The 72,089-nt window shown below is 42.2% G+C and overlaps 1 protein-coding gene and 1 long non-coding RNA gene across 2 annotated transcripts; both read left to right on the forward strand.

Moving 5' to 3' along the window:
- Window positions 1–12,239: 12,239 nt before the first annotated feature.
- On the forward strand, window positions 12,240–14,365 carry LOC131508380 (uncharacterized). The gene is made up of 2 exons (XR_009259985.1): window positions 12,240–12,440; window positions 13,166–14,365. It is a non-coding gene; the product is annotated as an uncharacterized LOC131508380 (long non-coding RNA).
- A 3,447-nt stretch (window positions 14,366–17,812) lies between these two features.
- On the forward strand, window positions 17,813–56,786 carry SLC35B4 (solute carrier family 35 member B4). The gene is made up of 10 exons (XM_058724238.1): window positions 17,813–18,124; window positions 24,666–24,779; window positions 41,954–42,056; window positions 43,364–43,413; window positions 46,008–46,089; window positions 46,308–46,368; window positions 47,904–48,013; window positions 49,314–49,389; window positions 53,001–53,076; window positions 53,925–56,786. The coding sequence occupies exons 1-10, from the start codon at window positions 18,048–18,050 to the stop codon at window positions 54,169–54,171; spliced, it is 996 nt and encodes a 331-aa protein (XP_058580221.1). The 5' UTR covers window positions 17,813–18,047; the 3' UTR covers window positions 54,172–56,786.
- The last annotated feature ends 15,303 nt before the right edge of the window (window positions 56,787–72,089 follow it).

A 72,089-nucleotide genomic window follows, 5' to 3' on the forward strand; every position in this document is an offset into this window, starting at 1 on the left:
TGGTAATTAGAGGCTCAGAGCTGAGCACAGCTTTCCAGGTGGGGTCTCAGCAGGGTCGTCCGGAGCTCCAAGTGTTGGTTAGCAGATCCATTTCCCTGTCCTCCTGGGTCCCACATTTCACCCCAGACAGGAGAATACAAAGGGAAGACAAAGGAGAACAACACCAGTCTTACCCTGACCCGGAAAACGGGTCCTGGGAGGAAGATTACAAAGCTGGGCCCTGTTCGGCTTCGAGCCCAGAAGCAGTCACAGGAAGACGGGATAAAGAGGGCAGGGATTCATTTTCTCCTTCCTCTTCAGTAACAAGAGAGCAGGTGTCACTCCACGGCAGAGACATGTTGTCTTAACCGTTATGAAAACCTGCCTGGGGATGGGCTTTCTGGGGTTTCTCTCCTTCCAGAAGTCACTGGAAGGCTCCTCCTGGGTGAGACGGGACACACGGAGCGGAGTCCTGTCCCAGGAGCCTGCCGAGGGCACAACTCAGCAGCGAGTCCTCTCTTCTCCACCCCCTGTCCTTTCTGCCCATGTGCTTTCCCCTCCCCAGTCACAGAGAGGACGGCTTCCTAGCTGCTCACCGACCATGACCTGGGACTAACGCGTTTCCTCGTTGGCATGTTTAGGGAAGGGGAGAAAACCACATCTGCAGACGGCTTGCGTGACTTCCCATGGGTCCGTCACACCTCTCTGGAAATTTTGTTAGCTCAGATTTCTCTCACCTCGTTTGCCTACCTCAACCCTGGATAACGCTTATCATAGAGGAAGAACGTGACAGGGACTGGGGAGATGGCCCCAAGCAGTGGATTAGAATGTGTTTTTATTTTATTTTATTTTATTTTATTTTATTTTATTTTATTTTACTTTCAGTTTCGTTTTTAATTTATTTTGAGAGAGACAGTGTGAGTGAGGGAGAGGCAGAGAGAGAGGAGACAGAATCCTAAGCAGGCTCTGTGCTACCAGTGCAGAGCCTGACATGGGACTCAAACTCACGAAACTGTGAGATCATGACCTGAGCCAAAACGAAGAGTCGGATGCTTAACCGTGACTGAGCCACCCAGGCACCCCTAGAATGTATTTTTAAACTGGACGGCATTGGGCATGTGGCCTCATCCTTCTGCCAGCCGTGTGCTTTGGGGTGGGGTACATAGTCTCATGGGCCTCAGTTTCCTCATATATAAGAAGGAAGCATCTCATTGGGGGTTTTGTGAAATGGAAGTAAGAGAGGCATAAGTAAAGTCCCTGATACTTAGCTCATTCATTCAATATTAGCTTTTCTCCCCTGGGTGGGAGGAAGTCTCCAATGGGGACCTGGCTCTGAGAGACCTCATAATATCTCATGCTTACAAAATTTCTGTAATCATCTCTACTTAGGGAACGTTAGTGTTTGGAGGGGGAAAAATGCAAAGAATACAGATAGTCAAATCCATTAGCAAGACAGCTAGGAGTTCACAACCTAGCTTTGATCTGCAATTTGGAGGAAAGAGTTTCCGAATACTTGAGGGATCGTTTTTTCCCCCCTTGATGTGATGTTGGAATTTAACTCCCATTAACCATTACAGATATAATGAGTTGGCATCCAGGGGAAACATACCCTCTAGTGCTTAATGAACACAAAATAAAACATTTCCTTTTATCTTCGACATCCACCACAGTAATTTGAATGATGATATTCATATTCATGACGCATAAGACCCTTCCATCAGCTCCGTATTGTCGCTAAGCCTTCTATGGAATGCCAATAAGTATGCCAAGATCTTTTTTGATAATATGCTGGTCTGGAAGCTGCTGCTGCAGATGAGTCATGGGTCCCAGGTCAACAGAAGGTAAGAAACGTTCCATAGGAGCTGTGTATTTCTACTCAAACCAATGGGTGTTGTAGGAGCTGTGTATTTCTACTCAAACCAATGGGTGTTGTAGGAGCTGTGTATTTCTACTCAAACCAATGGGTGTTGTAGGAGCTGTGTATTTCTACTCAAACCAATGGGTGTTGTAGGAGCTGTGTATTTCTACTCAAACCAATGGGTGTTGGTGGCCTTGAAATAATAATTTCCAAATGGAGCACAAATCACCTTCGATGAAGCAGGACCCCTCTATCACCTGAGAGGATGAAGACAGGGCACTGGCAATAATGAAGGCCATTCTCCCAAGCATGAGATTCTGCAGTTTGCCCAGCTGGGGCTAGAAAGGACTAGTTGGGACTAGTCTAGCTGGGGCTAGACTTGGACGAATGAATAGGACCTGGGGCTAGGGAGGAAGGCTGTTCAGGCTGTGCTCATTTCGCATATTGAACATGAGAAAATCTCTGCAGTGAAGGCAAGCCTCTCCTTCACCGTATCTGTGCGCTCCTTGAGGCCTAAGACTATATCTCTAATGTCTTTATCTTCCCACCTTTCCTAGCGCAGAGCTAACAGTGTTGAAGCATTCACTGGGCACCAGGCCCTGTGGTAAGCATTTTACATCATATCACCTTATTCATTTCTCATTACAAGTCTAGGGGAGAAAAAGATAGTAGTATTCTTATTCCCCTTTTATAGATTAAGAAACTAAGGTCAGTTTAGAGAATTCTAAAAATTTGTCCAAGGTCACCCAGTAGATGCCAGAGCTGAGACTTGAATCCAGGTCTGTCTGATGCCATAGCCTGTGGTCTGAGTTACACACTCCTGTGTACGCAGAAAAATGTTTGCTGAACAGCGCCGGAGACAGGAATGGGTTCATCATGTGCCAAGGCTATGTGCCTTTCATAAGTTTGTGGATACAAACTGTAATTCCAATATGGGATAAGTCTAGAAGAGGTATATAACATGCTGTGAAGGGTCATACAGTTTTATTTTAGGCTTTGTCACAACTACTCAACTTTGCTGTTGTAGCGTGGCTGGGGTCCAATAAAACTCTACTGACAAAAACAGGCAGTGGATGGATCTACATCGCCTCTCCCATTTGGAATTTGCCAACTCTTGGTCTATGATGTCTTGCCAACAAAACCAATGGCTGCTTTAAGTTGGGGGACAGTTTGGCCCCAAAGAAGATGGAACATAACTTGATGTTATCTCTTTCAAGATCCCAGAGGGAAACAGATGACACCCCGGAAGAGTTAACTAAACAGAGTTTTATGGCAGGACTTCCCGCTGAAATGTGCAGAGATAAGAGAACCAATGAAGGATGGTGAAACTTACAGGGACTGGCAACACTGGGAAGCAGCTGCCTACCCTAGGCCTAAAGGGACAAAGGGAAGAACATTATTATTGGAACATGGCATGAGCTATATTCATGGGAAAGGAGCCTCTATCAGGGATTAGGGCTCTAAATAGAAAGATGAAGCCATTGCTTGAACCATGGCCCAAGGGATGAAGGGCAGGGGGAATAAAGGCCCCAACTTCTCTCTCTTCCTGCCGTCTGATCTCCTGACTGGTGTCTTCTATTTGCCAAACTCAACTGGAAACCGGTGAGCAAGAGATCCTGCTTGATGTATTCCAGTTGAGCAGAATTCCCAGGTCCCAAAGCAGGACAGGGAAAAGTGGGAAAGGGACCCAGAAGGACAATGGAGAATGACCAGCACAGTTTTCTATGATAAGGTTAAACATGTTTAGTCCACTGAAATGCTGGCTAGTTTTCATGATTCGATCAATATTCTTTTAAACTTCCCTTTCCCCATATCTTTTTGGGCCAAGAAACTAGAAAAGAGTATTTTCTGGATATACTAGTAGTGATCCTACAGAAAGTGGCTCTTTTCAGAGAATAACCTTACAGTTCCTTCTCCAGATTTGTTGGAAAGGGCTTCTTACATCCAGTTGCCCTGTGTCCCATCTGCTGAGTGCAAATGTTAAACCAGGTAAAAACTGAACAACAAATACAGAATCAACGAATACCAAGAGAAAGATAATAACACAATTTAAAAAAAAAGAAGATGTTGGAAGGTTGTGATCTCTGGGCAACTATTTCTTTCTGGATATTTTTCTGTACATTCCTTTTATTGTATGGCAAACAGGGGGAAAAAATAAAGAAAGAAGAAGAAAAAAGAAAAGGGAGATCTGTTCTAACAACACACTTTATTGTTCAGGAAAATTTCAAAGTCTACCACTCCAGGCTCTCCCAAGGATGTGTTACTGCTACCTACACAGAGTCATTCATTCATTCATTCATTCATTCATTTAGCAAGTATTTATCGAGCATCTATTATTATGAACCAATTACTATGCTAAGCACTAGGTTTGCAGTGCTGAAAACGATGAGCACAGCCCTGCTTATATGGAGGCACCAGAAATAGATGAATAAGGCGTAGGCTCCTTGCCCTTGAAGTTTCCCCAATTCGGATACATTGAGTACCCAAGAGAGTAAGTATTATGAGACAGGGAGGCAGAGGAAGCTATAAGCACCCAAAAGGGGCACTTAACCCAGTCAGGATTAACGGAAAGCTTCCTCAAGGATAAATGCCTGAACTTATATTTGGGAGATATATGCAGAAGAATAAGGATGGAAAGGGCGGTCCAAGCAGAAGGACCAGCACAAGCAAAATGATGCAAAAAGTGGGAGTAGATGGCTCTAGAACAGTGCTGTCCAGAAGAACTTTCTATGATGACGGAAATGTTCTGTAAATCTATCCAAAATGGCAGCCACAACCACATGTTTCTGTTGAGTGGCCAATCTGACGGAAGCACAGAATATCTCCTTTTGTTTAAATTTAAATTTCAATAGCCACACGGGGCTAGTAGCTACCAAGTTGGACGGTGCAATTCCAGAAGAGAAGGCTGGGGCAGTGGTTCACGGCAGGAGGGCCATCGCTCAGAGGCCATGCTTTGGATCATACTGTGTGGGCCCTGGGAAGCCACTGAAGAGTGTCCGTCAGTCTGAAAACGGCCCGTCAGAGTTGTGTTGGCTGCACGTTGCGGCGGTCTGGCGGATGACACCCAGGGCGCTATAGAAGCTGTGGAGACGGCGCCCCGACTCAGGGTGAGGATGGGGGAGCATCGCAGGAGAGGAGGCCTCAACAGACGCAAAGCGACGAAGGTCGTCGCGCTTGTGCTCAGAGAGGCCCAGGCGGTTCTCATAACCCAGGGTCTGGTGCAGGTGGCAGCGGGCGTGAAATGAGGCTGGGAAGACACGGCGTGCAGGGCCCTGGAAGGAGGTTTGGGGTTTTCCGGTAGAGACGCAGGAGCTCAATGAAGGCTCAGGAGCAGAGAAGCAGAGAACTTAGGTGTGACCTCGAGTTAACTAGCAGCCTCTCTGAGCTTCCGTGTGGTTTGGCCACCGCGAAGCGCTGATAACGGGGCTCCCCTCGCGGATCTGCGCGTGCGCACACGCCTTAGCGGCCTGGCCCGCCGGGCTCCCCTCAGCGCTCGCCTTCTCGGGAGGTGCCGCCCCTTCCCTCTCTCAGCTGTCACCGCCACCGTCTTGACGCTGAGCCATCTGGACCTTCCTTTTTGCAAATCCACTCCCTCCTCTTTAACACCCACCCCCCCCCCCCACCTGCACCGTTCCGCGGAATTATGGGTGTTGGGGACCCGGGGTGGGGGGAGCCAATGCTGACTCGGGAACAAGGACAAAAAACAGCCATGCTGCTCCAGAGGTTGTTAATAAAGGAATGGCAGGGGGCGCCTGGGTGGCTCATTCGGTCAAGCTAAGCGTCTGACTTCAGCCGTGTCATGATGTCATGTTCATGAGTTCGGGCCCCACGTGGGGCTCTGTGCTGACAGCTCAGTCTGGAGCCTGCTTCTGATTCTGTGTTTCCCTCTCTCTCTGCTCCTCCCCCACTCACGCTCTGTCTCTCTCTCTTTCTCAAAAAATGAATACACATTTAAAAAAATTTTTTTAAGTGGGGGGGGACAAAACTTCTATTGGTAACAAAAACCCAAGCCACCGTGGGAAACACAGTTGGTATTAATTCTGAGTGGTTTTGATTTTGCATGAAAGAACCACCTTCCCTCACCCCTTTCCCTGAGAACAAGCTAAAGTGAATGAAGTAGGCTTGTTACAGGTGGAACCTTCCAGGGGTGCATTCTGAGTATGATTATTCTCCAGCAGGAGATCAGGGGCGGACTCTCCACTTTCAGAGGGCATGATGCGATGGCCAGCAATCAGAGCTGTGCCAGTAAGGCTGGTGGCAAAAATCACAACTCGAAACAAGCAAACAAACAAAAAAACCTTTTGCCACATCATTGGGAACTTCGGAAAACATTCCGTGGAGGAATAAGCTTTCCTTGTGTCAGAGAGGTGGGCAGTGACACAAAGTCCTCTCTGCTGTGGAGTTGCTCTGAGTTATTTGTTCTGTTTTATTTTTAAACATTTGCCTTTAAATTTATTTATTTATTTTTTTTGAGAGAGCACACGAGTGGGGAAGAGGGGCAGGGGGAGAGGGAGAGAGAGAGAGAGAGAGAGAGAGAGAGAGAGAGAGAGAGAGAATGAATCTTAAGCAGGCTCCACACTCAGCCACATATGGGGCTGGATCCCACAATCCCCGGGATCATGACCTGAGACGAAATCACGAGCTGGACACTCAACCAACTGAGCCACCCAGGTGTCCCAGTTATTTTTCCTTTCTTAAGCCATCTGTCATGGCCGAAAAAAAGTTGGGGCATCTGAAGCATCCTGGAGGAAATCTGGTCCTGGATGAACAGCTGCCCTGTGACCTGACCCTTGTGAAGTTGTACTTTAGATGTTAGGCCAGAGCTTGAAAAGCCCGTGATCCATCCTTCTTCTCTGACCTGTTCGAACTTGTTGAAATACCATTGGTGCCAAATGAAAGAGGAACCACTGTCGGCTGAAAGCTTTACAGATAATAGACTATAGTCTGCAAGAAAACTAAGCCCTAAGAAATGAACTCTCAGGACATAACTCATAATGGGAAAGAGCACATCCAGATCCTAGCTCAGCCAGTGAGCCCAGGAGCCCATGGTTCAACTTCTCTGAACTTCGGTTTTCTTATCTGTGTCTGTAAAATGAGAATATGATGATATGCTTCTCTCATCGGGGTGTGACAAAGTAACATATGAGATAGTACAATGTAAAACATCTGGCAAAACGCCTGATGCAGAGCTGCTGTTCAATATTTATAAATTATCTTAAAGATAATTGCCATATAATAAAGTAATTTGTTCGTTTGGCAAGTATCTATTGAGTGCTGCTATGTGCCAGGCACTGTTCTAGTCGCTGGGGGGTACATACGAAGCCCCTGGATTTCTGGAGTCTACTATCTAGTGAAAGACACAGAAATAAAATAAATCTATCAAAAGTTGGCTAATATCATGTTGGGTAATGGTAAAATAAAGAAAATAAAGCAGGATAAGGTCAGAAAGTCTGTCAGAGAATGTTACTTCACATACTGTGGTCAGGGAATGTCTCTCCGAGGAAGTAACATCTAAGCACAGAACTTAATGAAATGAGGGCGATGGTCGCGGGAACGGCAAGTGCAAAGGCCCCGGGGCAGGTACGTGCTCAGCATACTGCAGGAACGGCAAGGAACTCAGTGTGGCTGGAGAGCGGGCTGCACAGGGAAGAGGTGTGGGTGAGTGGAAGAGAAGTCCCAGAGGCTGGGTCATAAGTTCGAGTGTTTTCAGAAGTGTTGGTGGTTTCATGTGTGTTTATCCTGTCTCTCTGATGAAACTGAAAATCTCCTGGGTCAGCGGAGCAGAGCAGTGACGAGTATCGCATGGATCTGGATGTTAGCCAAGCTCCCAACTTTATATCACATGGAAAAGGTCTCTTAATCTCTCTAAGCCTAATATTCTCTTCTATAAAATGAAGACAATAATAGTGCCTATCTCACTGGAGTTTTATGAAGATTAAATGAGATAATTTTAGTAAAGTGCCCAGCATTAAGTGCTGCATATGTTAACTATTATTATTAAGGGCAGCAGGACTATTCTGTGCACTTTTCCTTTATCAATCAACAAATACATATTAAGCCCTTACCTTTGCAAGCTTTGTGATGTATAATCCCCGTACTTCCCATGTGTGTGTTGAGCACATAACTCGACTCTTAATTAATTTTTATAGACTTACAAGACAGCAATAACTTTCTAACCTAGCAATCAGCTGACTGATAACTCTATGCAGAACCCGAGAACCGGAAAGAAAAGAAAATAGGTCTTTGAATTCCCAAAACATCTGTCAGAAAGATGACGCACTAAAGCTATAAACTTGAATCACAGAGAGCTCTTCATTCCTGACACGCTTTTGAACCCAATCACATGCTCAGTCAGTCAGGTTTCTCAGGTTCCAGGGGGTTGGAAGGGACAGTGGCCGAAGGCCGATGCGCTGAATGTAAAGAGGGCAGCGGTGCAAAAGAAGACAAAAGTCACACTAAAAAGCGGAGAGGAGAATTCAAAAAAAGGAATACAGGAATCTATTCATACTCACTCCTTGGTTTGTTTATTCGATAATTCATTCACCGAACAAATACTTATGAGGGACTCTTGTAAGCTAGGCACTGTTGTTGGGACCCGGGTACACAAAAATACCAAGAACGGTATCCCTGCCCTCACAGGGCTTACCGCATGGTGACGGGGACAGGCAAGGGAACCATCTCAACAGCGGGTGAGACAATGGGCCAGAGCGAGTACTAGACAGTAGGGGGCGCTGGAGGAGCACCAATCAGTCTTGGGCCACCTTAGACCATTTCATGGAGGAAATGGGGGAGGAGGGGCATGTTAGTATCAGGGCCCTCAGGCCATGGTTCCTCCAGTGACTCCTTAAGAATCACCACACTGCAAAAACGGATGCTCAAAACCTTGACACTGAGTGCACAAGACAAGGATAACCAATGTTCCTTGTGTTATATTCGATAAGGTGGGGAAGTACACGCAGATGTCCACTCAAAATGATTTCAGTACAATCTCCAGTTCCCTTTCAGCTCTTAAGTTTGCATCACTTGGAAATTTTGGCTTAGTTGAAATCTTGCCCTTGTGAAACTAACATTTATTTCCTAGTGACATTAGATCTATGGGGGATTAGTGTTAGGCCATAGTTTTCAGATAATGAATGAGGTATACTATATAATATTTTGTATTATACATAAGCATGAAATTAAATATCTACTTTGGTCTTTTAACTATCTGGTCATAGGGAGACAGTTGAGGAAGAAGCATTCTTAGCTACGGCAGTTCTATGTAAGTGTGGTACCATTGATGTTGCAGTTTTGAATCTAAAACGTGAGTAAGTCCGTTAACTTGACTATGATTCGTAACTAAGAAACGGCCAATAGTCCACCTGTGTGGTTTACTCAGAAGTACATGCTGTTGATATTCTACACAACGCTGTTTGTTGGAGCAAAAGACTGAGAACAATCTAAAGATCCAACAACAGAGGACTGGTTAAATAAAAGATGGCAAATCCACATGTGGAATATTATGCAGTCATTAAAAAGAACAAAATTGGGGCGTCTGGGTGGCTCAGTAGGTTAAGCTTCCAACTCTTGATTTCAGCTCAGGTCATGATCTCATGTTCATGAGTTTGAGCCCCGCATCTCTCTTTCTGCACCTCCCCCTCACACACTCCTGTGCACGGTATCTCTCTGACTCAAAATAAACAAACAAACAAACAAACAAACATTTTAAAAAAGATTTCAAAAAAGAACAAGAACAAGAGCAAGATTGTGCTAATATGGAAGCTTCTCCAAGATATATTAAGGGGGAAAATAGCATCTAAACTTTAAAAACCCATACTTTGTAATAAATGGAAGGATGCACAAAACAGTAGTCACAATGGTAGGGGTGCTGGGTGACTGAAGTTTAGGAGAGGAAAGAAAATTATTTTACACTGGTAAATTTTTATGTATTACATAGTCAAAAACAAATCTGCAAACAAAATTCTAAATGAAGAAAAAATAAAAAGTATCATCATCGATCCCAAGGGGAACATGTTGCGGTAAAATGGAGGTACAAACTGGGCAGCTGTCAAGTGAGGGCTGCCTCCTCCTTGTTTTGGCAATGTCAGATGGGTATGATCAGCAGTCATAAGCCAGCAGCCTGCATGGAGAATCTGTCTCAAAGATGGGCGTGCTCCATGCTTTTAAAATGTGGATTCAAAGAACTTGAGGGCACATTTCTCCAAAGAAGACAGACAAGTGGCCAAAAATGCTCAACATCACGAACGATTAGGGAAATGCACATCAACACCGCAACGAAATTCTGCCTCACATCCACCACGATTGCCACTATCAGGCAAGCAAACAAACCAACCAACAAAAAACCCCAGAAATAACAAGAGTTGGGGAGATATATGGGGAAAAAGGAACTCTTGTGCACTGTTGCTGGAAATAGAAAATGGTGTGGCTGCGGTGGAAAACATGTGATGGTTCCTCAGAAAAACTAAACATAGAATGACCCTGATCTCATGGCATGATCCAGCAATTCCACTTCTGAGTATGTACCCAAAAGTATTAAACACAGAGTGTCAAGGAGATATTTGTATACCCACGTTGATAGCAGCATGGTTCCCAACAGCCAGGAGGTGAGAGGAACCCAAATGTCCATCAGTGGGTAAGTGGATAAACAAAATGTGGTCTATACATACAACGGAATATTATTCAGCCGTAAAAAGGAAGGAAATTCTGGGGCGCCTGGGTGGCGCAGTCGGTTAAGCGTCCGACTTCAGCCAGGTCACGATCTCGCGGTCCGTGAGTTCGAGCCCCGCGTCAGGCTCTGGGCCGATGGCTCGGAGCCTGGAGCCTGCTTCCGATTCTGTGTCTCCCTCTCTCTCTGCCCCTCCCCCCGTTCATGCTCTGTCTCTCTCTGTCCCAAAAATAAATAAAAAATGTTGGAAAAAAAAAAAAAAAAAAAAAGGAAGGAAATTCTGACATACACTCGCACGTGGATGAATCTGGAGGACATTCTGCTAAGTGAAATAAGCCAGTCACCAAAAGACAAACACTGTATGTTTCCACTTACGTGAGGTACCTAGACTAACCAAATTTATAGAGCCAAAAAATGGGATGGCTGCTAAGGACGGGGAGCCAGGGGACGGGGAGAGAATACGGAGTAATTGTTTAACAAGTCCTGAGTTCCAGTTTTGCAAGATGAAAAGAGCTCTGGGGATGGATGGTCGTGATAATTGCACAATGATGTAAATGTCTTTAATGCCACTGAACTGTAAACTCAAAAGTGATTAAAATGGTGAATTTTATGTTATATGTATGTTATACAACTAAAAATAATTTTTTTATTTACTTTAATTTTTTTAATGTTTATTTTTGAGAGAGAGAGAGAGACAGAGAGAGAGAGACAGAGGTGTAAGGAGAAGAGGAGCAGAGAGGGAAGGGGAATCTGAAGCAGGTTCCAGGCTCTGAGCTGTCAGCACAGAGCCCGACGCAGGGCTCAAAGTCACCAACCGGGAGATCACGACCTGAGCCGACGTCGGACGCTTAACCGACTGAGCCACCCAGGCACCCCCAAAATAAATGTTTTAAATATGAATTTGAATGTGTTCAGAGTTAACGCTTTCCAATTCCTCAACAAGATTCCTATGTTTTGCACCCTGTTTCACACATTTACCTCAAAAATCAGTTTTGCGCGTTTGCCTTACCTGCCTGGCCCCATGTACATTTAAATTTGTGAGCCTCGGAAAATGTATTTAACATTTTCGACCCTCAAATTTTCTCCTAGGAATAATAATCCCTATCTACCTTACATAATTGACGGAGCGGTAGATGAGTTACATATGGAAGCGTTTACAAGCTGAAATAGTTGGCACCTGGCTGGCTCAGTCGGTTAAGCGTCTGAGGTCCGCTCAGGTCATGATCTCCTGGTTGGTGGGTTCGAGCCCCGCATCAGACTCTCCACCATCAGCACAGAGCCCGCTTCAGATCCTTCATTTCCCTTTCTCTCTGCCCCTCCCCTTCCTCCCTGTTTCTCAAAAATAAATGAACATTTTTTTCAAAAGAAAAAAAAAACCACTGCAAAAGGAATTCACTATAAAAAAGAAAAAAGTCACACACTGTGAGGTATTGCGTTCACCTCCTGGAACAGATCAAAGCATGTCTCGGTACACGGGTTAGTGACGGCTTCACAGGCACTTAATGCCTGAGGTGGGCAAAAGGTGACAGAACCAGTGGAAGGAAACTGAAATTAAATGATCCCATGGGTGTGGTTTTTTCCCCCTTAAAATATGACCAGTCATTCCGGCTTGAGTGGCAGAGGGGGAAGCACGGTATGTAATTTTGAGACATGTTACACCATGTAGAAAACTTGGTTTTCTGATACCATTTTCACCAGAAGTGGTATAACAGTGTCTTTTCCTCCTTGTTAGAATTTCCACCTCAATTCCAGAAGACAGTTTAACAAATATCAATTTAAACGGAAATGAAGGAGGAAACTGCGGGGCACAGAGATGAAGTACACAAGGTTCCTGACATTCAGGAGCTCGCCCACGGCCCCAGACGCTACGGACTGGCACTTAGTGGCACTAAGGCACTTCAGGCGATGATTCTGTGGAGTTGTTTTCTGCCATGGCAGGTAGCTCTTTCAATCTCTTTCTTGTTTGTGTGTACGAGTTCCCTAGGGAGCCTGGGTGGCTCCATCGGTTGGGCGTCCAACTTCGGCTCAGGTCATGATCTCACGGTCTGTGAGTTTGAGCCCCGCTTGGGGTTCTGTGCTGACGGCTCAGAGCCTGGAGCCTGTTTCGGATTCTGTGTCTCCTTTTCTTTCTGCCCCTCCCCTGCTCGTGCTCTGTCTCTCTTGCTCTCAAAAATCAATAAAACATTAAAAAAAAAATTTTTTTTTAAGAGTTCCATAGAAAGGAGCTGGTTTTACTTAAGATCCTTCTTTCTTCCATTTACCCTCTATTTGTCCTTCTGTCTGTCCCTACATTTCTTCTTTCCTTTCCTTTTACCTTCCTTCCTTCCTACCGTCGAACTATTGCTTACTGAACATCTGCCATAAGCCAAACAAATCTAGATGTAGAAGATACTGTGTCTAATGAAACAAAGTCCTCAACCTTTGCCACTAACGTTCTGGTCAGGAAGGCTGCCTTCCTAGCCAAAACTCCAAAACTCTATGTGTTTTCATGTGGTGCTCTGAAAAAGAACATCTGTCCTTGAATAATGTCCTTGAAGAAGCTAGAGTGCATACATCTATCAACACACTGGGGCATTGCTTGAATCTGACCCCTGAAACAAGCAACAGAAATATTTTGACTTTATAAATAATACTTTAAGTATATTTATAGTGTGTCTTTCCAGGACGCAGCTCCAAGCATCTGAAGATTTATGTGATATACAGAGAAGAAAATCACCCTCGTGTGATACATATGGAAAATGGGTTAAAAAAAAAAATCAAGTGACAAATCTCGGTAGGATTATCAACTTGAGGACACTTGTCAAGCAGTATCCCCACAGGAGTCATCTTACTTAATTTTTTTGTCAACAACTTGGTTAAGTGGATTTTATAAATGATTCAAAATATGTCTAAGTGGCTGGAACTAGAAGCAAAAATGGTCTTTAAAACAACCTTGATAGCGTTTCCTGCTGATAGACAAGGGGGCGGAGATGATGAACGTTCCCAAAGCGACAGATCCTTCTTCACAAGGGAAGACGGTTGTATGAAGGTTTAACATGTTGAGCCCAGCTGCTAAGAAATTCTATTCATTCTAGGATGCTAGAAATTTGAACTCAGGGGAAAGAGGAGAAAAAGTCTGGGAGATGAAGCCTGGCCTACACTGTATAACTTTGGTTTTACAAGGAAACAATGAAAATATTGACGTTGAAATGCCCCCTAATAAAGCCCTGGGGTGTCCCAGTTGGTGATTTATAGCCTCTCAGCTCCAAATTCTCTCTTCATGGCTTTGCACGTCGTGCTGGAGCCGGATCCTGAGGACCTTTGTGCTCTGCCAGGTGGCCCAATGCAGAGCTTTGTCACAGGGGGTGCTGCAGGAGAGGTGCGGGAGGCAGTGGTTTGTCTTCCTGGTTCTGGTGTTTTCCTCTCTCTCCTTGTTCCTGCAGCAGCGGGGACATCCTGTGGCACTCATCTCCGTCGATTTCAGCAGTCCCCTTACGGGTGAAGGTTACTAGAGATTTCTGCCAGAGCCCCAGCTGGCTTCCTAGAAAGTACGATGCCCCCCACCAGCAGCTTCCTGAGCAGTTGGCCAGCGACCCAACTGGATGCCAGAGGGTGGAATGTAATCAGCATCTCACTGAACTTCTGTGCTAGCCAGAGGGCCATAACCGCACCCTCTTCAATAAGGCCTGCACCTCAATTTGGCTATCATAAAGCCCTCTTCCAAGTTTGTTCCTTCCTTGGGTGGTCTGCCTCAGTCCTAGGTAAGAGCTGCTCCTTGTATCTGTTATTTGTATAATCTTGGGAGTTTCTTAACTCCTTATTGTAACGAATTCTCTGTTAGTGGTTAGTAATTCTTCACATTAAACTTTCCCTGTTCATTGCTGTGTGATTTCTGTTTCTTGACTAGACCTTGATTAATATATTCCTATCAAACAGAGATGTGTGCTTAATAGTTCATCAAAAGCTATGTACAAGAAATTCTATGGTAGCACTATTCATAATGGCTAAAATGTCCATAAGGGGAAGAGAGAAATAATTTGTGGTATATTCATGGAAAGAAGTGCTATAGAACAATGAGAGTAAATAAACTACAAACACATGCAACAACACAAACAAATAGAAATATAAGGTTGAGCGAAAGAAGCAGAAACAAAAGAAAACATGCAGACGATTCCATTTATGTGAGGTTTAAACACAGACAAAACTAATTCTGGTGCTAGAAAGCAAGAAAAGTGGTTATTCCTGGAGGGGACTAGTGGTTGGAAGGGGGAACAAGGAGCTTTGGGATGCTGGCAATGTTCTGTTTCTTGGCCAGGGCATCGGTTATCTAGATCATTGTTTATGCAAATTAATTGAGCAGTGCATTTTTGATGTGTCAAAATTAGTCACGCTGAAAAGTATTATCTATTTAATAAAATATGTAATAAAAACATACATATTTATTGAATTTATGGGCTATAGTTATTTGATTCGAATAATAAAGTCAGGCTCACTCATTCAACAAAAACATATGAACGTATTATATACCACTCACTGTATATGGTGCTGAGGCTCTAGAGATGAATTAGTTATTATTCTTGGCTCTGTCCATAAAGGGACAAGTCGAAAATGACAACTATATTACAACGAGATTCGTGGATTAATTTAGGCATAGATGGAGTGCTGCAGGTGGAGGAGGGAGCCAAGAATTGAAAAGCTACACATAGAAAAGTGGCGTCTTTGAGGCACCTGGGTGGCTCAGTCGGTTAAGCGTCCAACTTCGTCACAGGTCATGATCTCACGGTCCGTGAGTTCAGGCCCCGCATCTGGCTCTGTGCGGACAGCTCAGAGCCTGGAGCTGTTTCGGGTTCTGTGTCTCCCTCTCTCTCTCTGCCCCTCCCCCATGTGCGCTCTCTCTCTGTCTCTCTCAAAAATAAATAAACATTAAAAAATTAAAAACATTTTTTTTTTTGAAAAGAAAAGTGGTGTCTGAGAGGGGACCTTCCCTCTGCACAGTGTAGAAGCATATACTCGCTCCACTGTCTTCCGTAAAAGGATGAGTAAGAGGTGGCCAAAGAGAAAAGGGTAAGGGTGTTCTAAGCATGTGCAGAGATGTGAATTTTGAAAGTCACTGTAAATGCAGAGAATAGAGAGCGTTTAATGTGGCAGGATTCCTGATAGCACTGGAAAGAATGGCAAAAGATGAAACCACAGAGGTGAGCTGAGGTCTGATTGTGACACATTTGTACACCTTCTACAAGTGTGAGTTTTACATAAGGAGCCAACAAGTGCTGTATAGATAGTCTTCACAGATGCCCTTCTGCCCCCACCCCTGCCCACCACACACCCCTGATGCCTTTTTTAGTCCTCTCCCACAGTGAATCTGGGTTGGCCAATGAAACCAATAGAATCTGGTTATAAGTGACACTGCGTGACTTCTGAGGCCATTGTGGCTTCTGCCTCGATTTCTTGGAAAACTTGTTTCAAGGGGAGCCCGTCATCATATAAGAAGTCCAGCTATCCTGAGTCCATGATATTGTGACGAAACACAGCTTAAGAGACACCATGTGAGAAGAACTATTCCTCAGCGCAGTCAAGCTTTCAGGTGACTCCAACTTTAGCTGACACCTGACCACAACTGCATCAGAAACCCCAATGGAGAATGTGTTGAACGTGGTCAATATAAGAACTGTAAAAAAGAATTTTTTCAGCTCTACACTGTATCATGAATCACTACATTTCACGGTGGTTTATTACACAGTACTAGATGACTAGAACAGACAGTTTAGAATAGCAGTGTGACATAGAGAATTTGATTTTTTTTTTTTTGAAACACAGTCTGGAGACAGCATGGAGGATGGGTTGAAGAAGGCAGAGGCTGAAGTTACCAAGATGTGTTCAAAGGTTTTTACAGGAGGATAACTGGATGGAGAGTCTGGAATCTGGAGAATTGACAGGACGTAGAGATCAAATAAACGTGTGGTGGGAGGGAGAGGAAGACTGTGAAAATCTTTCACGTTTTTGCCCAAAGAGAATAGGTGTGGACAATGTCCATAATAGAAATAAGGGGCTTTATGGGACATAGATAATGAACTGTGTGCATGCTTAAGCTGAAGGGTTTACAAGGATATATTGGTGACAAAGTCAAATAAGCAGTTTTATTTAAGGCACATAGGAAATTGGGGCTGTACATGTACACGTATACACACACAGGCTCACAGTTACATGTAATGATGGTTGAAATTAGAGATGCGATCACCAATAGAAAGCATTTAGCGCTACCAGAAGAGGGACACATCATGGAATTTCGGAAGACTGGGGCAGAGGAGGAAAAGCCTGCAAACAAAACTGAAAGACATAAGTCAGAGAAGTAGCAAGAGAAACAGGAGACCTATGTCTTATAAGCAGATGGACAAGAGAATGTCAAGAAGATGGAGTTTTCATTGTCAAAAGCCACTGCAAGGTCAAGTAAACTAAGACCGTGGTGTATGGCTTTGACAATTAGGAGGTTATTAGGTCTGAATGAGACTACTTTCAATAATCTCGCTTTGATCGGAGTCAAAAGCAGCAACTATGCATTTAGATTACTCTTTAAAGATATCTGATGGCAAAATGAACAACAAAAATAAGTTTGTTTGAGAACAATCACAAGCTATGAGGAAGGAGGAGACTAAAGACAGGTTGGCTGGCAGAAAGTCCCCAAACCGATGGGAGGGGTGGGATAGAGGGGTCTCCAGAGTCATCTGTTTTATGGGTGTCTGTTCTTCCAAGTGTGGTCCACAGACCAGTAGCATCAGCGTGACCTGGGAACATACTAGAAACGCAGAATCTCAGGAAACACCACAGTTCTAGGGAATCATAGTCTGCATTTAAATAAGATCCACAGGTGATGTGATTGTGGCACCTCACAACAACCAGGTAAGATAGGCATTACCGTTCCCATTTTTAGCTAGGATGAGACTCAGGCTCAAAGAAGTTGCCTGGGATAGCAGAGATGATTAGGGGCTCAGCCAAGTTTCTATTCGTAGACAAGTAAGTTCACAGGGATTTCTACTTTCACTCAATTCAGGAGAATTGTTTCAGGTGGTAACGCCTCTGACAATCAATTAATCACAGGTCTGTAGTTCTAGTGCCATCAGCTTTGAGTTTGTTGTTACAGCGATGGTCGAATCCCTTCCTGAGCCTGGGAGGCCTGGCGAGAAACCACGTTGACAGCATTGGAACTTCACTTCCCAGCAAGCCCCGCGTCCTCCTACCGCGCTAGGCATGACGGGCTTCTCCTCCCGCTCTCTTCTCTGGAGGAAGAACCTTGAGGCGGGAACGTCAGCCAGGCGTAAGGGCGCGCGGCATCCTGGGATGTGTAGTCTGGTCGGGACCGGGACACCCCCTCGGATGAATGGGGCCGGAGCCGACTGCGAACTACAGCTCCTCGGCCGGCAGCGTCGTTGGCGGCTCCGGGGGAGAGCAGCGCTGCAGGGCCGGGGGGATGTTCTGTGCCGCGGCGAACGCAGCAGCCGGGCTTCTTAGGGTGGCGGTATAAGCGGGCGCCTGCTTGTGCGCGCTCGCTCTCCTTCCCCGGCACCGGTCATGCGCCCGGCGTTCGCGGTGGGCCTGGTGTTCGCAGGCTGCTGCAGTAACGTGATCTTCCTAGAGCTCCTGGCCCGGTAAGTGACCTTCGCGGGCCGCACCCCCGCTGGCGGCGCGCGGGGGCCCGGGTAGCACGGCCAGCGGAGTCGGCTGTCCCGTGGTCCCGCGCGCTGCCCGCTATCCCGTCCACCAGCTTCACAGCGTCCCTCGGAGGGGAGCGTCCCGGGTGCCGTCCTCACGCACTGGGGACGGAAGCCTGCAGTTTTTCTCGTGACGGGTCCAAGGTCGGCAGGAAGCTCGTGGCAGAACCCAGGTTTCTTCCACCTCTTCTCGATCCCGTTAATGCCACGCGTTTGACTTGGGCAAAGCTTTTTGACTTCTAAAGCAGTCTGATTTTGTACTCGCTGCAAAGAAAGTTTCTTTCATGTGGCTCCCCAAAACGTTTGTTTTATTGGCTTTAGAGATGGCTGGGAGCACTCGACCCAGCATACCTTCCAGCGATGTAGTAGCGTGGATTTTTATTCAGAGAGCCCGACCCCTTGACCGGAGAGAGGAATTCCAGCTCTAAGATGTTACAGTCTTTAAATTGAGAAGCATGCATTTGGAAGCGTAACTTTAAGAATGATTATGACACGTTCCCAAAAGGAGACCAGGTTGGCTTTATTGAGGTGGCACTCGATACTGAGTAGTGCGTAAAGTTCAGTGGATGGAAACTGTTGTTACAGAAAAGATAACAGGTAGACTAGAAAAGGCTCAGCATTAAACAATCTCAAGTCTTGGTTCTGGGGTCTCCCTTTTCTGCCTGTAAAATAAAATAATATCTGTGGCCATATTTCTGAATCTGGACATCTCTACTGATCATCCGAACAATCTTGTGTACCAAATAGGTCAGAAATTATAATCTCTTTTACTGAAAGTGAGACAGGTCCCAAGAAGGTAGATGGGCTTTTACTGTAAATTTAAGTGGCAGAACCAGAACTAGAAGCCAGGATACCTAAACTCTGGTCTAGTATCGTCTGCAGCCCCTCTGTAATTTTTGAGCTTGAGCGTCCCACAGAATTTTGGTCAGTTTCTCACGTGGAGGCTACTGGAAATGTATTTTATTTTCATGATCCCATTGTTAACGTCATTCTGAAGCAATCAGTTTACTTGCGGTGTGGGTTAATTTTTGCTGTTAAAGAGCTTGAAATTTTATGCAGAAAGTGTTGATAAAGATCTGTCACTTCTTTGGGGAGTAGGTGGAGAGAGGTTTAAAAATGGAAAGAAAAAATGTAGCCGGTTGTTAGTCTTACAAACTTCAAAGTAAGATCACTTCGGAAACTGACTTAAAAATGTTAAGATGACAAAATCAGGCCAGCCATGGAAATGAAAGTCAGAGAATAATAGTGTAATAGTTGGGGTGAATATGTCATTAAGTTAAATCCTACCAAAGGCTGTGTGACTTCAGAGTACGTAGCAACTGAAGGTCCTCTTGACTAAGTGTGAGCTCTTGGCTAAGTTACTTCATCTCCTGAGTCTGCTCTTTGAACTTCAAAAGGCTGGTGGTCGCTCTGCCAGACCCACAGGGTTTTGAAGGATTGAATGAGATGCACGTGCAAAGCGCCTGAAGCACATTGACCTTCCCCTTCTAAACTTTCAGTACAGGTAAACCTTGCTTTATGAGCTGCTCATGAAGAGCCGTGGATAAATCTAATGCTTCTGTGAATTGTAGGAGCTTCCATGTAGAACAGTCTGAATGATTTATAAACAAATCCTCCTCCTTTAGCCTTTTTTATAAATCTGGCTCTTTGCAGTACAGCAGTGGGTTTTCATAAAGCTGTGAGGGGTACATTTGTTAATGTAGGGGGTGGCATACGTCAGGCTGAGTAGCAGCTTTTTCCTGATTTGCTTGGGCAACTCACGACTTACCATGCCAAAGATCAATAAAATGAGAGCTGGTTGAACCAGATGGCCTTTATGGTTCTTTGTAGATTTGGCCTCCTCATCACTTTTGACTTTATCTGGGGACATCACGGTGGAAAGCTCATAAATTTTTATAGAGCAGGAACTCTGCTTCTCCTATGGCTTCCTTGGAACCATTATGTGCCCTAATAAAGAGGCAACTAGAACACTAAATACACATGAAAAGCTAGAGTGACCTGTAGGAAGAAGCAAGCGTCTTTATCCATCTTCCCCAAATTGGAAAATAAATTTAGGTTTTTCTTTCTGATTTTTGTGTCTATAATTGGGACCTATACTAAAATAAAAAGCTCCATGCAGTGTACAGAACAGATGTGAAGTAATTAATGAATGGATGCCTTCATCTCCCTCCTGAAAGAGCTTGGAAACAGGATGCGCCCCTATCAGCTAACTAGCCAGGCAAGGTAGTGCGTGCCTTACGTCGGGAGAACAATCTGAAACCTTTTCTTTTTTCCATTTGATTTGACAATCAAGTGCGTAACGTTGACTCAGGTAAGGAAGTTTCCTAACTCTAGAATAAGAAATACGAAAGGCGTAGATTTCTTTCCCTTCGGAGTTGCTCATCTTTGAAGTCAAAATTTGAATTCTTGCCAAAGAGAATTCAAAGTAAGAGAAACTGTTTGCAGTTGGTGATTATAATTTCTAAGGAATAAAGTCCAAGAGAACAAGTGATTTAGGGAGAAGGAGCCAAGTTTTTAATGCTGAAGTTTTAAAATGAAAAAAAATATGCATTATTCAAGTTAAAACAAATAGTTCCACTGGCAGCGGTGTGTTCCCGAAAACGCTGTTGACTTTTTTAAAAAAATTAATTATGTGAGTACATTAGGGAGATTTAAAAATCCTATGGAGATAGAGATGAAGTAGAATAGGGTTGTCAAGGGATAGGGGGAGGGTATGGGATTTCTTTTGGAAATGCCCTAAAATGGTAATGGCTGCACAGTTTTATTTATTTTTTTTTAAAAAAAATTTTTTTTTCAACGTTTTTTATTTGTTTTTGGGACAGAGAGAGACAGAGCATGAACGGGGGAGGGGCAGAGAGAGAGGGAGACACAGAATCGGAAACAGGCTCCAGGCTCCGAGCCATCAGCCCAGAGCCTGACGCGGGGCTCGAACTCACGGACCGCGAGATCGTGACCTGGCTGAAGTCGGACGCTTAACCGACTGCGCCACCCAGGCGCCCCAGCACAGTTTTAAATATACGAGAAACCACTGAATTGTGAACAATAATATAAGGGAGTCTGCACGCATCATTTATGTGCCATGTGGCTCTGGGAGACTTACCTGAGTCAGTGCCACGTGGCCCTCAGTGCCCTTAGCAATGAAATGGGCGTAATAATAACTACCTCTGTAAAATAAAGATAAAATTAAAAATCATTATGCCTTTTCAAAGGTCCTGTGAGGAATACACTTGTGAATCATTTTTTGAAATAAATGGTTTCTTTTTATCTTTCATACAGTACTACTATTTTAGGTCCTATTTGCTTAAAGGGAGGCACCCTCCCCTTCAGCTCCTTGAGTGAAGGTCAGATGCTGTGCCCAGAGAGTAGGGGCGTGAAGACGAATTGGACCCGGGCGGTCCTCTGACCTTCCCTGTGTGGCTTACTGTTTTCAGATTCCATGTTTGGCTCCCTCAGTACATTGTCACATCCTTAAGGGCTCAGGGATCAGGTCATCACATTGGGAGCCCCCTAGCACCGAATTTGACACATAAGAGGTTCTCCATAATTGTCCTTTTGTTTTTTAATGTTTATTTATTTATTTTGAGGGAGAGTGGGAAAGGGGGAAGGGCAGAGGAGGAGACTGGATCAGAAGGGGGCTTTGTGCTGACGGCAGAGAGCCCGAGGCAGGGCTCAGACCCACGAACCACAAGATGGTGACCTGAGCTGAAGTCGAGGGCTTAACCAACGGAGCCACCCAGGCACCCCTCCGTAATTGTTCTTTAATGGAAATGACCTAATCTGTTGGTAAAAAGAAAACAGGAGGAAGGGAGGAAGCTTGATGAGCCCCTTTTGGGCTAAGTCTTGTGTTTGGCGCTTGATATATATTCTCTCATTGGATCCTAGCTACAAAGTGAAAACTGTATCACTTGCATTTTTATAAGTGAGAAAAACTGGTCAAGATAAATGCCTTTTTAGAAGAGTTAACTATACTTTGATTGAAGGCCTTCAGTGTGCGAGATCCTAGGGCCTTTTTGCCTCTGTGGCACGCTATTAAGTACTTTTCAGGGACTGGCTTGTCTACGATAAACTAGTGAGGTGAGATAGGAACTAATACTGTTCCCATTTTAAAAATAAGGAAACAAGACTTAGGGGGATAAACTTCTACTCTCACACAGTAAGTGGTAGAGACCTGGATCCTACATGTCATTGTGTGCTTTTTTCTTTTTCCTTTTTTTTTTTTTTTTAATTTATCTTAGACAGAGATAGAGCCTGAGCAGGGGAGGGGCAGAGAGAGAGAGGGAGGCACAGAATCCAAAGCAGGCTGCAGGCTCTGAGCTGTCAGCACAGAGCCCGATGCGGGGCTTGAACTCACAAACTGTGAGATCATGACCTGAGCCGAAGTCCGATACTTAACCAACTGAGCCACACGGCGCCCCAGCCATTGTGTTCTTTTAACCGCCGTGGACTACAGTGGTTCTCAACTCTGTGAGAGCATGTGAGAGCATGTGAGAATTACCCGCACATCTTACATGGGTGGGTACACACACACACACACACACACACACCTCCCCCCACATCTTCCGCCCTCTCCCTAGACCTACACTAGTGGTTCTCAGCTCTGGCTGCCCACTAGAATCACGTGGAAAGCTTTGAAAAGTCCGGGTTCCAGGGCCCTACCCCACAGCAGTCTGAGCGGACCTGGGGGAGGGGAGGGAAGCGGTGAGGCTTCTCAGGCACATGGGGTTTTAAAGAGCAGCCTAGCCTGAGTTGAACAAGAACCGTGCCAGGAACTATCTAGAGCTGAAGTACCTTCTCCCGTCACCCCTATGTCGGCTGATGGTTCTAATTAGCTCTTCAAGGGAGGTAGATGTCTTACGTGATTATTTATGGTTTTGTGCCACGTTTATCCCTGTCCCTTGAACGTAAATGCTAAAAGAGATGGTTGAACATAAAGCAGTCGTTTTCAGGGACACCTCCACAGGCGGTAGAGACCGAAGAGGAACAGTGGTTCTGTTCCAGATGGTAAGCAGAGCTCTGCACGGGAGAGGCTCATGTTGAGTTGTCCCTTTTACGCCTGATGGGCATATTTAAGAGCTTGTCTAGTTGGCACTGCAGTTTAATCTTAACACCACCAAGAGAGAATTGGGGTTGTTTTTTAATAAATAGCATTATTTTTTTTTTAATTTTTTTTTTTTTTTTAACATTTACTTATTTTTGAGACAGAGAGAGACAGAGCATGAATGGGGGAGGGGCAGAGAGAGAGGGAGACTCAGAATCTGAAACAGGCCCTGGGCTCCAAGCTGTCAGCACAGAGCCCAACGAGGGGTTCGAACTCACAGACTGTGGAATCATGACCCGAGCTGAAGTCGGACGCTCAACCGACTGAGCCACCCAGGCGCCCCTAAATAGCATTATTTTCAATGTGATAGTACATTTGCAATACAAGAATCCCTCTACTCACTAGCCTCTGGTAAATAAATGTCCTTGGTCAAGATGAGAACACAGAATATGAAGCCTGAAAAATACTGGTCATATGAGAAATCTGGAAGCTTCACGGAAACAAAGACAACGGTTCGCTTTGTACTTCTTCCAGTGACTGAGCAGAACCTAATAGAAGACAGACTCAAAACCACAGGCCTTTTAAGTGACCAGTTTTCGCAGAGTGTTTCAAGAGGGAGGTCAGAAGGATTTTTTTTTTCTTACCCTGGCATGGATCCCTGAAGAGGTTCGATTCAGTTTCACCATCTGTCAAGTACCTGATAGATCTGTGTTGAGAGTTGTGGGGAACGGTAGATGATAGGAGTGTTCTTCAGTCTTTTCTTCGTTTTGCTCCTTATCTCTCCTTACTCCGGCCAGAGATCCTCTGTCTGTAGACATTTTCTTCCTGATCACCCCTCCGCAGATGCATTAGATACCGGTTCATGTGCTGTATGCATATCTGTGCTTGATACTTAGAAAAAGAGTATGAATCTCTCCGCCCCAAGAACCAGTTGTCCCTTGGGGACCTTATCTAAGGTGGTGGCCCTGTCACCAAAGCGGGTGCATGTCTTCCATTAATGGTAGTCTCCGTGGTTCCTGGTCAGGAGGCTACGTGAACGTTCCCGGAGACCTCGGCATATTTCTGTGCTGGACTTTGCTGCTCAAGCTGACTGGGATCCTGCCTAAAGTCCTTGTGCTTCACTGAGGATCCCACATACGAGCACTTCCTCCAGCTTACCAGGAAAGTTGTATCGTGGTTCTAAGAATGAATGCATCAGAGTGCTTCTTACTCGTGGCCTGCTACAACCAGGGAAGAGTGAAATAAGAAACCTTGACACTCTTCTCTCTGAGCTCGGTTGATGGTTGTGTGTGATCCACAGGCTGTGAAACCGGAGATAACGCACAGTGGGTAATAGATATCAGGCCTCCCTGTTATTCTGAACTATCAGTATAACAAGTGTTGGTTCCCTTTATCTCAGCTTTTCCTACCTTATTTACCTTTTTGTTATTTACTACACAGGAAGCATCCAGGATGTGGGAACATTGTGACATTTGCACAGTTTTTATTTATTGCCGTGGAAGGTTTCCTCTTTGAAGCTGATTTGGGAAGGAAGCGGCCAGCCATCCCAATCAGGTATGGCACATTGAAGTCTCTTTTAGCCTTTGTTTTTTTTAAAGAAGTTCAGAACTTTTCTGGTACCTAAAGGAGAATGAGGCATCTGTGTATAAGATCTGTGTCAAAGGTATTAGAAGAATAATAAGGGTAATTCATTTTCTGCATTTAATATGTTGTGAAACTACAGGGAGACTATTTTTAGAATAAAACTCCTGTAGTTTCACAACATATTAAATGCAGAAAATGAATTACGATGGAGACAACACTGTGTGTGTGTGCGTGTGTGTGTGTAGTATATGGTTGGTTAAAGGCTTAGTGTGACCACAGATTCTTTTTTAATAGTTATGTATGCTATCCTCATGTTGGTAAAGTTACCAGATACACTAAGAGCGGTATTATTGTTCCTTTTTAAAAATGACGGGGTTTGGGGAATAAATAGAAATGGTGGTTACGCAGCCTTGTGAATACTGAACGCTACTGAATTATTCACTTCAGAATGGTTGATTTTGTGTTTCGTGAACTTCCCCTCAATTAAAAGAAAATGAAAGGTAAGCTAAGGCAAAATTGTTAATTCCAGACCTCCACCCCTTTGTCCACATTTGCATAACTGTACTCATGGGGTCAAATAGGAAACAGGACAGTTCTTCTAATAAACAGCGTGTTGGAAATTCAGCATTCTCGCTGAGATGGACTTGAGGTAAAAATGTAATGCATCCAGTTGTCAGTCTGTAGTAGAATCCTGTTACTAAATTCCTTTGACAGGGGTTTTCTGGTGTGAATGTATCAGAGGACTAGTTAAGGCTCATCCTTGTTGGTATTCTTTTGCAACATTCCTGAGTAGTCTGCTGTAGAGAATCTGGCTGAATTTTGTTACTAATATTGTACTTCTGAGTTTCCCAGTGCAATGCTAAGTATTCTTGAACACATTGTTTTCCATTGGCTTTAATATCGACATAAAACTTTCTGCTCCTGAGACCAACATTTCTATCCCAGCAGGAGCCCCAGCATTTTTGATTCCTCTGACCCTTTCCCCCTTCCTCCCACTATCTCTTTCCATTCTGGCTGCCACTAGCACAGTTCAGGAACACGTTCACCCTCATCATTAGCTTTTATAAATGGTGCCCTAGGGGCGCCTGGGTGGCGCAGTCGGTTAAGCGTCCGACTTCAGCCAGGTCACGATCTCGCGGTCCGTGAGTTCGAGCCCCGCGTCGGGCTCTGGGCTGATGGCCCAGAGCCTGGAGCCTGCTTCCGATTCTGTGTCTCCCTCTCTCTCTGCTCCTCCCCCGTTCATGCTCTGTCTCTCTCTCTCTGTCTCAAAAATAAATAAACGTTAAAAAAAAAAAAAATTAAAAAAAAAATAAATGGTGCCCTAGCTGGCGGCCTCTTGTCTCCCACCCCTGCATCCCTGTATTTTGATTTCCTACCATTGTATTGTGACACCGCCCCCCACCTCCCCCAAGCACTCAGGGGTCACCAGTAGGCTCAGAGGGGAGCCTAGCTGCCTAACCTGCCTTTTGAGGCCCCCCCCCCCCAGGGTCTTGCCCTAACAGTCGTACTTCCACGTGTGTCCATTGTTCTTTATCATAGCCTCATGCATCTATCCCTAATCAGGGAAACAGGGACCTGTCAAAAGGAGTGAATTATAAATCATGAATACCTTCTGGTAGGCGCTCTTTAACTCAGCAGTGTCAATTTAGGGGAGTTGACAATGAGATTCTAATTTTGTTTGTGAAAAGTTAGGTGCGCAGGGATATTGTTTATCCTGAAATAAAAGGTTGTTTAAATATCAGAGGTTGCCAAGTTACAAGGACATTAGGATGGCAAAAGTCTGGCAGTGAGGGGAATAGCCTTTATTCACATGTGCCACAGTCTTACAAATATGATATAAAGGCTTAGTGTTACTTTTTTGACAATGCTTTCCATGTAATATACATATCAAATAAACCTAATTCATTTAACAAGTGCTTTGAAATATTCTAAGTGAAAAGGACTTAATTTAGGAAGTTAGACAAAAATATTTTTTAAAAAGGTTTTCAAGCACTTCCCTAAATAAGATCACAGATGATTATGAAACCCAAACTTAAAAGAAGTTTTTAGTCTTACCTAAATCAGATCAAAAGCCCAAGAAAACTTTGTCCTTTTAACAGAAAGAAAACCAAATTCTTATTTAGTGCCAGCTTATAACTCCTTTTTTAAATGTTTATTTATTTATTTTGAGAGAGAGCAGGGGAGAGACAATCTCAAGCAGGATTCATGCTCCACACTGGCCTTGATCTCACAAACCTTGAGATCATGACCTAAGTGGAAATCAAGAGTCGAACACATACCCCAGTTGAGCCACAGAGGCACCCCCAAAACTCATTTTTTAAAATACATTTATTTTCATCTTAACCAGCTTGACCACACATGAAAATTCCTGTTTAAAGATTCTTTTTTCTGCAAACCTACAACTTTCTTCCCCCTACGTTCCAATTTTGTCCTATGTTTTTTCTTTTCTCTTTAAACAACCAGCCTCGTTTTAGGACAAAACGACTTCCTTTCCCCTTAACAAAAACTGGATTGAAAGAGAACTTCTGCTGACTCCATTTTGACCTCAAATTCTAGCTGGGTTCTTCTCTCTAGCTTGTCTCTTGGCTCAGGCTGAAGACCCAGCGGGCAAAGTGTCCCATGAAGGGAACTGAAACTGCCCCCTCAAGCAGTAAGGACCCTCCGGAACCAGCAAGACCCCGCCCATGATTGACTCCAAGATAGTGGCCAGTTTGACTCCCTCTGCCCACCTGCACGTACTCACCCACTTTGCCCACATTTTCTTTATATAAACCTGAGAGTATTTTCAGCACTTCGGAGATGGTCTCTCAGATGCTAGTCCCCTGTCTTCCTGCCCTTGGCATCACTGAAATAAATTCCTCGTGCCACCACCCCTCGTCTCTCTGCCTTTGGATTCCCTCAGTGGCCAGTGGCCGAACCTGGTCTGTTTGGGACCCCCAGAGCCACGAATGCACTTGTGCACGCCTGTGCCCCAGCTACATGATCTCCCTTTCTCATGCCTTTTTCTCCTGAAAACACACCCTACTTTCCTGCCATACAGAAATGTTTTCCTTATTATTTTTATTTATTTTTTATTTTGATTATTTTTAGTAGCTTTAATTACATACATTGATTAGAATTGAATACATTTCAAAATTTAAAAAGCGTATGCCTTTTAAAATTTTCCAATGCAGTATTAATATCCACATATCTTTTAGCTTCTCTGCAGTAAGAGGCCAAAATTAGAGAAACTTATGTTTAGTAATTAATGTTTTAGTATTTTGTCTTATTTGGAAATGATCTAGATCTTGTAAAAGTTTTTATTTTAATTCCAGTTAGTTAACATACAGCATTACAGTGGTTTTTCATGTACAGTATGGTGATTCAGCAGTTCATGGATCACCAGGTACTCCTCATGACCAGTGCACTCCTTAGCCCCCATCACCTACTTCACCCATCCTTCACCCCCCACCCCTCTGATAACCATCAGTTTGTTCTCTGTAGTTAAGAGTCGGCTTCTTGGTTTTTCTCTCTCTCCCAAAGGGAGTGCAATCATATGGTATTGGTCTTTCTCTGACTGACTTCGCTTAGCATTATATCCTGTAGTTCCACCCATGTTGTTGCAAATGGCAAGATTTCATTCCTTTTTATGGCTGAAAAGATTTTCATTCTTTTTTATTCTTTATTCATCAATTGATGGACACTTGGGCTGCTTCCATATCTTCACTATTATAAATAATTCCGTAAACATCAGGGTGCATGTATCCCTCTGAGTTGGTGTTTTTGTATTCTTTGGGTAAATAGTTTAATTACTGGATCGTAGAATAATTCTGTGTTTAACTTTTTGAGGAAACTCCCTATTGTCTTCCACAGTGGCTGCACCAGTTTGCATTCCCACCAACTGTGCAAGAGCGTTCCTTTCTCTCCACATCTTTGCCAACACCTTTGTTTCTTGCATTGTTGACTAGCCTTTCTAACAGGTGTGAGGTGATATCTCATTGTAGTTTTGATTTCCATTTCCCTGATGATCAGTGACACTGAGCATCTTTTCATTGTCCGTTGGCCATCTGTATGTCTTCTTTGGAAAAAAATGTCTGTTCATGTCTTTTGCCTATTTTTTAATTTTTTAATTGGATTATTTGTTTTTGCTGTTGAGTTTTATAAGTTCTTATGTATTTTGTATACTAACCCTTTTTCAGATATGTCATTTGCAAATATCTTCTCTCATTCCATAGATTGCCTTTTAGTTTTGTTGATTGATTCCTTTGCTGTGCAGAAGCTTTTTATTTTGATGTAGTGCCAATAGTTTATTTTTGCTTTTGTTTCCCTTGCCTTGGGGAACCTGTCTAGAAAAAAGCTGCTACAGTGAGCATCAGAGAAGTTACTGCCTGTGCTCTCATCTAGGATTTTTATGGTTTCTGGTCTCACATTTAGGTCCTTGATCCATTTTGAATTTATTTTTGTGTCTGGTGTAAGAAAGTGGCCTAGTTTCATTCTTCTGCATGTTGCTGTCCAGTTCTCCCAACGCCATTTGTTGAAGAGACTCTTTTTTCCATTGGATGGTCTTTCCAGCTTTGTCAAAGATTAGTCGACCATATAATTGTGGGCCCATTTCTGGATTTTCTATTCTGTTCCACTGATCTCCGTGTCTGTTTTTGTACCAGTATCCTACTGTTTTGATTACTATAACTTTGTAACGTAATTTGAAGTCTGGAGTTGTGGTGACGCCTCCAGCTTTACTTTTCTTTTTCAAGATTGTTTTGGCTATTAGGGGTCTTTTGTGGTTCCATACAAATTTCAGGATTGTTAGTTCTAGTTTTGTGAAAAATGTTCTTCGTATTTTGATAGGGATTGCATTGAATGTGTAGATTGAATGTGTAGATTACTTTGGGTAGTATTGATATTATGACAATATTTTTTCTTCCAGTCCATGAGCACGGAATGTCTTTTCGTTTCTTTGTGTCATTTCCAGATTTCTTTATAGTTTTTAGAATATGGGTCTTTCACTTTAGTTAAGTTTATTCCTAGGTATCATATTACTTTTGCTGCAATTGTATATGGGATTGTTTTCTTAATTTTTCTTTCTGCTGCTTCATTGTTGTTGTATAGAAATGCAGTAGATTTCTATAGATTGATTTTGTATCCTCAGACTTTACAGAATTCATGTATTAGTTCCAGCAATGTTTTGATGGAGTCTTTTAGGGTTTTGTGTATAGAGTAACATGTCATCTGCGAATAGTGAACATTTTACTTCTTCCTTATCGCTTTGGATGCTTTTTTTCTTTTTGTTGTCTAATTGCTGTGGCTAGAACTTCCAGTACTAAAATGTACTGGAAGTACATTTTAGTTGAATAAAACGAGTGGGATGGATATCCTTATCTTGTTCCTGATCTTAGGGGGAAAAGTTCTCAGTTTTTCCTGATTAATGATGGTTGTAGCTGTGGGCTTTTCATATATGACCTTTATTATGTTGAGGTGTGTTCCCTCTACACCTACTTTGTTGAGAGTTTTTATCATGAATAGATGTTGTACTTTGTCAAATGCTTTTTATGCATCTGTTGAAATGATTGTATGGTTCTCATCCTTTCTCTTATTGATGTGATGTATCATGTTGATTGATTTGTGAATATTGAACTACCCTTGCAAACCAAGAATGAATCTTACTTGATCCTGGTGAATGATTTTTTTTTAATGTATTGTTGGATTCAGTTTGCTAGTATTTTTGTTGAGGATTTTTGCATCTGTGTTCATTAGAGATGTTGGCCTATAGTTCATTGTGTCTCTCTCTCTCTTTTTTCTTTTTTGTGTGTGTGGTGTCTTTATCTGGTTTTGGTATCATGGTAATGCTGGCCTCATAGAATGAATTTGGAATTTTCCTTCCCTTCTTTTTATTTTTGGAACAGTTTGAGAAGAATATGTATTAACTCTTCTTTAAATGTTTGGTAGAGTTCACCTGTAAAGCCGTCTGGTCCTGGACTTTTGTTTATTGGGAGATTTTTTTATTACTGATTCAGTTTCTTGTATTAGTCTGTTCCGGTTTTCTATTTCTTCCTGTTTCAGTTTTGGTAACTTACAAGTTTCTAGGTATTCATTTTTTCCTAGGTTGTCCAATTTGTTGGCATATAGTTTTTAATAATATCCTCTTACAATTGTTTATATTTCTGTCATGTTGGTTGTTATTTTTTCTCTCTCATTTGTGATTTGATTTATTTGGTTCCTTTCTTTTTTTGATAAGTCTAGCTAGAGGTTTATCAGTTTTATTAATTGTTTCAAATAACCAGCTCCTAGTTTCACTGATTTATTTTATATATATACATATATATGTATATATATGCATGTACACACACAATACATATATACATATATATATATATAGAGAGAGAGAGATATGTATATGGTTTCTATTATCATTTATTTCTGCTGTAATATTTATTATTTTCATTCTTCCTGCTGGCTTTAGGCTTCATTTGTTCTTTTTCTAGCTCCTTTAGATGTAAGGGTAGGTTGTTTACTTGAGATTTTTCTTGCTTCTTGAGGTAGGCCTGTACTGCAATAAACTTTCTTCTTAGGTTCCTGGGTGGCTCAGTTGGTTAAGCATCTGACTCTTGATTTCAGCTCAGGTTGTGATCTCATGGTTTGCGAGATTGAGCCCTGCATGGGGGCTCTGTGCTGTCAGCACAGAGCCTGCTTGGAATTCTCTTTCTTGCTCTCTCTCTGCCCCTCCCCTGAGCTTGCTCACTCACTCTCTGTCTTAAAAATAAACTTAAAAAAAAAAACAAAAAACCTTCCTTCTTAGAACTGCTTTGCTGCATCCCAAAGGTTTTATTTATTTTTTTACGTTTTCTTTTAACGTTTATTTTTGAGAGAGCTTGCACACGTGCACGTTTGGGGGAGGGGCAGAGAGAGAGAAGGAGACACAGATTCTGAAGCAAGCTCCAGGCTCTGAGCGGTCAATGTAGAGCCTGATGTGGGGCTCAAACTTACGAACTGCCAGATCATGACCTGAGCTGAAGTCGGCCACTTACCTAAATGAGCCACTTCAGGAGCCCTATCCCAAAGGTTTTAAACCGTTATGTTTTCATTTTAACTTGTTTTTGTGTACTTTTAAAATTTCCTCTTTTATTTCCTGATTGACCCATTCACTGTTTAGTACCATGTTATTTAACCCCCACGAATTTGTGATCTTTCCAGATTTTTTCTTGTGGTTAACTTCTAGTATCATAGCCTTGTGGTCAGAAAAGATGTACGGTATGACTTCAGCCTTTTTGAATTTGTTGAGGCTTATCTTGTGGCTTAATATGTGATCTGGAGAATGTTCCATGTGTACTTGAAAAGAATGTATTTTGCTGTTTTAGGATGGAATGTTCTGGATATGTCTGCTAAATCCATCTGTTCCAGTGTGTCATTGAAAGCCATTGTTTCCTTGTTTGGTTTTCTGTTTAGATGATTTATTCATATAAGTGGGTATTAAAATCACCTACTATTATTGTATTATTATCAATTAGTTCTTTTATGTTTGTTATTAACTGTTTTATATATTTGGGTGCCTCCATGTTGGGTGCATAAATATTTACAGTTGTTAGATCTTGTTGGATTGTCATTATTATTATTACTTAGTGTTCTTCTTTGTCTCTTGTTATAGTCTTTACTTTTTACAGTCTTTATTTTTAAAGTTTAGTTTGTTCAACATAAGTGTTACTGCTCCAGCTTTCTTTTGACATCTATTTTCATAACAAATGTTTCTCTATCCCCTCACTTTTGATGTGTGGATGTCTTTAGGCCTAAAATGAGTCTTTTGTAGGTAGCATATAGAGGGGTCTTTTTTTTTTTTTATTCATTCTGTCACCCTGTGTCTTTTGATTCAAGCATTTAGTCCATTCACATTCAAAGTAATTATGATAGGTATGTATTTATTGCCATTTTATTACCTGTTTTCTTGTTTTGTTTGGGAAACTCTTTCTCTCTATTCTGAGTGATAGCCTTACTGGATAGAGTATTCTTGGTTGCATATTTTTCCCATTCAGACGTTTAAATATATCATGCCACTCATTTGTGGCTTGGAAAGTTTCTGCTGAAAAACCCCAATAGCCTTATGGAGTTTCCCTTATATGTAACTCTCTTCTTTTGTTTTGCTGATTTTATTTCATTTTATTTGCTGCTTTAAAATTTTTTCTTTATTAGTGTTTTGCCATTTTAATATAATATGTGTTGGTCTGGATCTCCCTTTGTTGATTTTGTTAGGGGTTTTCTGTGCCTCCTGGATCTGGATATGTTTCCTTCCTCAGATTAGAGAACTTTTCAGATATTATCTCTGAAAATAAACTTTCTACCCCTTTTTTCTTTCTTCTTCTTCTTGTGGGAATCGTATAATGCAAATGCATTTATGTTTAATGGAGTCACTGAGTTCCCTAAGTCTGTTCTCGTTTTGCATAATTTTTGTTGTTGTTCAGCATGGTTACTTTCCATTACTGTATCTTAAAGTCTAGAGAGTATTTTTATGATCATGGCTTTAAACTCTTTGTCAGGCATATTACTTACATATGTTTCACTTAGATCTCTGTCCATGGCCTTGTCCTGTCATTTGGGACAGATGTCTCTGTCTTTTCATTTTGTCTAAGTCTCTGTGCCTATTTCTCTGTATTAGGAAAGTCCGCTATGTCTCTTGATCTTGAGGGTATTGGCCTTCTGAAGAAGAGGTCGTGCAGTGCCCTACAGCGTAGTGTCCCCTGTTACCCAGGGCCTGCTGCTTCAGAGAGTTTCTCCAATGCGTGCTGCTCGTGCCTCGCTGTTGTGTTCTGACTGCTTTATCCTTCAGACCTCTGCAGAGCCTTTCTTTGCCTGTTGTGGGCAGTGTTTAGTCTGGCCTGAATGTGGTGTGCTTTAACTAGTGCTGCGGTCTGCTTGTGAAATGAGCCACTGCTGCTGGAACCAAGGCCCTGCCAAACTTCCAGGTCAGAAGATAGTTGCTGTGGGCCCGGGTTTGGGGTGGTCTTCTGGGGGCCCGCCTTGCTGGGTCTGAGGCAAGCATGACTGGGAGGGGCAGTTCCAGCCTTGTCAGCAGGTTAGGTGGCCAGTGTCTGCTGGGCTGGTTCTTGGACTTGGTTCTGTGTTTATGCTGAGGGGCAGGGGAGGGAAAGCCTCCTGCCAGTTCCTTTGTACCCCCAGAGGGGTCTCTCTGTTAGCTGCCTCTCTGGGACAGTCTCAGAGGAGCAACTAACCTCAGCACTGTGTGCCCCAGGCACTCTTCAAATCACTGTATGTCCTCAGGCTGTTTACCCTGCCTTGGGTCTAAGAGCAGGCCAAGTGCCTTGGGGCTCCGTCGGAGCCAAGCCTGCTGACCTTTAGAACTCCAGGCTTTAAGCCTGGTTGCGAGAATTCATGAAATTCAGCCCCTCTCACTGTCCAGGCCAATTGCTGTGGGGATTCGTTTTCCCCATGCTCTCCCCATGTAATTGTAAAGACAGGTCTGTTTTAATTAAGCCATCAACCTTAAACTAGCTTTTATCTCGAATATTTTTTTTCAAACCATGTGAACTTGTAATATGTTTGGGTTAGTCTGTTCCCACGTGTTACTCTATCTCTTGTCCTTCTCCGTGACCACAGCTCCTTCCCCACCATAGTGGCCTGGATTCATGTCTCTCCCAAACCTTATATCCGCACTTCCTACCTTCTTTGATGTGGCTCTTCTCTACCTTTAGTTGTGGACTTCGTCTGCTAGTCTTCAGGTCAATTTCTGAGTATTTAGGGTGATTTGATAGTTTTCTAGTATGAGGAGAGCCTAGGATCTTCCTGGTGGGGTTTTGGAGTGATGGTGGGGTTCAGAGCTTATGGCCAAGAAAGAATTCTTGAAGATGGCTTCTGTGCAAAAAGGTGATTTTATTAAATAAAGCATGGGACAGGACCCCTGGGCAGAAAGAGTTGCACTGGGGTCATGTACTGTGGAGTTAGGAGAGATTAAGTCAAGAGGAGGTTTTTTAAAGGGATTTTCCATATGCTAAAGATAATTACTGGAGGCCTAGCTATTATCAAGCTAAGGTGGTTTTTCCCTCTAGGAAAGCATTATCATTAAGACCGGAGGGAGTTCATGGAGGTTAGGCTATTGATAAGATTGCCTTTTTCTTGTAATTTACTAAGATATTTGTAAACTGATGGAGACTGTCAGTTTAACCATTTGTTTTCTGTCCTTTGCTTTGTTCTTGGGCAGCAAGGAGTGCCTGAGGAATATAAAACATATCCCACCTAGGGATGGGGGTGGGGGGAGATAGTTTGTAGGGTGTCAGCTTGCCTTATGCTCCTTCATCACTTCTACTTCCAGAAATGATCTAGATTTTTAATGATTTTAGCTTAACTCATCATTTAACCTAACTCAGCAAAACTTTAAGGTTTTAGCTTACCAAAAAAAAAAAAAAAAAAAAGGGAAAACTCTATAAGTAGACATAAATATCATAGAAAAGGTCATTTATAAACTTTTATGTTGTTTAATTTACTTGTCTTTAATAACTATGATTATTTTTGAGTAAGCTGTATGCCCAGTGTGGGGTTTGAACTTGACCCTGAGATCAGTCGCATGTTCTACCAACTGAGTGAGTCAGGTGCCCTGGTAACTATTTTTAGATTACCTGTAAAAGCTGTATTAAACATTAGACAAAGTCAGCCATTATCCTAAGCTATTAATTTTTGTTGACAGATCTTATAAGAGACAACATGAACTTACTTGGCTAGTAAACTCAAGGAGAATACGTTTTTATATGTAGTGTTTTAACTGTAAAGACATATCTGTTTTAATTAAGCCATCAACCTTAAACTAGCTTTTATATCGAATACTTCTTTTCAGACCATGTGAACTTGTAATATGTTTGGATTAGTGTCTGTTTGAGAATTTTAGAATGCCCAATCCTTACAAGTGCTTGCCCTCAAACCAACTGAATAGAGCTCTTACAAATTAATTTTAGGAATACCATCTAGAAGTAGAAAATAGCACAGAATTACAGCATGTAAATGCAGGTACACGTGAACATATAGACAGAGAGCCCTTATAGTTTCAGGTTTTAAAGTATTGCTGTGAAATAGGTACGGAATTTACTAATTCTAAAAGTTATATCCAAGTTGTTTTTCTGGTAGGTTGGATAAGGTTATCAGTCTAGATAGCTAAAGATTTTTCTAGTATTTATGAAGACACCTAAGATTTGTATTTCTCTTTGGCAAGTTGAGTTTCCAAATAACCTCTCCTCCTTTTGTTTTTTCCTTTTTTCTTTTTAAAAAATTTTTTAAGAATGTTTTTTTTTTTTTTTATTTTTGAGAGAGAGAGACAGACAATGAGAGTTGGGGAGGGGCAGAGATAGAGGGAGACGCAGAATCTGATGCCTGCTCCAGGCTCTGAGCTTTCAGCACAGAGCCTGTCACTGAGCTCCAACTCACTAACCGCTAGATCATGACCTGAGCTGAAGTTGGAAGCTTAACTGTATGAGCCATCCAGGTGCCCCACCTGAAATTTGCATTTAAAAAAATTTTTTTAAGTGTTTGTTTATTTTTGAGAGAGACACACACACAGAGTGTAAGTGGGGGAGGGTCAGAGAGAGAGGGAGACCGAGAATCCAGAGCAGGCCGCAGGCTCAGAGGACGATGCAGGGCTTGAACTCACAAACTGTGAGATCATGACCTAAGCGGAAAGTTGGACGCTTTTAACTGCTTAACCGGCTGAGCCACCCAGGCGCTTCTGAAATTTGCATTTTAAAGGGATGGACCAGATAGAATTTCCTAGAGAAGACCGTGGAGAACATTAGACATTTACATCTTAAAGGCACGGAGAAAGAATAAAAGCTTCTTTTACTAGGATTTTTGTTCCCTTAAAGTCAGAATTTTTACACTTACAAGACTTTTGAGATAGGGTACGTTTGGGGATTGGCAAAAGGTATTGGTAGTCTGAATAGTTTTGAACCACAGCTCTGGTTTTGTAAAGACTAGATTTATAAAACAAGAACAGCTATTAATTCCTCAAAGAATTGGATTGTCCCCTAAATGATATCAAACTACTGACACACCCATCTAGCTATAAGAGTATCTTCTTTGGGCGGCTGGGTGGCTCGGTTGGTTAAGGTTGGTTAAGCGTCTGACTCTTGGTTTTGGCGTCTCACGGTTTGTTAGTTCAAGCCCCATCTGGGGCTCTGTACTGACAGCATGGAGCCTGCTTGGGATTCTCTCTCTCCCTCTCTCTCTATCCCTCCCCTGCTCGCTCTCTCCGTCTCTCTCAAAATAAATAAATAAACTTTAAAAAAAAAAGAATGTCTTCTTTCAGGGTGCCTGGCTTGCTCGGTTGATAGAGCCTGTGACTCTTGATCACAGGGTTGTGAGTTCCAGCTCCTGGGTATAGAGATTACTTTTAAAAAGTCTTTTAAAAAAAATGAGAATGTCTTCTTTGTCTCCAGGTTCATAATAGCTTGGGGGAGAAGGCCTTGACATAAAAATTGCTGTCAGGCTCTGAATATCAGCAACCAATTCTTGATTATAAAGTTATTAAATCCTTTCAAATATTTTGTCAGGGCAAACAGTAAATAATTCTGGGAGGATTAAACAATGGACCCAAGAGGGGTCCTCAGAAAGGGTGTAAAAGATACTGTCTTGGGAGAATCTAGAGTCACTCTCAACAATAGCCGAGGAAAGAATCAACTGCCTGCATGCCCCAGGCAGGCAGAAAGCCAGTCAAGTTCTTAGGATATAAAAGGAGACAAGCAGGGAAATAGCTGTTTCCGTGAGAGAAACAGGAGAGAAAAGGAGAGAGATCAGTAACCATTGGAACTGGATTTGGAAAGGAAGAGACCATGCAGATTTTTATTTTCCTCTCTCATCTGGGCTCAGGTAATATATTTACAAAAACTCTTGGGGCGCCTGGGTGGCGCAGTCGGTTAAGCGTCCGACTTCAGCCAGGTCACGATCTCGCGGTCCGTGAGTTCGAGCCCCGCGTCAGGCTCTGGGCTGATGGCTCAGAGCCTGGAGCCTGTTTCCGATTCTGTGTCTCCCTCTCTCTCTGCCCCTCCCCCGTTCATGCTCTGTCTCTCTCTGTCCCAAAAATAAATAAAAAACGTTGAAAAAAAAAAAATTAAAAAAACAAACAAACAAACAAACAAAAAACTCTTGAGGATCCTCCCTAGGTTTAAGAAGTTACTCAACTAAAGGGGGTCCTGGGTGGCTCAGTTGGTTAAGCGTCCGACTTTGGCTCAGGTTATGATCCTGCAGCTCACGAGTTCAAGCCCTGCGTCAGGCTCTGTGCTGACAGCTCAGAGCCTGGAACATGCTTCAGATTCTCTTCTCTCTCTCTCTCTCTCTCTCTCTCTCTCTCTCTGTCGTTGTGCCCCTCCTCCGCTTGTATTCTCTCTGTCTCTCTCTCTCAAAGATAAATAAACATTAAAAAAATTATTCAAGTATGGACCTTAGTTTGACCTTTGACCATGGAGTGAAAGATATCTGAAGAGTATCACCTATAGCCTCAATTAGTCTTATTCTGCAAGTGACTGCTGAATAGTCTCTTTAGAGTAAAAGGCAGTTCACCCAGGTTGACCAGGATGAGTACTCAAAGGATAGAGGGGAACAGTAGGGTTACACTGGCCTTACAGTCTTGTTTTAAGTACCTTTTCTCAATTTAATGAGCTTTTTACACTGAATCTTTTTAATAAAACTTTGGGAATTTTGAAATGTTTTGGAGGCTTCTGCTTGCCATGTAAAAATAGGTATCCCGTTGTGTCTAATTTGGGAATCCTTTCTTTCAAATGCACTTCTTAAATGGCCTTACCTAACTGGAACGCTCTCCATCCTGGCCATTGTAATTCTAGGTTCTTTTTAGTATCGCCATTTGTGTTGCTGTTCACAGCTTCTGACACCATAGTTTTTAGACCTAAAATAGGCAGCCTTGCCAGAAGGTGGTGGGCTTGACTCTGTTGAATTTAAGGATCTCCAGGCTAAGCCTTTGTTTACACAAAACGACCAACAAAGACGTGTCCCTTAACACACCAGGAGTCAGCAAAAGATGTTAACTCTGCACTGGCCAAGAAAAGACCAGGGACAAAACTGACAATTGCCCACGTAGACCAAACCAGCAGACTCCCTTCAGGGAGACTGCGCACTGGAAAGGGGTAAAGGACTAAAACTCCAAACTCTGGTAAATGGGGGGCGTGGACTGGAACTGGGGAAGGGATTACAATGTGGTACTGCAGACCGAACCCAGAGCTAAGGACCAGTGCTGTTAGATCCTCCTGTCCCTCTAGACCTGTTAACTCTGTTCTGGGAAGCTAATCAGATTGGTAGCTCAAATGCAGAAAGAGCAGAGCTGAAACCAGGAGGGACTTACCACTGGCTCTTGGAAATGGCCAGAAAGAGAAAACTCAGAAGAGTTCTCAGGGCGCCATGCCTGTGTTTCTGCCTGTCCCTGAACACCATCAGAAGTTCCCTTTGGATCCTGACGTTGCTACCAAATGTGTTTAGAAAAAAAATTTAACCAAGTGAACTTGAAGATTTAATAGGCGTTCTTAAACTCTTCATGAATGGACAGCATTCTATCTAGCAAGTAGAGGGGAGCTCCACCAAGTAAACAAGAAAATGGTTTTTAAGGGCAGAGAGAAGGCATTTATTTAAAAAAAAAAATGTTTATTTATTTTGAGAGAGAGAGAGAGAGAGAGAGAGGAGGCCTTAGCTGTCAGCACAGAGCCCTATAGGGGACTCAGTCTCCTGAACCATGAGATCATGACCTGAGCCCAGATCAAGTCAGATGCTTAACCAACTGAGCCACCCAGGTGCCCTCAGAGAGAAGGCATTTTATTTTTTTTATTTTTTATTTTTAAAAAAAATTTTTTTTTAACGTTTATTTATTTTTGAGACAGAGAGAGACAGAGCATGAACGGGGGAGGGGCAGAGAGAGAGGGAGACACAGAATCTGAAACAGGCTCCAGGCTCTGAGCTGTCAGCACAGAGCCCGACGCGGGGCTCGAACTCACGGACCGTGAGATCATGACCTGAGCCGAAGTCGGCCGCTTAACCAGCTGAGCCACCCAGGCACCCCGAGAAGGCATTTTAAAAAAAGAAAGGAGGGACGCTTGGGTGGCTCAGTCAGTTAAGCATCCGACTCTTGGTTTCGGCTTAGGTCATGATCTCCTGGCTCGTGAATTCAAGCCCAGTGTAGGGCTCTGTGCTGACAGTGTGGAGCCTGCTTGGGATACTCTCTTTCTACCTCTCTCTGCCCCCCGCCCCCCACTTATGCACTCTTTCTCTCTCAAAATAAACTTAAAAAAATTAAAATTAAAAAAGAACGGAATTTATTAGCAAGATGTGTGCTGTTTAGGCAAGGTTGCCTTCTAAGGGGAGTAGAAGGGGTCTATCAGTAAACTCCCTAGTATTGACCAGGAAACTCTACATTGACTGGTTCAGGGTTACATTCTTGGGGGATTGAAACTGCATTTGGGTTAGGAATTAAGTCTTGGTTTACTGACTTGGGTCCTTAACCTATGTGACACTGTTTGGGGCCTGTGGTTTTCTTTTGATAACCAGTAACTTTGAGTGTGTGTAATGCTGTGTCCTGCGTTCATCGTGAAACTTGTCAAACTCTCCAGACTGTGTTAGCTTAGCCCTGGCATGGCTGCTTGTTAGGGCATTCAGCTCCACGTCTAACCAGCATCATCAAGTAGATTCTTGTCTAGGAAGATCCCTGGAGTCTCAGTGCTGTGGTTCTTCACCCGTGAAAAGATGAGAAAGGTGGGGGGGGGGGGGGGGGGCGGGTCTGTGCTCAAGGACTTTGAACATGTCCTGAAGGATTTGGAAGCATTTGCTTTCCTTTGCCATGCATTCTTTAGTCATTTATTTTAAATATTTTTTTCTCCTTTTGAATGTATGAGGTTGAATCATATGAAATTGCTGCTTTTCAGCCCTTTTGACCTACCAAAAAAATGGCAGTTTCATATGGCTTAACCTGATAGGGATGAAAGGCATTTGAAGTATTTTCTAGATAAAAATGGGACATACAAGTGCAAAGTTACTTATTTCATTCAATTCATTTATTCATAATTGTTCGTTTGTATTTGTCCCTTTATCTTTCTAAGTGATTAGGGTTACTGATTTTTTTAAATTTTTTTTTAGCTTTTGCTTTTATTATTATTTAAAGACCTATAAACTGTCAAAAACAGGGACTGTGATTTTAAATACAGATCTATGCCAAATAATATCCTCATTAATTCGGAGGCCACTGGTTCGGAATGTGAGATAATCTTAACAGTCATCCTTAATTTAGCAAATCTTTACTTTAGAAAAGAGTAGTGAAAATTAATAGGAGAAACAAGTGTGTAGAAGAAATAGTTGAGAGAATTGACCATTCCATACAAAGAACTGATGATGATAATTGTCCATTCACTTACAAAAATCTGTTGAGGGGCGCCTGGGTGGCTCGGTAGGTTGAGCGTCCGACTTTGGCTCAGGTCATGATCTCGCAGTCTGTGAGTTCTAGCCCCGCATCGGGCTCTGTGCTGACAGCTCAGAGCCTGGAGCCTGTTTCAGATTCTGTGTCTCCCTCTCTCTCTGCCCCTCCCCTGTTCATGCTCTGTCTCTCTCTGTCTCAAAAATAAGTAAAAAAAAAAAATTAAAAAAATCTGTTGATGTCTATCAGATAACATTTTTTAAAATGTTTATTTATTTTGAGAGAAAGAGTACGTGCACTCAAGCAGAGGAAGGGCAGAGAGAGAGGGAGAGAGAATCCCAGGCAGGCTCGTGCTGTCAGCCCCAGAGCCTGACACGGGGCTCGAACCTATGAACTGTGAGATCATGATGTGAGCCAAAATCGATAGTTGGACGCCTAGCCAACTAAGTGACCCAGGCGCCCCATCAGATAACATTTTTTGAATACTAGTTTTAAATTGCTTGAAAAACACTTAGAGAGTGTCCTTGAAAAAGATTAAAATGGTATTCCTCGAAACATACTCTGTAATTCAGACTTTTTCCATCTTAGTCTAGCTTTGTGATGTATTTTTATATGTACTTAGTATTGACTTCACATTATAATAGTGATACAGTCTCTTAATATAGAGGAACTAAAACAAAATAACCTTTCTAACCACAAAGATTGATTTCCTTCTGCACTTGATTTTCTTGAAGTAGATTTTGTGTGATGTGCTGTGATGTCTGCATTTCAGGTACTATGCTGTGATGGTCACCATGTTCTTCACTGTCAGCGTGGTGAACAACTATGCCCTGAATCTCAACATCGCCATGCCCCTGCATATGATATTTAGATCTGTAAGTGCTGCCGGCTCCCATGTGTATGTTCTTTCAGAAGATGAAGCCAAGAGGGTAGATTGAACACTTGGCAAAAGTAGAAAAGTCTTGTAGTAAGTAAAGTCTAGGGTATAAGAATAGATGTCCTAGATGAGTGAGCATAGGCTGGCTTGCATCTGCAAAGTAAGGTAAAAGGTGGACAGTTGACTTTTATCCCTCTGAAGTCTTAAGAATGATCAGTAAAAGGAGCTAAAATGTTGCCGGGACACAGATTTTATGTTAAATTTCTTTCATCTGGCTGATTTTATATTCAGACTTGGTATGAATGTTATTTAACTTATTACTCATCAATTTTGGTTTCTTTCATAAAATTACATTTACTCTTAGTACATAAAATAGATACATCCCTTTTCTGATTTTATATATATATATATGTATATATATACACACACACACATATATATATACACATATATATACACATATATGTATATATATACACATATGCATATGTGTATATATATACATATATGTGTATATATATAATCAATTTTTTTTTTTTTTTTTAAGCAAGAGACTTGAGACAATTAAAGGGAAATTTTTGATGAAGGTAGGGTTTCTCCCAAAGCAGCAGACATTTTCTTCTTCCACTAGTGTTTGGTGGGAGATCTGCATGTAGTTTGGTATATAAATAAGAACAGTGTGCTCCCTGAAGAACAGGGAAGACTTCAAGGGGAGTGTAGTTAGAATGGCAGAAAAATGCGAGATGGGTTGTCATTGGAATTACAGCACTTCTGTGTAGTCTTGAGATTTTTGTGAGATCAAAGGTGCTATCCCCAAAGGGACTTTTCAGCCCTAATTATAATTACATAGATAACCTTCAAAGCATTGGACGTGTAGTAGACTTTCAGTAAAGACTTGCTGATTGATCGCCACCTTTCCAAAGAAGAGAAAGACATCCCTGCATGACTTCTTTCATTATTTAAAACCGAGGGTGAGGAGAAGTTTATTAAAACTCTCATAATTTAGATGGAAAATTTCACAATAAGTCTACAATATAATTTATTTCGGCTAGCCTTAGTTTCTGCTCTGACCGGTATTTAGAGAATTGGCCATTTTTCTTGTTGTTATCTTTGAAAGATTTTATTATTTTACGTAAGAGATTTATGTGGTTTGTACTTTTTGCCATTATAAGAACAAGTGAACCTTATTATTCATCCTGACCTCCTCCTCCTCGGCTCTTTTGCCCGCTTGTCCATGTTCATATTTATCTGGAATTATTTGCTTTCCTAGGGCACTAAAACTGTTACTGTTGTCTCCTTTTATAGGGTTCTCTAATTGCCAACATGATCCTAGGAATTATCATTTTGAAGAAAAGGTAAACAATACACTTTTGTATTTTATGTCTAGGAAGGCTATCCTGAGCCCCATCCATCAGCTGGATTCCTTTTCTTGTAGTGATGATAAGTTTGCTCTTGATAATTCCTTGTTTCTCAGCTCTCTCTGTGACAGTGACATGCATCTTGAGGCCGTGGACCGGGTAAGGGGCCCCACCTGTCGCTGTGGAGCAGCATTTTCTCTGGGTAGAACTCTTGTCATCATTGAGTCTTTAGTACCACAGTAACCTACATAACCAATTGATTTAGAACTTCACTCCTGTGTGGTGTCTACTAGCTACATGAGACCGTTTACATTTAAATTTAATTAAATAAATACTTGTGTCTTGGTCCCAGTAGTCACATTTTACCTGCCTATAGCCCATGTGGCCGGTGGTGACCCTGTTGGAGAACCCAGATATGGAACATTTTCAGCTTCATGGAAGTGCTGGGACAGTGGTGTCATAGAAGGTGTTTATGAGTATAGCATGATCATCCATGTTGGAAAGAAAATTCCTAACAAAGGCCCAAATGGCCAAGAAGATAGAATGAAAAGTTTCAGGATTGTTCTATGTGGTTGTCTAGAAAGCCAGTGGCTTTCTCTGGGATATGGTTGGGAATACCAGAAGGCCCTGAGATGCTTTCTCAAAGTGTTTGCCTTCCACTTGTGTCCTGAGCCTTACACCATGCCCCCAAGGAGGTGGGGCACTGGGGAGAGTCAGCACATTCAGTCTGGAACATTTCTTAGGGAAAGTTCACCCTCACTGTTAAGATCACAACCGTACAAGCTTATGCCAACTTTTCTGTCCTAGACCCCAGTATTAGAATTCTGTGTGGGAATCTAGAGTTTTTAAGAAATAAGGGCTGTGTCACGAGAAAGATCGTTGTCCTGTCTTGATAGGCTCCTTGTCACGAACCCTTTATCTTCTGAGGCTTCTGTATTCCCCCAGATAGGTATGATTGTAACTGATTTCTAGGTTCTCTCCAGGTGAGCATTCATATATCCTGGTCAGGTTCGTTACATCGAAGTGACTGCCACGCTTCTTGATAATGTGTAGAATTCACGTTGGGACAGACCTGCAGTCCTTTCAGCCTTTGATTTTGCTCATAACAGGGATACCAAAGGACATGTTATAAAAGGAATGTATTCTCCGGACAGTGCTCCGAAATGTCCTGGGCCTTTCTCAAACATCTCCGTTTCCCTTAAGAACTTATTTTGGGTCTGTCATCTTGAATCTATCCAAGTAAGCCTTTTTGACGCTCCTTGGTGTGTGCTCCCCAAAAAGCAAGAATTTCCCTAAGGTAACTATCTACTACCATGACTTAGTAAGTTAGTATCTCCTCCTGTTTAACCTGAGTAGGGCCTCTTAGGTTCACAGTGTTTTCCTCTTTCTAGGCTTTGAAGACCAAATCCATACTCATTAATTTTCATGAATTTTCAGGCCACAATTCCAAACCTCTCCCGATCTTGATCTTTCCAGACCGAAGAGTTCCCTTACTTTTGTATCTGCCTCCTCCAGCGCCTGTTTCCTCACCCTGCCCTCTCCTCTGGCGTGGTGCTGTTGGCCCCTTGAGCTGCTGCTCAGCCGGTCCTTTTGGCCTTTTATGAGGTGATATGACCAGAAGTGTACAAAGTATTTGACTGGAAAACCTCTGATGGTTCCTCCTGTAAGTTTAATTTCCTTTCATTCTTGCCTGAGTCCTTTTGCTTTATCACTAAGAGCCCAAGAGGGATGTTAACGATGTTGTTCCAGTTAATAGGAAATGCCACTCTTCTTGCTGCCAGTAGTCCTATTAGTGTCATAGTCCTCCCTTTATCCAACTGTGCCAGCATTTAAAAACATAGGAGCGCCTGGGTGGCTTAGTCGGTTGGGTGTCTGACTCTTGATTTTGGCTCAGATCGTGAGCCCAGGCTTGTGGGATCAAGCCCTGAGTCTGGCTCCACATTTAGCTGCTTAAGATCCTCTCCCTCCCCCTCCGACCTCCCCCACTTGGACACATGCTCTCTCTCTAAAATAAAAAAAATAATAATAAAATAAAAGCAACAGTCGAGTCATTCAGACATGATTTACAAAATCCTTTCCTGAAAATGGACAAGTTGAATGATTTTTTTTTTTTTTTTTTTTTGAGCACTGAATCCTGCTACTTGGCCGTGATATTCTGTTCTTCCTCTTGTCACTTAGGTCTGGGCCCCCTGACACTCAGGTCCCTTGACACTCAGGTCTGGGCCCCCTGAAGACAGGAGAAACAGGTGGCAGTTAAGATCTCAGTCGGGCTTTCATTTGGACTCTTGAGCAGAATGGAAGGTCATGTCTGGTCTGTGTCATTTTTGGTTCTTGTTTTCTGATGAAACGATCTATCGGTCCACCAACCGATGGAAACTCTTTTAAGCAGCACTAAGATTGGGTGTTGTTTAGACACCAGCCAGCATCCTGATTCTTTCTCACATGGCCTTACGTGGGAAGTCTGCTAGAAAGTGATCCCCTCAGCCATGTTTTGGTGATTTTTACTCTTAGGCTCCATCTGACTGTGAACATAGTGTGGAAATTCAGATCTGTGCTTTTTTCCTAAGGTGTTCTGGTTCTTGTTTTTGCAGATACAGCATATTCAAATATACCTCCATTGCCCTGGTGTCTGTGGGGATATTTATTTGCACTTTCATGTCAGCAAAGCAGGTGGTAAGAATCACTTCACAAATTGTTTATATTCACTCCTTGCCGTGGGGGCACAGGTACCTATTATTGACGCAATAAACTTAAATGCTTATGCAATAGAAGGATTCGGGTCTCTGCAAGAAAAGAGTGGAGGTGACTGGGTAACACAGATATTTCCTTTGTACCCAAGCACCTTGCATGTAGTTCTAGACTCTATACCGAGTATTTTTCTTATTTCCTAGACCTCCCAGTCCAGCTCCAGCGAGAATGACGGATTCCAGGCATTTCTGAGGTGGTTACTAGGCAAGTACAGTAATTACAATGAAGCTAATTGCCTCTGCAGTTCTGTTGGCTGAACTTTCTCCTAAGGGACAGGTTTCTTGGCAAGAAGCTTTGGCTACACAGATGATGCCACAGAGGAGAGAGGCACCCGGAGTCGTCATCTGTCTCTGAACTTTGGTGTTCGGAACATGAAAGAAAGACAATGTCCGTGTTCAGGGTAGCGTGTTCTACAACATGGATCCATATTTCCACGGCTGCCACTGGAATAGTTTCTGGTTGCCTGTCACACTCTCCTGGGAGCACTGCTTCGAGTGTCCATTACTTCATGAGCTGTCTGCTGAGCAGGAGCTTCTACATACGAAGGGCACGTTAGAGCAGTTGGCTCTTGAAATTTCCAGGGGACTCATTTCTGAATCTTAGATTCATTTTCTTCATAAGTTAGCTTTTCCCTATTGAGTGTTCCCAAACCTGACTGATCAGCAGAGTCTCCTAGGGAATCTTGAAAAATACAAGTATCTCTTTGTGGAAGTCACGAGACAACCCCTGCAGAGCTCTGGCCTCACACTGGATGACACGGAGGTGAAACTCTTTCCTGCTTAGCCAGGTAGCAGCAGTACCAGATTGAGACCAAATGGAAGAGAAGTAGCAACGAAAGGACTCTGTTCTCCCTGCTTCTTGGCTTTGAGACTTCATCCTTTTAGGTTGTTGTTCTTAACATAGAAAGATCTTTATGAGCTGTTGGAAAAACACTTTATCCAACAAGAAAAAGTTGCAAAGGATACGAACACACAATTCATGGGGAAAACATTAGTGTCTGATCATTGTATGTTCGGCCTCAATAGTCTTGGCATCAAAGAAAATGCAAATTGAAACCAAAATGCAGTCCCTTTTTATTTTCGCTCTATCAAATTGGATAATCATTTATTATTATCCTCATTGCTGCTGAGGGTGAAGTAAGACAACCATTTTTGTATAACCTGTTTACGGTAGAAATTGACACAGCCTTTCTGGAAAAAATGGATGTGTTGAGTTTTTAAAATAGCTACAACTTTTGAGTCAGTAATTCCATTTTGGAAAGTTTGTCCTAAGGAAATAATCAACATTTTGTTTAAAGATTTATGTAGAAAGATGGACATTGATTTTGGTAAAATAACTGGAAGTAACCTAATGAGGCTCATGTTATAATAATACATTTAACTATGGTTTCTATGTGATACAATAATATGGAGCCATTAATTCATACCTTTGAAAAAATTTTAATAAACGACTTGGAGGAAAATCCAAGAAAAAGATCATGAAGAAAGCAAGATATAAAATTGTATATTCATTATGATCCTGTTTTCTGCATAAAATAAATAAATAAGTGTATGTAGGGAGCTAGAGCAAGCTATTAAGGAGTGGGTAGTAATATTGTAGTTAATTTTTATTTCTTTTAAAAATTTTGTGCATGTTCTACAACTAGTTTGTAATATATGTAGAACTTTAAACAATGTTCTTTAGGAATATGTCTGGAAGTGAGCAAATCTAATTCTTATAACCCAATTTTTGTTTTTTAGGTATAGGGGCACTGACTTTTGCTCTTCTGATGTCAGCAAGGATGGGTATTTTCCAGGAGACCCTATACAAACAATTTGGGAAGCACTCTAAGGAGGCTTTGTTTTATAATGTAAGCAATTTTTTGAACCTGGGGAAGACAAAAAGTACTGAGTCGTCATATGTCATTTCAAATGAAATACACGTTTTTCTGATGTCGTTGAAGGATCAAGTACTTTTAATAGGCTACTAATGGTGTATTCTGAGCCACAGTTCTCTATAGGAGACGATTGTGCTCAGTCGGCGTGAACCTCGTGTGTCTGCTAGCCAGGAACGACCCCCGGGGATGAAGAACCTTCACGAACCCCCAGGTCCCTGTAGGTGAAGTCAAATTAAAAGCAATATGGAAACTTGGAACAGGAAAACGAGTCCCAAAACAACATGCCAGGGAGGATGTCTGCAGCCAGGCAGGCATTTGGCAGTGGGGGGGTGGGAGGTGCGGAGTCCCTCCCAGTGGCTGTCTTCCCTTGATGGAGAGTTTCATTAGCAAATTCTGTGTGCTTCCACTTTTTTGTTGTAAAACTGCTGAGCGAGAGCCACCTCCTCTAACTATCCTCTTCCTCCGGCGTCTCTCCTGTGGAGATAACATCCAGAGCACAGCCCCTCACGTCCTGGCTGGTAGGGACGCCTTCAGGGTCCGTATTCAGAGATTCCTTCACCGCCAGCTTTCTGTACTAAAGTTGCAGACCATCAATTTGAGATACTTAATGGGAGCTGGAGTATGTGTCTGGGAATTTAAAAAATAAGGAACAATCCGTCTGGGTCACACCTTTGTTTTAGAACAGTACTTGGCACAGAGTAACTGCCTGTAATGTTAGCTCTGATTCCTTATCGTGGCGGGTTATTGTCAGGCTCGTTCATTCATCTGTGCCGACCTGTTGTGTCTTCTTCAACCCCTTTTTATTCTTGTCTTCATTTTATTTTCCCTGACCTCATATAGTCCTCAAATCTCTTTTTCCCTCGAGTTTCCTAAACTCCCTGAAATTTGCCTTTGCTTTATAACTTTTAAATCCTTGTATTTGCTCAGCCATTTTCAAAAGTAGCAAAATACAGCAAATCCTGTGGGCAAGATGACTGGGAGTTAATTTCCCTTTTGTTGAGGGAAGGATGCCGGCTCCGTTTTTTTGTTTAGTGCGTGATGATCATCTGATTCTGTTCCATAAGGGCAAGAGCTGTAGTTTGGGGTTGACAGCACGCCATTCAGGGTCACGTGGGCGGAAGCACTGGATACAAATATTTAATTTAGCGAGTCTAAATTCCTTTTCTTGACACTGCTTGTCAAACACCTTGTAAAACTTAGTCACTGTAAAGCCGCTCTAAATGTTCTGTGATGTGTTTGCATTTCAATTTACATGATGTCTTCCTTCCCACAGCACGCCCTTCCCCTCCCGGGTTTCATCTTCCTGGCTTCTGACATTTGTGACCATGCGGTTCTGTTCAATAAGTCTGGTGAGTGTGGGCATCTCCGGGAGAATTACCTGACAGTTTCTGGGATCATCTCTCAGTTTTCCTATTGACTTGACCACCACTTCTTTTCACGGTCTTATCCAAATCCCTGCCCTGTTCGAAACCCTCCCTGTTCCGCCTTCCGGGAATATAGTGCTGTTAATGAGCAGTTGCGGCAGCAAAAGCTTTTACGGGTGCTTCTCAGTTATTTGCCAACGAAGTTAGAGAACTGCCTTCAGATTTTCTAAGTGTCTTCATCCTCACCACAGAACGCTTTGGAATTTGTGTGTTTGCATTTGCATGTGGCACGTTTGGTGTTTTGAGGATGCAAAGACATAGCAATAACACACTGCAGGGGTGGGACCACGAGAAGCCGGGCAGCAGTCCAGCTCTGTGTTCCCGCACATCTTTTTTTCGGCTGGCGAAGGCGGACCTGCTCACAGACCCAGTCCTAGCCTAGCCACCTAGGAGCAAGGGGAAGCAAAAACCACGAGGGGGCTTTTTTCCAAGGTACAGGGTAGGTAGGCAGCAGGAATAAGCACAATTAGTTCAAATGTCTGCAGGGTAAGTTAGCTCTTCCTTGTTAAAGTGGCGAGTTAATAAACTAGCTATAAATTGCCAACTGACTTGAAAGAAATTACTTATCTGACATGAATATCTACTAAAAGACATGGCGTTATACAGACAAATGAACACACAGGAACAGATACACGTTTGTAGAATTAAGGCTTTACGTGGCTCGTACCTAAAATGGTGAGGACATTTTGTAGAATGGCAGTGTGTGCTCTGTAAAACTTGTTTGCCCTCTGAAGTCTGAACATGCATATTGTGAGGTTGTGACTGTGACTGCTTTCTGTTTGAGTTTGCTGTGTTTGCCTGTCCCATTTGCCCACAAAAAAAATGTGTAACGAAGGTAGTGTGTTAAAGTTTCTAAGGCTCTGAATTACTCCATTTCTGATTTTGGGGTTTTTTTTTTTTTGGAGATTTCATTGACATGTAGCCATTTTTGTCACAATGATTTTTAAGGTCCCTTGAGAGTCCCCACACAGCAAAGGGCTATTAAAATAAACATCAGATTCCTTGGGATTTATTTGATTTCGTTCCTAGAGCGCTCTTCTAAAAGTCACAGGGATGGGTATTTATATAAAATCTCTTTTAGAATCTGCCTTCAGCTCATACCTGCGTTAAATATATGCTTCTTTCTCTTGCTTGCTTTGAAGTTGTCTCAGATGAACCTGTTATCCTTGAATTTGCTAAGAGAACTAAAAATCCACCTAAATATTTTAAGTCCTACGGATTGATTCTTTTCCCAGCAAACCGATACAGTGGATCTCTGAAGTTATTAAACAGTAATAATACTTGTTAACTTTCTTTTCATTTCAGTACATGCTAAGTGTTTCAAAGACAGTAGAATGCCAGATTATGGGGATTTCCCACTAGTCCAGACATACAGTTATAGCGAATTATCTTTACATACATGGCTTTTTATTTTTTTGCAAAAGAAAAGTAACGTTCATTTACTAACCAGGTTTCAATATCACTGTTCGAATTTCCCAAGTTATTCTGTATAATTCAGACCCCACAAACAATTGAGCAATTTCAAAAAAGTGATGAAGGGGCACCTGGGTGGCTCACTTGGTTAAGCCTCTGATTCCGGATTACAGCTCAGGTCATGATCGCACGGTTCGTGAGTTCAAGTCCCACATCGGGCTCCATGCTGACAGTGCGGAGCCTGCTTGGGATTTTCTCTCTGCCTTTCTCTCTCTGCCCCGCCTCCCTTGCTGTGTCTCTCAAAATGAATAAATAAAAACTGAAATATCTTAAGCTACAAAATTGGAAACTTAAAAATCTCTTTGATCGTGATTATTTTGTTTCCTCCCAAATATTTACTGTGCAAGCCTTGATTATATAAAACTAATATGAGAACATATTTAAGAGAAGAAGAGTTACCATTCCATTGCCTGACACGTCAGCTAATTTCATTTTCCCGGTTTCCTTCGAGATACTGTTTATGTATATTCTTGCATAGTTGTCATCCTAGCATGGATATAGTTTTATACTTGCTTTTTCACTTTCCTTCTTTATATGACTGCATATAATCTTCATGATTTTTTTAATTTTAATTTTTTAATGCCTTATTTAAAGTTCCTTTGCCATACATAGCCATTGCTCTAAGATTGTCCATTTAGATTGATTCAGTGTTTTATCATAAATAGTACTGTCATCAATGGAGAACTATTTTTTATCTTTTGAATTAGTGAGGATTAATTCCTAAGAATGCATATAAATACTTTATTGCCCCTTAAGAATTATGAAATTGATTTTTTTTTACAAAAATGCACCAATTGCTACTGCCAGCCGAGGCTGCTGGTTCCACTGCCACCATTCCAGATTAGGATTTCATCATTTTTTTTTTTTTTTGACGTTTATTTATTATTGAGAGACAGAGAGACACAGAGCGTGAGCAGGGGAGGGGCAGAGAGAGAGGGAGACACAGAATCCGAAGCAGGCTCCAGGCTCTGAGCTGTCAGCACCAGAGCCCGATGCAGGGCTCGAACTCACAAACCATGAGATCATGACTTGAGCCAAAGTCGGTCGCCCAACCGACTGAGCCACCCAGGCGCCCCTCATCATTTTTTTTTTAATGGTTATTTGTTTTGAGAGAGAGAGTGAGCACGTGCATGCAAGCGAGCACAGGCAGAGAGGGAGAGAGAGAATCCCAAGTAGGCTCCACACTCAGTGCAGAGCCTGACGCAGGTCTCCATCCCACGACCCTGAGATCGTGACCTGAGCTGAAGTTAAGCGTCGGACACTTTAACCCACTGAGACACCCAGGCACCCAGGATTTTACAAATTTTTAATCGCTGTTTTAATAAATATAAAATGGTAGAGCCTTTTTTAATTTAGAATTCTCTCATCACTAGTAGGATTGAATATATTTTCAGATGGCATTTAGTTACTAGTTGTCTTTATTCTTTTTTTTTTTCATTTTTAAAAATATTTATTTATTTTTGAGAGACAGAATGCGAATGGGTTGGGGGCAGAGAGAGAGGGAGACACAGAATCCGAAGCAGGCTCCAGGCTACAAGCTGTCAGCACAGAGCCCAACGCGGGGCTTGAACTCACAAAGCTGGGAGATCATGACCTGAGCCGAAGTCAGACGCTCAACCGACTGAGCCACCCAGGAGCCCCTAGTTGTCTTTATTTTGTGTTAATTGTCAGCTGAGACCATGTCATTTTTCACTGCTCTGTACTTGAGTCTTTCTTTGTAAAGTGGGGTCCTATTCAGGTGAATGATAGAGAGCTTATTTTACAATTAAAATTAATGATAACTTGATGCTTAAGGTTCTCTCTCCCCCTTCCCCTCTTGTTCACTCGCATGCTCGCTTGCTCTCAAATAAAAAATAAATTATAATTTAAGAAACCATTGTAATGACTCTTGAGACTGGTGTAGCCTGGAATCAGGGCAAGTGAAATGGTGTACGATCCAAATCTCTTTGCTAGGGGAGTAACGTTGCTGTCTCTATTATGTTCAGTCTGTATCACTTTGTCCAAAAAGATGAAGACTTACGCTGTCCTAAATGTATGACTGTATCCCCTTTTAATCTTTGCAGAATTGTATCAAGTTCCCTTCATTGGTGTGACAGTGCCCATCATGTGGTTCTACCTCCTCATGAATGTCATCACTCAGTATCCTTTGCACCCCTCTGCCATACCCTCCTCTTAGGTCAAAGTAACACAGAGAAGGTTTGTATTCCTAATGGTGCGGTGACCTGAGTTTCGCGTCTGCCTTGATCTGTACTGCAGGAGACAGAGATTCCCATCCAGCCTGGGCTTTGGGGAACGGCCAGAGAGTTGGTAGTGCTGCAGGAGGTCAGCAGGTCACTGGGCACATAAAGGAATTGCTGTGGGTGGTGTGGAGAAATCCGTGGATAATTCAGTATTGGTATGTGACAAGAATGCTCTGTGGTTTCTCCTGGAGTTTTTCAGCAGCCTCGGACATTTCACCAGCTGCCACAGAATTCTGCCCGAAATTTCAAACTAATTAGAGCCTCATTTTGTAAATCGCTCTCTTGAACGACCTTAAGTACACTATAAAAACCTTTAAGTCTTTGGAACAATGAAACAGATGGAGCTCGATCTCATTCCTCTGATGTCACCTCGGAGATTTGCCCGCGGAGTTCCTTTTGGGACGAGTGGGTCGACGGGCTGAGGACCAGGTCCTATGAAGTAGGTTTGCTGACCTTTCCTGAAAGTGTTACCTCCTGTCACTACGGGGGAGGGGACCCTCACTGTAAGCAGTGGGAAGAATTCAGAACAAGAATTCAGGCCTTCGGGCAGTTTCAAGCTAGGGTCCACCAACGAATGGCAGGACATTCATTCTGCAGGATATTCTACCAGGGAGGAGACTCAGAGCAGCCATCACCCATCCCCGCATTTTCTGGTTCTTAGAATATGAGCATTTAAACCATGCCAGAAGGTTCTCCCTGGGGTTCTCTTGGCAGTCTACAGAAAACCACCTTAACCCACCACTCCAGGTACGTGTGCATCCGGGGTGTCTTTATCCTCACCACAGAATGTGCCTCCCTTACCGTCACCCTTGTCGTGACTCTGCGCAAGTTTGTCAGCCTCATCGTTTCCATCTTGTACTTCCAGAACCCTTTCACTCTGTGGCACTGGCTGGGTACCTTGTTTGTCTTCGTTGGGACCCTAATGTACACAGAGGTGTGGAACAACCTAGGGACCACAAAAAGCCAGCTTCAGAAGGAGGACAAGAAGAACTGAGGTCAGCCTGGAACAGAGAGACCGGTGTCCAAATGGGCCAGGGTCTGGTGAAGGTCTGGCCACCGTTTCGCTTTTGTTAAAGCTGAAGTATTGAACCAGCCATGTACCAGAGAATCCTCAGAACGAGGGACACCTCGGATTTCTTACCGCTATGGACACCAACGTTTGTGGACTCCGAATGGAAACCCCGCAACCCTGAAATAGAAATAAGAACAGTTGTCCACTATTGAACAGCCAGTTGGGTTGTTACTTGTTTACCGGAATATTTAGTACTGTTACTTGTTTATTGAATTCTGAGTCCTCAGAGCTTCTAGTTTTATATCCGTGGTCTCGGGCAAGATTATCTCTTGTTGCTATTCTGATGGTTCTCTGCCATATAGTCATTATCATCCTGTGGCCTTGTCCCTTTTTTTTTTTTTTTTTTTTGGTCACCTTTCCCCTCTCCCCTCCCCCCCCCCCCCAACCCCAGCAGCACTTTCAGCCAATCAGACGCTCCGGGGATCATCATCAGGAACAACTGAGTGGCCAGGTGAACGGAGACACCAAGGACGTTGGCCTGGGAAGGAAACAGTCGTCCTGTGAGCTGAGCCCTGGTAACGCTGGAGCAGGACTGATGGGAATCCTTTCCCACAGCTTTTTTTTTTTTTCCCCCCTATGCAAAAGTCTTCTATTTTCTGTGCTTGAAACAAACCTGCAGCATATCTCTATGGCACAAAGTTAATAAGAAAGAAAGGTCGTGTATGAATTGGGAGAGACGTTCTCCCTCAGTCTTCTACATGAACCCCGTTAGCTCAGAGATGCGATGGTGACGCCACGATGGCGGGGAGAAGCTGGCCCTCATCGGCACCGAGAGAGCCACAGCTAAATGTTCGAAAGGCTTCTTCACCAGAGAGATGCAGCCCTGCCGGTCAGTCTGATAAGAGTCCTGGTCCGTCAGGCTAAGGAGTAGACTGATACGTGGTGGGTGTGGGTTGTGGTGTATAAGTCAGGTCAAATCACAACTAAAATGAAAAGTTTTTTGGTTTTTTTTTTTCCTATGAGGTATCTTAATGTTCTTGATGGATAATTTGCGCGGGCTTGGGAGGTCGTGTGTTTTACTCCGTGTGGAAACCTGCCCCTCTTTGGCTGATCACGTCGGAGGTGTAGTTTTCCTCCCTGGGAAACTTTGGAGAAAGAGGAACAATGTGAATGTAGAGTGTAGGGGTGTGTGCGCACTCGTGTAGCTTGTGTGATAATATTGGAGGAGAGAAGAGCGTGAAAATGTGTTCTTTTATTTTCTTGTTCTTCACTCAGCCCCAGACCTTCATTAACCTCCCACAAGCACATGCTTTTCTTTTTTGCACACAAAGGCCTCTCATGTTTTTCTGGACGCAGATTGTGGTCTTAAATTGCGACGTGGCTCTCCGGGTCCCCGTGGCTCACTCTGTGGTGTGTCGTGTTTCCTTCTCTTTCTGCATCTTTTGTCTGAGGGGGTCTAAGTGTTCTAGAACCTTTGGGTCGCTCTGGGGAAGTAACGTAAGTTGCCTCGCTCGTTCCATAACGTGGATATTGTTCCTCCATCTAAGTCACAGGGTTTTCAGACTGATTTGTCGTTCTGGACATGGACAACTTTCTAGTGCTGATAGTGATTTATTCTAAAAGATGGTGAATTTGGTATGAACCCATTTATAGAACCAAAAGGCATTTTCTTTGAAATACGTAGAGCTCCTCAGACTGGTGGTGCTATGAATAGTATCTGTTAAATATCCTCTTAAAAACAAAAATAAAAGCTACTTTTGTAAAAAAAAAAAAAAAAAATCACTTAATAGAAGAACCTGCCCCTGGGGGCTGTTGGATTGGAATGTGTCTGGAGTCTTAACAGGCTAGAACCTTACCTAACTTAGTGTCCTTTTTATGTCGATGAAAATTTGTAGTAATCGAAATGTATTGGTGTCCCCAGAGAGCATTTAACTGAGTCTATTAGCTTTTAGATTCTGGTTTTACGGAGTATATGTTCCTCTCAGATGAATACCTCCGCTGGTTTTATTAACCAGAGGTTATATGTGGACAGATTAGTGCACTCACACAATAAAATAGAACACATAACAGAATGTCTCAAATGCCCTGTGAGTTGATTTTTCTGTCTAGTGGCCGGAATGTAAGAAATAGATGTCTAATGGACACTAGTTAATACTTTCATTAGAAACTTATTTTTTGGGGGGGGGGGGACCATTTATTTCCATTAGATAACTGGCTTTTCATTCCAGGTTGAAATTAATTTCAACTTGTATTAAAGGGGCAAATGAACCATTTTGTAGAAAACCGGACCCATGTAACCAGAAGAGATTGTCTATTAAATGCTTCTCTTCTTTCTCTGGGTCAAGACTATGTAACTTTGTACCCCATAGATAGTTTGTTTACAAAAGAGATTTGGTGTTTAAGAGCAAAGATCAAATAGGACGACACTAGCGAGAAAGTATCGTGTGCGTGCGTGTACCCGTTTTAACGCCTTGACTGGTATCGTAAAGTAACAGGAGAAAACGGTAGATATTTGAATTATATTAATATAGTGTCTCCGTAGCCTTTACCACAATTCTGTTGTCACATTATAAATGCTGTCTTTTTCACTTTTCATTGATTTACTTTTGATCCTGTATTTTCCTTTTCATCCAACAAAAGCAATCATTAATGCTTGATAGAAACGTGCAAGTTTTAAAGTACTAGGACATATCTCGTCTTTCCCCCTTCTTCCTGCGCAGTTACCCTAAATGAAATGCTACAGTACTGTATTCTTCTTTTAAAGGTTCTAATATCTTGGGGTCATTTCTTGAGCACCTTTGCTCCCCTCTGCCCTATTTTTTTTCCTCTCCTCAGCACCACCTCCAGTTTCTTCACTGCAGCTTGTGTTCACGTGTGTAGTTTTCTCCTGAGCAACACCTACAATCTCGTATGTTTAGGCCTCTATTCTTGGGGGCCTCTCAGATGTTTTTGTGGGTTTTTACAAGGTATTTGTGTAGCACGTATTTAGCAGCATTGATGCTTGGAGTGTGAGAATATCTGGCCCCTATGTGAGTATATGTATAGCTAAGTATGAACATAAGGGTTAATGTAAAAATGTTTATATATTTTGTTACCTCAAGCTGGGGCTGAGAATCTTAACTACCATTCCCTTCTATGTTTGGAAGATAATTTTGCTTGCTCTTTTCACCCACCTTGAGCTGACTTTATTGAACAGTGCCAAACGCCTATGAGGGTGTGGGCAGGGGGGTGGAAAACCTCAGGAATTATTCAAAGCCCATGAGTTAGCTGTGGGCCTGCTCATGGGTGGACCAGTTGGCATGTTAGCGTGAAGGGGAGGAAGAAATTTTCCTCTGTCCAAGGTTCTTCCTGCTGGACTCGAAAATAAATTTACATGAGACAGATTAAAAGGAGAAAAAAAAAATCAGTTTTATTTTGTGCACACAGTACCCATAATGAAACTGACACCCAAACGAAAGACTAAAGCAGGCACTTAAAAATACATACATTTTAGACAGTAAATCTGTCAGGAATTGATAGGAAAAGAAAATGAATGGGAGCATTAGTAAGGTTTCGGGCTGCAGTTGTAGATTAGTAAAAATGTAAGCAAGTTTATTTCTGCAGATTTGTTTTTTATTAACATTTATTATTTTTGAGAGAGAGTGACAGAGGGAGCAGAGAGAGAGGGAGACACAGAATCCGAGGCAGGCTCCAGGCTCTGAGCCGTCAGCACAGAGCTCGATGCGAGGCTTAAACCCATAAACCACAAGATCATGACCTGAGCCAAAGTCAGATGCTCAGCCAGCAGCCACCCAGGCACCCCTCTTGGTTTGTCGTTTGGGGCACCTGTGTGGCTCAGTTGGTTAAGCATTCGACTCTTGATTTCAGCTCAGGTCATGGCCTCACAGTTCATGAGTTTGAGCCCTGCGTCGGGCTCCGTGCTGACAGTGTGGAGTCTCCTTGAGATTCTCTTACCCCTCTCTCTTTCAAAGTAAATAAACTTTAAAATAAAGATGTAATTTTAGTTCTTAGAGCAGGGAGGGTACCTTTCATGTGAGAGATTTATTTTCTTTCAAAAGGGCAGAGGAGGGTCTGAGTGTCCTTGCACTGGCTATTTACCACATAGCTTCAATTCAAAATGATCAGTATGCCATTGTGGGACATTAAGGGGGGGGCCTGTCCTTGGCCCCTACATTTCCCTCCTCTGAAACTTTCCAGGAAGTTTCACACATTAAAAGTTGAGTTGGGGGCACCTGGGTGGCTCATTTGGTTAAGCATCCAACTCTTGACTTCAGCTCAGGTCATGATCTCATGGTCGTGAGATCAAACTCTGCCCTGGGCACAGAGCCTGCTCTAGATTCTCTCCCTCAGCCCCTCCCCTGCTCGCACTCTCTCTCTCTCTCTCAAAAAAATAAAAGTTGACCTGGTAGTTTGTTCTGTCTCCATGAACCAGTTTCTGAGTTCTTGAGAAGAGGTCAGTTTAAACTCATTTCAGGAGGTGGTGATGTGTTCTCAAAGTCCACTGGTTCAAATCAGGTAATGAAAATCCATTTCTGTGGAAACAAAAGCAATGATTAATGATTGGATCAAATTATAAACCAGTTTCTGGGGGTAGCCAGTCAAGTGAATTTCTAAATTTTTTTTTTTTTCTCAACATTTTTTATTTATTTTTGGGACAGAGAGAGACAGAGCATGAACGGGGGAGGGGCAGAGAGAGAGGGAGACACAGAATCGGAAACAGGCTCCAGGCTCCGAGCCATCAGCCCAGAGCCTGACGCGGGGCTCGAACTCACGGACCGCGAGATCGTGACCGCCAGTCAAGTGAATTTCTAGATGGAAGGCAGTGACAATCTGGCATATATTCTTGGTTTGTAGTTTGAGTGTCAGAGCAACAGACATGGAAAATGTCTACATATGAGCTGTTGTGATTTCTGTGAAGTTTACATTAAGTTGTTTATATTCAGTTTGCAGGGCTTCAGGAAAAAGGGCAGTTTTATCAGATTATTCCAAGTACAAAAGATGGGCAAAAACCCAAAATGTTGGTTTGGAGAGTTGTAGCCAGGCATCGGAAAAAACCAGAAGACATCAGGATCTCATTCAGTTTATAATGAAATGTATTAGAATATAATATTCACAAAGGTATGTTATTAAAACAGTTTTTACAATCACACTCCTTTTTACCAAAGACCGCTAATTTGTTTGCCAAGGAAGTCTAGTTTTTATTTACATAAGTACATCAAGAATAGCGATTGATTGTATAGGCTGTTTTCAGACTGAACTTTAACAGCCTCTCAAGGTCTAAAGCCAAGCCAGATACGTGCCACAGACTTCGCCTGTAACACATGCAGATTGGGCTAATTTCTTCTCAAGGTGCAGGTTCTTGCACCTGCCGAGAAGTGACCTTCTCTGTTCACCTGGTAAGTCTGATGGGAACCCTGTAAGCAAGGTGTCAAGCTATCTTTCCAAGGGGCTCTATTGGTTCCATAAGGCCAATCATAGTTGCTTAAGCGGTCTGGTTAGATCTGAGTTGATGCATGTTTCCTTCAACTATGACATTCCAGTCAAAGCCTTGGTAATATAACCAGTGTTTCTAATTGTGTCCTGGTACTCTTACTATTGAACTTGTACAGATGAATGCACAGTAAAACCTTGGGTTGCGAGCATAATTCATTCCGGAAACATGCTTGAAATCCAAAGCACTCCTATATCAGAGCGAATTTCAAGAAGCATTGGCTCAGTTGTGATCATGTGACATTAGGTGTCACATACCACTCCTCATCACTCATTTATCAAGTTAAAATTTGTAAGAAATGTTTGCTTGTCTTGCAGAACAAGTTACTCGCAATCCAGGGTTTTACTATATTATGAAAATGTAAGAACACAGTTTTTTTTGACTTCTGAAGGGATCAGGGAAAAAAAGATAAAATATGCCTTTGTGAAACAAAACATTTATCAAATTGCTGTAAGTTATAGTTATCTTAAGAGAAAAAATTTCTTTTAATCTGGAAAAACAAATCATTAAAAAAAAAATCAAAGTTTCAACAAACGAAAATCCTAAAAATTATAATCCTCAGTTCATTCAGTCCCATGTTACTCTTGTTTTGCTTACATCTAGTTCTTCTATTAGTTCTGGAAATCCTTACCCAGTTCAGTTGTGTGATCTTAATGTTATCAGAAACCTGTACTCAGATTTCTTTCCATGAGTATCAGTGCAGGTGAAACACATTTGCAGGAAGCTTTGTAACCACATCTAAGTTATAGGTGTTGTAAATGACAAAAGACTTAAAAACGCCCATAGCTAAAGATCTGATTAGTGTTCATTACGATGCAGTTGACAGGGAAATTTGGTTACTTCTTTGACACACATTTCAAGATAATAGGACATAACCTGATTTCTAGGAGTTTCATACAGTTTTTATTATCTGGCTACATAAATATAATCTGAGAGGGTTTAGTATCACTCATTTGACAGTGTTTCCCATGTAACTCAACAAGATTAATTAGTGTAATCTCTTTTTTTATATAAGGAAACCAAATGTTTTGAAATATGCCATGGGCCCTCTGGAATATTTTCGTCAGATTGTGATGAAAAGACTTTGTAGAATTTAATTGGGGGAAGTTTGTACATTTTATTAAATAGGATCACAGATCATTATGAACTATCTAACCAAAGTGACAATAAAAGGTTTTAAAGGCAGATATAGAAGGTTACCTAATTGTGAGCAAAACTTGTCTCTTTTAATACTGATGACTCAGTTTTCCTGAACGCTTGTTTTTAACGTGTCTTTTTGAGAGAGGGAGAGAAGCAGACTCCAGGCTCTGAGCTGTTAGCATAGGACCCAACACGGGGCTCAAACTCACAAACCATGAGATCATGATCTGAGCCAAGGTCACATGCTCAACTGACTAAGGCACCCCTATAAACGAAACTTTTTAATGTTAAAACTTATTCTTAAATTTATTCTAGTCTTAGCCATTACTGGCCATATATAAAATTCTTTTCTGTAAACCTATAAACTAAGTTTTCCTTCAACAAAAATGTATTTCCACCACATACCATTTTCTTATTGAAAACAATTTCCTGGGGCGCCTGGGTGCTCAGTCGGTTGGGCGGCCGACTTCGGCTCAGGTCATGATCTCGCGGTCCGTGAGTTCGAGCCCCGCGTCGGGCTCTGTGCTGACAGCTCAGAGCCTGGAGCCTGTTTCAGATTCTGTGTCTCCCTCTCGCTGACCCTCCCCTGTTCATGCTCTGTCTCTCTCTGTCTCAAAAATAAATAAAACGTTAAAAAAAAAAAATTAAAAAAAAAGAAAACAATTTCCTTGTACACAGAATTGTTTCCCTTATTTTGCGTAGCTTTAACTCACTAATTTGGATTCTTAGAAACTTTAATTTCTAGTGGAAACAAAATAGTGAGTGAAGTTTGTGAAGTAGGAAAACCTTGATCTCACCTTCTGCATGGACACGGTGAATCTATCTCTACATATATAGCAGTTCCTCCTGGAGAACCGAGGGCGGACTAGACACCTTCTGCACAACAGGTTGGAGGGAACACCTAGAGAACAGCAAAAAGAGGTAGGGATTGGGGTTTCCAGTTATTATCGTGTCTAACAGTGTAAACTGCAGTGGGGAGGGATAAAATTGAGGGCCTGTGAGCAGATTTACCTGTTTTGGGATACAGATAAGCCATGGTTTAAAAGGGCAACTATAATATAAGGGAACTAGCTCTCCACCAAGCAGTAGGGGGCCTGCCACTGTTTACACTCCTCCATTTTGAGGGTGTAGATGGGATCCAGGCTCCCTGGCTGGCCTGCTGTTTCAGTGAGTCCCCACCCCCAGCACATGCTGGGTAGACCTGGACAGCACTGACTACAGCTCCAGCTGTATCAACAAGGGCAGAACACCCTGGGCATGCTCCAGATGACTGCCTGGGCACCCCTTGTAGGTACTGCTGTGGGGCTTTCTACCTGGGCTTGCCAGAGTGCCCTCTGCAGAGCCCTGGCACCCCTAGTCCACACCTGCTACAGTGCCAGCCAAAATGGCCAGGCACATAGTCTATACTGGACATCCTTACACAAGGCAATTTCTTCAAGTTGAGAAAAGTAGCAGCTCTTCTACCTAATTCATAGAAATAAACACAAACAAAATGAGGAATGTGCTCTAAATGAAAGCCCAAAACTTCAGAAAAAGAACTAAATGAAATTGGAGATAAAGAAATGATTAGAAAATTGCTCAGTGGACTAGACAGAAAAGAACCAATCAGAGTGGAAGAATACAGTAACAAATGAAAAAGCAGCAAGTTAGAGAACGTTAAGAAAAAAATTCCCAGACAAAAGGTAAAGGAGTTTATCACCACTAAATTGGCCTTACAAGAAATGTTAGAGGGACTTCTTTAAGTGTAAAAGACCATAATTAGAAGAAAATTATGAAAGGGAAAGCATTTCACAAGTAAAAGCAAATATACAGTGATAGTATATCAATCACTTATAAAGCTAGTAGGCTTAAAAGACAAAAGTAGTAAAATCAATTATATCTAAGTTAAATTATATCTAGGGACTCACAAAAAGATGTAAAATACGACGACATATACATAAAACATGGAGGGGGTGTAAAATGTGTTTGAACCTCAGCAACAATCAACTCAATACAGACTTAGGTACTTAGGACATTATGTATGAGCCTCATGGTAACCACAAACTGAAACCTATAATAGATACACACAAAAAAGGAAGCCAAGCATAACACTAATCATCAATCACAAGGAAACAGAAGAACTACATCCAGAAAACAATGAACAAAATGGCAGTAAGTGCATACCTGTTAATAATTACCTTAAATATAAATGCTCCAACCAAAAGACACAGGATGGCAGAATGGATAAGACAACAAGACCCATCTAGATGCTGCCTACAAGAGACTGAATTCAGACCACTTACAGACTGAAAGTGAAGGGATGGAAGAAGATACTCCATACAAATGAAAGGGTAGGGGGGGGGGAATGAGATAGCAATATTTAGAGAAAACGGACTTTAAAACAAAGACTGTAACAAGAGACAAAGGCATTATATAATGATAAAGGGATCAATCCAATAAGAGGATATGACATTTATAAATATCTATTCACCCACCACAGGAGCACCTAAATAAAGCAAATATTAACAGACCTGAGGGAGGAAATTGACAATAATACGAGTAGGGGACTTCAATATCCCAATTACAGCAATAGAGCATCCAGACAGAAAATCAATCAGGAAAAGTGGCTTTGAATGACCCATTAGACCAGATGGACTTTACACATATGTACAGAACATTCCATCCCAAAACACCAGAATACACATTCTTTTTAAGTACACATAGAACATTCTCCAGAATAGAGCATGCTAGACCACCAAACAAGTCTCAATAAATTTAAGGTGACTAAATCATATCAAGCATCTTTTCTGACTGAAACCGTATGAAACTAGAAATTACAAGAATGGCAAAGAACCTAAGAACATGGAGCCTAAACATGTTACTAACTGATGGGTCAATCAATGAAGAAATCAAAATTGAAATTAAAAAATGTAGACAAATGAAAATGAAAACACAACAGTCCAGAATCTTTAGGATACAGTGAAAACACTTCTATAAGGGAAATTTATAGCATTAGAAGCTTACCTCAAGAAACAAAAATTTCAAATAATCTAACTTAACACCTGAAGGAACTAGAAAAAGAACATTAACAAAGCCCAAAGTTACAATGAAGGAAACAGTAAAGGTCATAATGGGAATAAGTGAAATTGAGACTAAAAAGATAAAAAAAAGATCAAGGAAACCAAGAGATGGCTCTTTGAAAACATAAATATAACTGATAAACCTTTAGCCACATTCATCATAAAATCAGAAATGAAGTAACAAATGACATCACAAAATTACAAAAGATTGTAAGAGGCTACAAAAAATCTATGCCACAAATTGGACAATCTAGAAGAAATGGATAAACTCCTAGAAGTATACAGTCTTCCAAAAGTGAATTAGGAAGACATAGAAAATCTGAACAGACCAATTACTAGTCATGAAATTGAGTGGGTGATCAAAAAATTCTCAAAAGTCCAGGAACTGATGGCTTCACCGATGAATTCTGCCAAACATTTAAAGAGTTAAGGCTAGTTCTCAAACTACTCCAAAAAATATCAGAGGAAAGAAAGCTTCCAAATTTATCTATCTATCTATCTATCTATTTATTTATTTATGTTTATTTATTTTTGAGACAGCATGAACGGGGGAGGGTCAGAGAGAGGGAGACACAGAATCCGAAACAGGCTCCAGGCTCTGAGCTGTCAGCACAGAGCCTGACGCGGGGCTTGAACTCACGGACCGTGAAATCATGACCTGAGCTGAAGTTGGCCACTTAACTGACTGAGCCACCCAGGCGCCCCATCTTCCGAATTTATTTTACAAGGCCAGCATTACCCTGATACCATCAAAGATGCTACAAGAAAACTGCAGGCAAATATCCCTGATAAACATAGATTCAAAAATCCTCAACAAAGGGGGCACCTGATGGCTCAGTCTGTTGAAATGTCCAACTCTTGATTTCAGCTCACATCAGGATCCTGGGGTTGTGGGACTGGGCGCTGCATCAGGCTCTATGTGAGCATGGAGCCGGCTTAACATTCTCTCTGCCCCTCTCCCCAGCTCGCACACTCTCGCTCTCTAAAAAAACCAACCTCAAAAAATATTAAACTAAATTCAGTTAATTAAGAGAATCATTCATGATCAACTGGAATTTATTCCAGGATGCAAGTATGGTTCAATATCTGCAAATCAGGCAATATGTGATAAACCATATTGACAAAATGAAGGATAAAAACCATATGACCATCTCAAGACATAAAAAAGCATTTGACAAGATTTAACAAAGTGGGTTTAGAGGAAACCTAGCTCAACATAACAAAAGCCATTATGACAAACATAACTAACATTATACCCAGTATTGGGGCACCTGGCTGGCTCAGTGGGTTAATCATCTGACTTCGGCTCAGGTCATGATCTCTCAGTTCATGAGTTCAAGCCCCCCCCATTGGGCTGTCTGCTGTCAGCAGAGAGCCCACTTCGGATCCTCTGACCCACCCCCTGCCCCTCAAAAATAAACTAAAAAAATAATGAGGAAAAGCTTTCAGCTAACAGCTTTTCCTCTAAGGTCAGAAACAAGACAAGGGTAGTTATCTACTCTAACCACTTTTACTCAACATAGTACTGAAAGTCCTAGCCATAGCAGTCAGACAAAAAGAAATAAAAGGCATCCAAATTTGTAAGGAAGAAGTAAAACTTTATTTGTAGATGACACAATACTATATATAGAAAACCCTGGGGCACCTGGGTGACTCAGTCGGTTTAAGCGTCTGACTGTTGATTTTGGTTCAGGTCATGATCTCTCTGTGAGATCGAGCCCCGCATCAGGCTCTGTGCTGACAGTGTGGAGCTTGCTGGGGATTACCTCTCTCTCTTTGCCCCTCCCCTGCTCATGCTAGTGCTCTCTCTCTCTCAAAATAAATTAACTTAAAAAAAAAAAAAGACTCCATCAAAAATTCAGTAATGTCTCGGTATATAAAATATACAGAAATCTTTCATTTCTGTACACTAATAGTGAAATAGAGAAACTAAAACAATCCCATTTACAATTGTACCAGAAGGAGTAAAATACCTAGGAATAAGCTTAACCAAGGAGGTGAGAGATTGGTACTCTGAAAACTACAAAATATTGATCAAAATACTAAAGATGCTACAAACAAGTGGAAAGATATTCCATGCTCATGGAATGGAAGAACCAGATTGGTTAAAATGTCCATACTACCCAAAGCAATATACTGACTTAATGCAATCTTTATGAAAATACCAATAGCATTTTTCACAAAACTAGAACAAATAATAAAATTTGTATGGATCCACATCAGACCCTGAATAGCCAAAGCAATCTTGAGAAAGAACAATGTTAGTGGTATCACAATCTCAGATTTTAAGATATACTACAAAGCTGTAGTAATCAAAACAGTATGATACTGACACAAAAAGAAACACATAGATCACTGGAACACAATAGAGAGCCCAGGAATAAACCCATGCTAATATGGTAAGTTAACTTACAACAGGAGGCAAGGATATACCATGGGGAAATGACAGTCTCTTCAATAAATGGTGTTGGGAAAACTGGATAGGTACATGCAAAAGAATGAAACTGAACACTTTCTTACACTATACACAAAAACAAACTCAAAATGGTGTGAAAACCTAAATATGAGACCAGAAATAGCAAAACTCCTTAAAACATGGGCAGTAATCTCTTGGATGTTGGCCTTAGCAACATTTTTCTAGGTATCTCTCTTCAGGCAAGGGAAACAAAAACAAAATTAAACTATTGGACTATACCAAAATGAAAAGCTTGTGTACAGCCAAGGAAACCATCAACATAAAAAAGTCAACCCATTGAATGGGAAAAGATATTTGCAACTGATATACCCGGTTAAGGATTAGTACACAAAATAAATAAAGAGCATATTATACAACTTTACATCCCCCCCCCCAATAATCTGATTAAGAAATGGGAAGAGAACTTGAATAAACATGTTTTCCAAAGAAGACATTCAGATGGCCAACAGACACATGAAAGGATGCTCAACATCACTCATCATCAGGAAAATACAAATCAGAACTGCAAGGAAAGATCATCTCACACCTGCCAGAATGACTAGAATCAAAAAGACAAGAAATAACAAGTGTTGGTGAGGATGAGGAGAAAACGGAGCCCTTGTACCCTGTTGGGAATGTAAATTGGTGCAGCCACTGTGGAAAACAGAATAGAGCTTCCTCAAGTTTGGTAATTCCTTTTTATGATGACACAAAAGACACAAAGGAAAATAGTGACAGTCTCTTAGAGGAAATGGATTAGTAAAGCCTAAAGTATCCCACCAACAGTAGCTAAGCCCAAGGAACCAGTTCCACAATATTTTCTCCTGCTAATCTAAATTCAGAAAGAGAAAGATCCTCACCATTCTCACTCCACTGAACTGTAGACAGATTCTGGGAGGCGGATATGGTAAGAAGTCTTACCTTCTGCCAGATTTATGTCAGATGTCCCAAGATCTCAAAGCTGCAGAGTCTGCAGCAAGTGTCCAGTGAAAGTGTATCATTGCCAACTGAAGAGGAGGAAGACATTTTCCTCTGTCCAAGGTTCTTCTGCTGGACTAAGAATTAAGTTCATATGAGACAGATTAAAAGAAGAAAACCACCAGCATTTTATTTTGTGCACACAGAGAGACCCACTAATGAAACTGAGACTTCAAGATATGAGCAAGGCAGGCAGTTTTTATACATTTCAGACAAAGAATGTCTGTGAGAAATTGACAGGTCAAAAAAAACGTATTTGGGAGTTTTAGTATGGAATCCTAGGTGGAATTTGGGCTGAAGATTGGTCAAAAAGTAAAAAGGTTTGTTTCTACAGTTTTCTTTGCTACAAAGTGCCTATCTCTGATGATAAGGCTATCTCTAAAAAGACATTCTTAGTGCAGGGAGGGTACCTCTCATATGGGAGATTTAGTTTCTGCTTTCAGGGGGACTGAGGAGGGTCTGAGTGCCCTTGCACTGACTGTTTTCCAAGGACCTTCAATTCAAGATGATTAGTATACCATTGTGGTCAGTATATTATGGGTGGCCGGCCCTTGGACACTGCAGGGGAATGCGGCGAAGACCTGAGCAGACACACACACACTGAGAAGATCCTGATCATAGAGGTCCGAAATCAAGATCCTACATTTATTGTAGTTTGTTTCTTTTTGGCTTGCAGTCAATACAGTTATGACTAATTCTGCCCTTAGAGAAACAAAGCATTTTGGTCTCAATAGCTTTATTCTGGAAAATGTGAGATCTTATCGATGACAGTACATTCTTAGATTGAAACAACTGTAAATGTAGATAAAATCTATTAGTTTATTATTACTGATTGAAGTGACATTTCAAAACGAGTATAAAGGGACGCCTGGCTGGCTCAGTTAGAGAAGCATGCAACTCTTGATCTTGGGGAACGTGAGTTTGAGCCTGATGTTGGGTGTAGAGAGTACTTCAAAATTTTTAAAAATCTGGGCTGCTGGGTGGCTCAGTCGGTTAAGCGCCGGCTTCGGCTCAGGTCACGATCTCACAGTTCATGAGTTCAAGCCCTGCATCAGGCTCTGTGCTGACACTTCCCCTGCTCATGCTCGTGCTGTCTCTCCGTCTCTTTAAAAAATAAACATTTAAAAAAAATTTCTTTTTAAATGTTTATTTATTTTTGAGACAGAGAGAGAGCATGAACGGGGGAGGGGCAGAGAGAGAGGGAGACACAGAATCGGAAGCAGGCTCCAGGCTCCGAGCCATCAGCCCAGAGCCCGACGCGGGGCTCGAACTCACGGACCGCGAAATCATGACCTGACCTGAAGTCGGAGGCTTAACCGACTGAGCCACCCAGGCGCCCCTAAAAAAATTTTTTTAAATAAAAATCTTTAAGACAAAACAAGTATAAACAATATTTGTAAGTAAAAGTCATAAGCATTGGGATATATTCAGTACGTACCAAGCTAGGGTGGAGACTTTGTAGGGTGCTCCTTCTAGCATCTTCCTCCCAGTAGACACTACAGAGAAGGGAGGAACCAGGGATCACATCTTTTCCGGTTCTGTAGTGCCAGCCCCAGTCCAGTGTTTGACTTGCATTCAGAGAATAAATGAATGCTTGCCAAGATTTCTTATTCCATCACATTTCTGAGAAACCATCTGTTGGTTCCTGATACCTGTTCCCACTCTTCATTAGCTGGTTGGAAGAAAGCAAATGAGAGGAAAAACCTTTCTAAGATTTCTACCATTTCTAAGGAGTGGAGGACATACCCGAGGGAGTGTTGATGGCCTGGGGGTAATCAGGCTGGGGAAGAACATTCTGTATTTAGCACCTTGGGTCATTTGATGCTCGGTGCAAGGAGATGCCTCTCAGGGTAGCATAAAGATTCTCAAGTCTTTGACGTAGGCTGCCTGGGGTGACCCTTACATCTTCAGAACCGGTTTTGGCTGATGCCTGGAGTTCAGTGTCTATGTGTCTATTCTCGGTACCATTCTGAGACACCTCCCCTGAGCTTTCCCTACTTAAATCACTAACCATTCTACCAAATATCCTCAATTTGGACCAAGTGAGGCAGGCTGCAAGGGTACCAGAGATGGGAAGGGGGAGGAGCTTGGTCTACATTTAAAAGAAGTAAGACCCATACCTGTTAAGAAAAAAAAAAGTTGCAATAATTCTTTGGCTTACTGAATTATTTATATCTTTTGAGATGTGAGAAGATGCCTGTGAACCAAGGAGAGAAGGAGTGGTTATTCCCCAGCACAATGAAAATGTCTGTGGACCACTTGCAATCACAGGTCATTTCTGTGTTACTTTCATCCAGGGAATGACATCATCCTCCGAAACAAGGGATGATTTCTAAAGTGAGATTTCTGAACAAATTATGTGGAGGAGGGGTGGGAAGGGACAGCAGGTCTTTCATTTACCCAGCCTCTTCGCTCTTCGTTCAATATCCTGCTTTAAGAACAGAGACTGGGGAAGAAGAGGCTGAATACCAGGAGGGTTTGTAGAAGGCCTAAAAGTTCGCATTCAGATTTTGAGCTTGTAAATATCGAGCAGTGGCTCCTTCCAGCCTTATGAGTTAAGAGTTATCTGCGCAGAGAGTTAAGGAGGAAAGGGAAATTTTGTAGAAGAAAATGTTTTGCCGAACTGAATTGGTCTTTTTACCGTGATTTCTTACAAAGAGCAATTTTCTACGTTCTGAAACAACTTTTCAGACACCTGGTTTTTATCTTGAATTGTACATTGTTTCTTAATAAAAGTGATACATTTCTTGCAGGTGTTTCCCATCACCATTACCTTTCAAGTGCTGTGTGCTGTTTCAAAAAGCTCTCCAATTTTGGCCTTGGATAGTGTGTGCCGGTACATTTTACTACCAATGAGTGTAAGCAACCTGTTCTTCCTAATGCTTAGCAGCTGGATGCATCATAAACCACTTCTCAGGCTACAGGTCTGTTTCTACTTTACAGATTTAAGGAAGATCAGCCCACTTTTGGGGGTTTTAGAGGCCCGTGGCAGTAGGGTGCTGTAGCCAATGTCTTCACCCCTCTGCTTTAATAGAAACACATTGATTTTTGTAATGCTGCAACGGCCAGTTCTATTTATCCCCAATTTGTTGCTTTTAAATAAATCTTACCACGAAAGCAAGATTCCAAGAACCTCGCCATGCCTAATCTACGTCATTTAGTAGCCCCTAGGTCCAGGACACTGAAAGAAAAAACAAATGGGAGATTTTGTACTAAATGCAGTAGGATTAAAATTCATCCCTTTAAGGGACACCTGCGTGGCTTAATGGGTTAAGCATCCGACCTCGGCTCAGGTCATGATCTCGTGGTCTGTACGTTCAAGCCCCACATCGGGCTGTGCCCTGACAGCTCAGAGTCTGGACCCTGCTTCGGATTCTGTGTCTCCCTCTCTCTCTGCCCCTCCCCATCTCTCTTGGTCTCTGTCTCTCAAAACTAAATAAACATTAAAAGAAATCCATCTCTTGAAAGACCACAGCACAACTGTATCAGAAGGACAGGGCTTGGTGTTCCCAACTGGCCCTGAGCCCGTGACCGCGTGTGCCGGGACGGCCTCGGCGGCTGCTGAAGTCACTTCACGCCCAAGTCACACAGGCATAGAGGGGGGTGAATCTAAAATGTGACGAGCTGCAAGCCTCCAAAAAATAAAGCACCCTTTGGGGGACGAAATCATGGTTAAGTTCAACTCCTGAGCATACTGCCTCACCCGTGGCTCCGTCTCCTACAGGGGAGCTGGGATCGCGGTGCCTCAGCAGAGTGTAATTGCAGACAGCTCAGCAGTAGCTCAGCCTGAAGACTTCTCTCCTTACATAAGGGCTCAAGCTCATGGGCAGATGTCAGAAAAGATCCAGTTTGTTTGTCCCTGACATTCGGCGTGCAGGCAACCATCCTAAATGAGCACAGGTCAATGAACTGAGTGCGTGCTAACTTCAGAACGTTGTAAAAGAAAAAGGGAGCACATCTGGCTAATAGTCAAAGCTTTTCGATGATGTTCTTTATCTGCAAATTAACTTAATAAAATCATCCCATCATTAAAATTAAGTTATGTTCATGTCTGATTGTTTCTTAATCAGCACTTCAAGAATTCAGCATCTGGCCTCATTATTGCGCGTGACTCTGGTGCACAGATGCGTTCTGAAGCTGAGGGAGCTTGTGATGATAATTATTGGGAGTTTTATTATTTCCTATAATAGCTTCAAATGAGGTTTACTGCATGAACATATTCCGTTCATGAAGGCCACACATCTGTATCAATTTCCCAGGGTCTTTAACATTGTTACAATAATGCATTGCATCCCGGCAATTAAGTGGAGTGACAGAGTACTAATAGTAAGCACATATTTACCATGTGTGAGGCACTTTGCTCGACTCGATCCTCATGACAAATCATTGAAGTTAGAAAATTATCCTAGTTTCACATAAGGACACTGGGGCACAGAGGAACTAATTAATCCCTCAGTTAATCTGTATGTGTTGGAGCTGGGATTCGAACCCATGAAGACGGACTCCATAATCGACATTCTTAATCACAGCACTATGCCAGCTCCAAAATCTTAGTAAGAGCCTGTTTGGTGTAGATCTCTGTACGCTAACAGCAATTAGTGTTGAATCAGTTTGGCCGCCGATAATGTTAACACGGGTCTTTGAATTCGTATCTCATTCTCTACCTTTCCTCTGAGAGCTTATGAACGTTCTGTGATGCAAGCAAGAAAACAAAAACCAGAAAGTTAGTAGCAAAACAGGACTCTGAAACCGTTGTGGTTCATCAGAATGTCTCCAT

The sequence above is a fragment of the Neofelis nebulosa genome, chromosome 4 (genome assembly GCF_028018385.1).
Source record: "Neofelis nebulosa isolate mNeoNeb1 chromosome 4, mNeoNeb1.pri, whole genome shotgun sequence".
Taxonomy (NCBI): domain Eukaryota; kingdom Metazoa; phylum Chordata; class Mammalia; order Carnivora; family Felidae; genus Neofelis; species Neofelis nebulosa.

What these genes read in the sequence shown, in the direction of transcription:
- SLC35B4 (XM_058724238.1), top strand. Translation starts at nt 18,048, where the DNA reads ATGCGCCCGGCGTTCGCGGTGGGCCTGGTGTTCGCAGGCTGCTGCAGT. An exon ending in CGGCCAGCCATCCCAATCAG is followed by an intron (nt 24,780 to 41,953) that starts GTATGGCACATT and finishes TCTGCATTTCAG; the next exon opens with GTACTATGCTGTGATGGTCA. An exon ending in GGTTCTGTTCAATAAGTCTG is followed by an intron (nt 49,390 to 53,000) that starts GTGAGTGTGGGC and finishes TAATCTTTGCAG; the next exon opens with AATTGTATCAAGTTCCCTTC.